We start from the raw sequence: 60,948 nt of genomic DNA, 5'->3' as shown, positions 1-60,948 counted from the left end.
AGAATGCAGTTAACCCATGCTTTTCTACCGTGATAATTCAGAGGAACTGCTCTGTAATCTTCCCCCACAGCTCTCTGCCACAGTGCTGTTGCCATGACCTGCCAGAGTTGTCTGTCTTCAGCTAAATCTGCCTTAGGAACAGACGGTAGGACACTGAATTATGACTGATTATATGACTGTTTTCCCATCAGGACAAATACTTGAGAGGGATTTAAAATGAACGGGCACGTTTTTTTCCTTGGGATTCCAATCAGGATTAAACCTTATGAGTATGTGCTACAAGGAAGGTGCATTAAAAGCCATAGACCATCTCTGTGTCTTCTGTGTGCAAAGTTTAATCAGGGAAAATTCTGAGAAAATACTCAGCTGCTGTTCGGTTTGAGACCCCAAATAAAGGAGCAACGTGAGAATTGGTCAGCTCACAAAGACCATCTACAATGCAAGAGATCCTTCAATCAACAAACCTTTGCTGTACAAGATGCCTGCTGCCTTCTGCTTTTCCTGACAAGATAATGGCAGCCAAAGGGTGTGCAAGCATCAGAGGTAACAGAACATTGCATTCCATGAGGCAGAAACAGCATTAATTGCAATGCAAGTACGTGGCCGATGCACCTCCTTATTTCTGTCCCTGTTGCACAACATTGTTGTACAAGAACCTTGTCCCAAGGTCTAACAGCATCTCTGCACCCATCCTCTGTTTCTGTACTGCCCACAGCTCTTCGGGTGTGAATGACCCTCCTGGGTGGCTTGGGAAAAGCCTGGAACAGAGACTTTGAGTTTTGAATGTTGGGTCTTCCAGCAAAGTCCAGCCAAATGGCTTTGGGATCTATGTGTCTGTGCAGCTTGAGGCTCCTCCAAGTAAGAAATAACCAGTGTGTGAATAAACGAGGCCTTTTAGATTGGATATTAGGAAAAACTTCTTCCCAGAGAGGGTGGTTAGGCCTTGGAACGGGCTGTCCAGGGAAGTGGTGGAGTCTCCATCCCTGGAGGGGTTTAAAGGATGGGTAGATGTGGTGCTGAGGTACACGGTTCAGTGGTGGTTTTGGCAGGTTAGGGTGAGGGTTGGACTTGATGATTTGATTCTGACCAAGACAATTCTATGATTCTAATGAAGTGTCATGCAAGTTGGATGTAGAGACATTAAGACTTTGGTCCCCTGTCATTCCTAACTCTCTTCTCAGGAGCGAGGGACAAGGGGCAGTCGGTTGGGAGGTGGCCGTGTCGCACAGCCAGGGCTCCACAGCCACTGCCAGCACCAGCTGCTGCCGTGAGCAGCCCTCCCCATTGCCCGGGCTCTGGCCCTTGCTGTACACGGTTCCTTCCACAGAACACAAACAGGGCAGTGGCTGGCTTCCTACTGCATCCTGTCACTCCGGGACGGAAGGAAACCACAACAGGCTTGGCCTGTACTGATGCTCTTATTGCAGCTGGGCCCTCGGCATGGGATGAGGAGGCAGCAGAGCAGGGGCTGGCTCTGGACACTTGCCTGCTCTCTGCTTTCCTTGCCTTGTATTTAATATTCACTAAGGTTGATTCTTTAATCTGTTTTCTGGGTTTTGCACTGAAATTTCCAAGTGACACCAGAGCAGTTCTATGGGAGTAGTTTGTGGACAAGTGATTTTGTACTGAAAGATCAACTTCATGCTTGCAACAACCGACTTCCTAAGGACAGCTCATCTACTGCAGGTAGATGATAAGGTAAGGGAAATAAAGCTTCTTCTCAGATCTTACTGTGACCATTAATTGTGTGTAAGGCTTTCTGCAGATACCACTGTTCAGTGGTGAATTACCCATGAACCAGCAGCGTGCCCCTGCAGCCACGAGGGCCAACCACATCCTGGGGTGCATCACGCACGACATGGGCTGCCAGTCCAGGGGGGGGATTGTCCCGCTCTGCACTCTGCAGGGGCAGCCTCACCTCAAGTCCTGTTTTGCCTCACCTCAAGTCCTGCACTCATCTCGAGTGCAGTTTTGGGTGCCACAGGACAAGAGGGAGACAAAACTATTGGAGAGTCTCCAGAGTAGGGCAGCAAAGGTGGGGAAGGGTCTGGAGAGGAAGGCTTATGAGGAGATGAAGTCCCTTGGGTTATACGGCCGGGAGAAGAGGAGGCTGAGGGGAGAGCTTCTCCCCACCTCCCCTGCCCTGCCAGGAGGGTGCAGAGAGGTGGGCGATGGTCTCTGCAGCCAGGGGACAGGAGATGGGACAAGGGGCAATGGGCTCAAGCTGCCCCAGGGCAGGGTCAGCTCAGCTGGGAGGGAAAAGTTCTTCCCTGGCAGAGTTGTCAGGGCCTGGCACAGGCTGCCCAGGGAGGGGGTTGAGTCCCCAGCCCTGGGTGTGTTTAACAGAGGGGAGATGAGGTGCTCAGGGATCTGGTTTAGCACAGGACAGGGACGGTTGGACTTGATCTTTTAGGTCTTTTCCAGACTGGTGAGTCTGTAGCGGTCATAGCCCCGAGCTGGGCTGAGGACAAGAACCGCTCAGCCCGTGTTCTGACCGGGCTGCCCTGTGTGGGGCCAGAACGCGGCCGCCATGTTCCGTTCGCCTCCCTTCCTCCTCCGTGGCTTCGCTCAGGGGCGGGGCCGCGGCTGCGCGGCTTCCCGCGCAGCCGCAGCCCCGCGCGCGCCGGGGGCCCCGCCCCCTGGCGGCGAACGATCCCGCCCGCCCGCCGGCCCCGCCGCCGCTCGCCGGGCCGCGCCGCGCCGCCATGGCCTTCACGTTCGCCGCCTTCTGCTACATGCTGGCGCTGCTGCTCACCGCCGCGCTCATCTTCTTCGCCATCTGGCATGTGAGTGCGGGAGAGCGGTGGGGGAGGCGGTTGGGGTCCAGCCGGCCCTCCCGCGCGGCGTGGGGCGGGCGGATGGATGGGTGGATGGATGGGTGGATGGATGTCTCTCTCTCTCTCTCAGGGGCGGCTGCCCCGCGGTCCCTCTGCGGTGGCGGCCGCCGGGTTCAGCCTTTCCCGTGGAGGCGGCAGTCCCGGGTCGCTGTGCCGCGGCGGCAGGCGCAGGCCCTGCCCGCACTGGCGGGCTGCTTGTCTGTCTGTGTGTCTGTCTGTGTGTCTGTCTGTGTGTCTGTCTGTCTGTCCGTCCGGCCGCCGCGCGGGACGCCTTTTCCCGCTCCCCGCCCCCTGGGGCCGCCTCGGCCGGTGAAGGGCGGGAAGGGGGTTCCGCGATGCGCGGGGAGCCGAGCGCGGGCCGGCTGAGACCCCCTGAGGCGCCGCGGCCCGGGCAGGAAACCCCCGCGGGAAGCGGTGGGGGGGGAGGCCCCTTCCGGGCCCATCTCCGCCCGGAAGCGGTTCGGGGGGGCTCAGCCCGGCTCCCCTGAGCGCGGCGGGGCCGTGGAGCTGCGGCCGGGCCCGGGCAGGTGGGAGCCTGGGGCTTGTGAAGGGAACGCGTCCCTGTGCTGGCCTGAGGCGCGCCCGCCGCCGGAAACGGCGTCTGAGCGGGCTCAGCCCTTCTGGAGCGGGGGTGGCGGCGGTTGGGGCTGAAGTCGGCCCGGCTGCTCGTCGCTGAACGGTGAGGCGCTGTGCTCGTCTCACGCCTCGTGCTCAGGGCTAAACACGGTGGAAAGGGCGTTGGAAACGTGCTGCTGGTGGAAGGGGAAAAGGCAGAGTGTGGGCAGAGGTCACCGAACGCCAAGCGTCTCACCTGTGGGGTGATGGCGTTAGGGCTTGACGTGGGAGGAGCTATGTGCACGGAATCACAGGCTGGTTTGGGTGGGAAGGGACCTCAGACCCCCCCAGTGCCACCCCTGTTGTGGGCAGAGACACCCCCCACCAGCCCAGGGTGCCCCCAGCCCCATCCAACCCAGCCTTGAGCCCTGCCAGGGATCCAGGGGCAGCCCCAGCAACTCTGGGCACCCTGTGCCAGGGTCTCCCTGCTCCCAGGGGATTTCTGCCTCCCAGCCCCTCTCCAGTTGCCCTCCTGCAGCTGAAGCACATTCCCCTGTGCCTGGCCCTCCCTGCCCTGGGCACCAGCCCCTCTCCAGCTCTCCTGGAGCCCCTCGAGGGATGGGAAGGGGCTTGGAGCTCTCCCCAGCAGCAGCTTCTCTTCTCCAAGCTGAGCCAGCCCAGCTCTCCCAGCCTGGCTCCAGAGCAGAGGTGCTCCAGCCCGTGGGTCACCTCTGTATCTTCCTCTGGGCTCACTCCAACAGCTCCGTGTCCTTCTTGTCCTGAGGACCCCCAAGCTGGATGCAGCACTGCAGGGGGGTCTCCCCAGAGTGGAGCAGAGGGGCAGAATCCCCTCCCTTGACCTGCTGGTCCCATTGCTGGGGATGCAGCCCAGGACACAGGTGGCTTTCTGGGCTGCAAGTGCACGTTGCTGGGTCATGTTGAGCTTCTTGTCCCCCAGCACCCCAAGTCCTTCCCCTCAGGGCTGTTCTCCATCCATTCTCCACGCAGCCTGTAGTTGTGCTTGGGCTCGCTGAGGTGGCAGCAGTTACACCTCTCAGCTCTGCAGGATGTTACTTTTCACAGATAAAATACTTGTTGCTCCTGGACTGAAGAATCACAAGGTTTCATTTTTTTCTAGATTATAGCCTTTGATGAACTGAAGACTGACTACAAGAATCCCATAGACCAGTGTAACACACTCAATCCTGTAAGTACCTGGAAAAATTATATATTTTGAAAATAAATATACATAAACTGCTTATTGTTTGAGTTACATGCTGTAATCAAATGAGGTGCTAGAACTGCACCTGGGTTGAGAAAGCCTAGCTGTTCCATAGATGTTCTAGGGAAAGTTCTTTGTCTGATTCTTTACTTTCCACTTGAATATTCTGACTGTTATTAATCTGCTGCTGATCTTGTCAGCTGTCATACTAACATTCTTTCAATCTGCTTTCTACATTTTTCGGCCCAAAGACAGTTGAAAAGGTCAAAAAGATTAAAAGAGTCAAAATTGCATTGAAGGTGTGTACTGCTTTTTGGTTCAATGTTTCTTTAATGCCACTTCCCCTTCATTTCGTTAGGAACATGTGTAGTACTATGAGGCTGTTTTGTTTAGTCTGCCTGTCCATCTGCTTGTTCCTTGTTCCGTGGGGTTCACAACGACTTCATGGGCTTCCACGCTCTGCCCGGTCCGATCCCGCTTGCTTACCCAGTGACGCGGGGAAAACTGTTACATGCCTATTCCATCTCTCCTTTTCCTGAGCTGAAGTACCTGCAGTTAGAAAGTAATAATTTTCAGGTGAGACTTACTGAACTCTGAGGTTGTGGGAGACTAGTTTGTGGGGTTTTTTTAAGCATCAGCTGGGTAAATTCTGGTCTTGTTTGAGAATCTGGGGGCGCAGTGCGCCAGGCAGCATCGCCACCTCCTTGTTTTGTGTTCCAGGATCAAGGGTGTATCTTGGTCTCCTCCCTTGGATGCAACTCTGGTGCTCCTTGGTTTGTGGAAAGTGTTTGAGGCAAACTCTGTGCTTGAACAAATAATGAAAAAAATCACAAAGTTGGAAAAGATCTTTAAGCTCATCGAGTCCAACCATCCCTGTCCTGTGCTAAACCATATCCCTGAGCACCTCATCTCCCCTCTGTTAAACACACCCAGGGCTGGGGACTCAGCCCCCTCCCTGGGCAGCCTGTGCCAGGCCCTGACAGCTCTGCCAGGGAAGAACTTTTCCCTCCCAGCTGAGCTGACCCTGCCCTGGGGCAGCTTGAGCCCATTGCCCCTTGTCCCATCTCCTGTCCCCTGGCTGCAGAGACCATCGCCCACCTCTCTGCACCCTCCTGGCAGGGCAGGGGAGGTGGGGAGAAGGTCTCCCCTCAGCCTCCTCTTCTCCAGGCTGAACACCCCCAGCTCCCTCAGCTGCTCCTCAGAGGATTTGCCCTCCAGCCCCTTCCCCAGCCTGGTTGCCTTTCTCTGCACTCGCTCCAGGACCTCAATGTCCTTCTTGTAGTGAGGAGCCCAGAACTGGACCCAGCACTCGAGGTGCAGCCTCCCCAGTGCCCAGTACAGGGGCACAATCCCCTCCCCACACCTGCTGGCCACACTGGGTCTGACACAAGCCAGGATGCCATTGGCTTTCCTGGCCACCTGGGCACACTGCTGACTCATATTCAGCCTTCAGTCACCCAACACCCCCAGGTCCTTCTCTCCTGACAGCTCTCCAGCCAGTCTCCCCCAGCCTGTAGTGCTGCAGGGGGTTGTTGTGTCCCATGTGCAGCACTCTGCACTTGGCCTTGTGAAACCTCATCCTGTTGGTCTCAGCCCATCCGTGCAGTCTGTGACCAACAGGTAGCAAAGAGCAGGTGGTTCCATAGAGCAGGTTTTTAGTGCATTTCTCATGGGTTTTACTTTAGCCCAGGGTCACAGACTGAGGTAGAACGTAGGGACAGTGTAGCCTGGACTGTCACTTCATGGTGTTTTGGAGAGTGAAGCAAATTATTCAAACAAAAAAGGATTTTTACAGTAGCTGGTGGGTGGGGGGCTTCATGTTAGACATGTGGAACCTAAACTGACAGCAAGCACTGCAGCAGGTGGGGAGGAGAAGGGGTGGGAGGCAGCGGGCTGCAGCTCGGAGGGTGAGGTTTGCTGCTCAGGTAGCTGTGCATCTAACAGTTTCCCTTGCTTGCCCTGTTTTACAGCCATTTCTGCTACACTCTGGGGGGAAGGCGAATTCTCATTACATTTCTGCATTATGATCTTACTGCAACCTCTGAAGTATTATAATGCGCATGCTTAACGCAGATATTAACCTGTTACCCACCTGCATGTTTACTGGTATGATTAGAAGTATTAAATAACCCAATACTTGCTGGTCCTCTGAAAGTAGTTCAGCTGCTAAAAGTGAAGATCCAGACTCAAAGGGATCTGGTACCTGATGCTGGTCAAACTCCCTGAGGTGTCGTTTTCCTGTACAAAGAATCAAAAATCCTGGTAGGAATCAAGAGACCTCAGTAGAAAGATTAGCCCAGAATAGTAACTGCTTAGTACAGTGTTGGTGCCTGCTCTTCCCTGCTCCTATTATAGTAGCATCTCTTCTCAGCACCACGATTTCTTCCTCCCTCGCTTCTCTGAGAAGTAGAACTTAATCTTCCTTTAGGACAGCCAGGGAGGATAAGCAGGAAGCAGCAGGTTTGAGCCACACAGGTGTTCTGGTGTGGGAGTAAGGTGTCATAAACAAGAGAAATAAAAATATGGTTTGAGATGCATAGTTAAATAAAGCACAGCCTTTTCAGACCTGGTAGATCTGTCTCAGCAGGCTGCCCAACGCAGTGTGCTTTGAGTAGGGTGGTTGTGGTTCTACTATAAATAATTGCTGAGTTGTAAATGGTAAGTATGTGGAGAGGGATCTGGATGTAAAATATTTACCTGAAACGTTTCCTGTGTGACAGCTTATTGTTGTTGATGTTGATGTGAGTTTATTTGATTTCATACTCTTCTTTTAGAGAAGCAGAGTGTTGTAGCAAAGTAGGAGGTGAGAATGTCTGCTTGTTGGCAGGCTTTGGGTTTTTAGGAAGGTATTTTGGGGCTCTAAAAGATGCCTCTGCTCAGAGAGCAACAGAAATGATGAACACTGGAACTTGAGTGGAGTCACCCTGTGCAGCGTGAGGTCAGCCAGGAAGTGGGGCAGAGGGCTTGCAGCACACACACACGTGCACCTCAGCACTGGCAGGTGCAGCCTTTGGGTAGAAGTGGAGTATTTTTCACAGGAGGAGAGGTTTTAGCAGGTCTGAGTTGAGAAGTGAGAAGCTTACGGATTGATCCTGAGTTGGGGGCGTACACGATCGATCCCCCTTTGGGGTGAGGGGCTGGGGAAGGGTGTGAGGTTTTCGCTGGCTCTTTGCATGTGTTCAATGGATGCTCCTCCTGTTAATAACACTAATACAACCTGGCATCTCCTGCTTCCTGTGACTCCATAGCGACTGGTAATTAGCTCTGTGGGCTGCAGCTGGATAGCATGATGCTCTCAAGCATGCACCTCAGGTACTTGTGAAGGAGAAGGAAGCCGGCTCATACCCCCCCGAACTGTACGTGTGTGCTGCTCCCTTCCCTCCTGCAGCACGTCCCTCTGCAGACCCATGTGCTGCTCATTTCCTTTGATAAAGCTCTGCCTGGGAGATCACCTCTTGGTGATAGCTGGGATCTGCAAAATTCCATCAGTGTGAACACCCAACCAAAGCTGCAAAACAGTAAAGAAAAGACAAACCACCTTTTTTGCCTATAAACCGCTACATGGAGCATGTTGATATTTCTCTGTTGCATGAGCAGAAATATCTGGATGGTCTCTTCCCTTGTGAAGGTCACGTATAAAGCGTGGAATCAGTCAACAGGCCACTTAATTTAATGGAAGTGATACAAATCTATTGATCTGAGCATTGAATTCCATAAATTTTTCTTCCTGGTTCATGAATACCACGTGAAAACAGCAAGGCACGTACCAGCTGGTTGCTGTTTTCACCTTCTGCACTCTTGTTCTTGTTAGATGTTGTTTTATTTAATAACACTTCTTTAAACAATAGCTTACCTCCAAAATAGATTAAGCACCACACGTTTTTGGGAAACTTCTAACTCATCTTTTTCTTTTCCAGCTTGTACTTCCAGAGTACCTCATCCATGCATTCTTCTGTGTTATGTTTCTCTGTGCAGCAGAGTGGCTTACACTGGGTCTCAATATGCCTTTGTTGGCTTATCATATTTGGAGGTAATATTGATGAGTCTGGTATCCCTGTGCTCATGTTGTTTGTTACTCGTGCTCCTGTTGAGGTGTTTCCTGTCAAGTGTTCTGTGTCTCTGGCAAATTAAGGTGCTTTCTGAGACGATGTGCAGGAAGTTTGTGTCATGGCTGTGAAATAAGAACCATCCCTTTGCTTTCTCAGTCTTTGTCTGTTGTTCTCCCGTGCTGTGCAAGAAGGGAGGGGTGTGTGTGTTTTAGACCTGTTGGCATTGTGCTGATACTGTGGGATGCCACATGTCCTGTTTTCCTCCCACTGCTAAGCCTTGGGCTGGTGTTGGTCCTGTGTAGGTGTCCTGGTTTGGGCTGGGATGGAGTTAATGTCTTTTCTAACAGTGGGTAGATGCCCTGTTTGGGAGGCAGGCTGAGAGCAGTGCTGAGAGCAGCCTGAGGTTTCTAGCTGTTGCCCAGCAATTAAGGGCTCTTTTGGTCGTTCATATCTCCCTACTAATGAGAAAGGAGGGGACACAGCCAGGACAGGTGACCCGACCTGGCCAGAGGGGGTGTTCATGCCAGTCACGTTGTGCTCAGTATAAAGGGGGCTGGGGGGAGGAGGGGGCGGCTCCAGGACACGTGGTGTTCGGGGCAGGTCGGGTTCTGGGGTGTCTCTGGGCTGCTCGGCCTGAGCTGTGTGGGTCAGTGAGAAACTGCACTGTGCAGCACCAGTTCCATATACTTTTTGCTGTAAAGTCCTGTTACCATTGTTATATCCATCTTTCTGCTATTCTACTAAACTGTCCTTATCCCAACCTGCAGGGTTTTGGTTTCTTGGTTTTGTTTCTTTTTTCCCTTTTTTCCCTTTTTTTTCCCCCCCTTTTTTTCCTTCCCATTTTTCCCCTTTTTTATCCCCCCTTTTTTTCCCTTCCCCCCCTCCCCCCTTCCTTTTAAAGAACAAACGATTGCATGGTGCTCTCAGCTGGGGCAAAACCACACAGTAGGTTAAAGGGAACCCAGGCAAACTGCTCCTGCTGCACAGCTGCAGCTGGGCTCATCCTGGTGTGAGCAGGAATTTGGGGGGGGGAGCAGAGGTGGGACCACTCCTTTGGCCAGTATAATCCATGTGTATTGACCTGTGAGTCTGTCTTTGGCACAGCAGCCACATGTGTTGTACTAACGAGGCAGTAGCTTACGTAGGCTGTACGTTGGTGTCTCCTCCAGCTCTTCCAGCCCATTCATAAGGAATCCCCTGTTTCACTGGTGTGTAGACCTGTCCCATCTCCTCCTGGTGTCCCTGAATTCAGCATTGTTTGAGGCTGAGGGAAGGTGTCACAGCACCGTCTGTCACAGCTCTTGTGTGGGTGTGTTTTCTTCAGAGCTTCGTGTTGCTCTTGCAGCCACCTCCTACTCAGAGCTGATGGACTCTGCTGCAGGGTGCGATTCACAGCTTGGTTCAGCTTTTACTTGGTGGGTGAGGGGCAGGATCTGAGGTTTCCCATCACCACAAAACTAACTGTGTGTTGCTTTCAGGTACATGAGTCGACCTGTGATGAGCGGCCCTGGTCTGTACGATCCTACAACCATCATGAATGCAGATATTTTAGCCTATTGCCAGAAGGAAGGATGGTGCAAATTAGCTTTCTACCTTCTATCATTTTTTTACTACCTATACGGGTAAGTTGGTTGGGGGGTTTTCCCCCCTCTGTCTCCCATTTAATCCTCAGTCTGAAATTTTGACTTGATGCACCAGAGAAATTTTGTACAGAGGAATATAGATAGTGCTGACTCTGCTGAAAGGGGAATCCACAGTCATCATTTATCCTGGTTTAAAACACAAGTCTTAATTTGGTTGCAATTGCAGTTGGGAATCTGCACACCATGGCCAGACTCAAAAGAATCAGAGAATCCCAGACTGGTCTGGGTTGGGAGGGACCCCAAGGATCACAGAGCTCCAACCCCCTGCTACAGGCAGAGACACCAACCTCCAGGCCTGGAGCTACACAAGGTTGCCCAGGGCCCCATCCAACCTGGCCTTGAACACCCCAGGGATGGGGCACCCACCCCCTCTCTGGGCAGCCCCTTCCAGCCCCTCACCACTCTCTCTGTACAGAACTTCCCCCTAATATCTCATCTCCCCCTTCCCTCCCCCAGCTTCACTCCATCCCCCTTGTCCTGCCAGTCTCTGCCCTTTAACAAGCTGATTCCCCTCCTGTTCCTCTGCTCCCTTCAGGGACTGGGAGGCTGCAATGAGGTCCCCCTGCAGCTCCAAGCTTTTTGTCTTTTAAGCCTAATACTGCAACCCCCCAGTGTTTTCATTAAGGAGCTGGAATGTCAGTGTTTCTAGAATAAGTGGGTATTTTGGTGTGAACACGACTACTACTTGTTGGAGTCTGTCCGAGAGCAGATCCTCCTTCCACTGCTCCTTTCAGGCCAAAAGCCAGTTGGGTGCTTGGTGTCACATCTGTTCCTGGTGGTGTGACGTGGGAAGGGGTGTGCAGTCCCTCTCCACTGGGGGCTTTGTGGGCTCCATCAGTTCTTGTCTTCATAGTACCACCCTCCCTGTGCTTGGAGTATCATCTCTCGGCACAGTCCACATACCTCACCCCGATCTGCCCTTCCAAAACGTGACTGAATAATTAATTAATCGTGTAATGCTAATCAAAATGCATGTCTTTAATATTAATTATTTTCTTTCCCAGCATGATTTATGTTCTGGTGAGCTCTTAAGAAGACGTTCAGCAAGCTTTGTTCCAGTTAAGTGCATGCAAAAAGCCACACACCATGGATTCTGTACAAGAACCTCGTCCCGAGATGAAACCCGGAACCCGGTGACGGCGTCTGCGTCACAACACGGCTCCTCCCCTATTTTTAAAATATTTCCACATTTTATACTTGTGGAAAGACTCTTTTCTTATATTTTACTGGATCACTGAACTAAAATTACGTGTAAATTAATATAAAGGTTACTGGGGTTTGAGAAGTTTGCACTCCACAAGGAACAGTCGTGACCCGTGAGTAGGTACCCGTGACCGGCTAGCCGTAGCGCACTAGCGATTCTCTTTAGGCTGAGCTTCGTAGCAGCTCATTTGGACTTGTGTTTCCCACTCTTAATGATCAATCAGTGCTGTTGTGCCTCTTGGTGTCAAGAGATGACTTCACAGGTGCAATTGCAAAAATAGGAGACTAGTTTTGTTTTCATTTTATGTTTGTTTTCTCTCTGGTTCATCTTTCCTTCTCTTATGCACGGTTCAGACTTTGATGTTTGCACCAGCCTGGCTTTAATTTTGAGCAAATTGCCTATGGGGACATTAAGTTATCCACAAAGGAATTAATTGAAATGATTTATTATTATTTTTAAATTTAATACCTGCGTGGTCTTATTAACAACAGGACAAACCTACAACATTTATCAAGTCCAGTGATGAAAACATTTGAGTTTGAGTAATACTCCAGACCGTTTCAAAGCAAAAAGTGAGGTTGTGAAACTGCCCTGCTGTTCCTTAGTGCAATAAAGAATAAAACCATCTCTGATTCAGAAACGTTTCCTTTTGGGTTGTTCAGTTTTTAAACTGAACCGATTCTTGCTGGATTCCTTTGGGTGGTTTGTGATGGATAATTGTGTTACCTTCTAAAGAGACCCAGGAATCATCTTACACCTGGAAAAGGAAAGGTCTGGTTTCCTCTTGGTTTTTATTTTTACTATGGGGCTGTGGATAAGCAGTAGGTGATGGGAGGGGGGGGGGGAGAGAGATTCCAGCCCCATCTGGACACCGACCTGTGTGCCCTGTCCCAGGGACCCTGCTTGGGCAGGGGGTTGGACTGATGGACTCTGGAGGTCCCTTCCCACCCCTGTGATTCTGTGATTTTTCCTGTTGAATATTCGTTTCCCTGCTGCTGAGCTCCTTGGGAGGCTGCTGTCAGATGTGACTCCAGCCTGCGTAAGCAAAACTAATTAACCCTTTCCTGTCTCTGTGTATTGTTTGAGCCCAGTTACACACTGGAATAAACAACACAGGAGTGGGGCTGAGAACACCCTCCAGCTGTGCGGGTTCCACCCAGGAAGGGTCAGTAAAATGTGTGTAAAATGTAGCGCTGACAGGCTTTACACATCCAATGTGAAAGCACACGTCTGCCTTACATCAGGTTTACTGTAGGGGTACTTGTGATGGATGTGTAGCTACAGTACCAGTTGCTGTGTACACAGAGCACAGACCTGCTGTTAATCGGTTTGGGGACATTCAGGAGCCAAAAGATTAAGGAGAAACTAAGGAATGACTTTTTTCTCTCTGTCAGGGAGTTTCCTGCTGAGCCGTGGGCAGTGCTTTGTATCCCAGGCACTCCCTGGCAAGGATTAGGCAGGGAGCATGGTTCGGATACTTTGTTTTTCTGGCTTGGGTGCTGGGGACTCCTGTCAGGGAAGGAACAACCTCTATTTTGGGCAAAGTCGTTTCTGTGAGGGACTCTGTGCTGTGGAACCTGAGAGTTCCTGTCTGCCTCAGGCAGGGATGAGGATGGGCAGTAAGAGCTCAGTAACTGCAATCTGTAGAAATCACCTTTAAACACGTGTGCCCGTGTCAGGGTTCATGTAACCCGCTAAGGGAAGGCTGGAAGCTCTATAGTTAGCTAAGCAGAGTTCTACTTTGACTCAAACCCCCTGGTGCTGTGACAGTCTCACGTCACAGCTTCTGCCTGGAGAGTCACCAGAACTATGAAAACACCCCCAGCCCCCTGGGGAGGTGACCCACTGACCCAGCAGGATGGCAGCACCAGCCCTGCCCAGGTGGGTTTCCTGGAGCACTTGGGAGGGGGAAAGCACTCAGAGAAGTAACTACAAGGAGGAGGAGATGGGGACATAATGCTGCTGAGCTGAGAATCACTTCAGCCCAGGGGCTTCCTCTGACTCTTGGTTTGTGCTACGGCAAGAGGTGTGGTTCACACAGACCATCTTCCCAGGGCCAAACCTCACCTCACAGGGCATCAGAGGACACCTGGGCACTGAAGTGGGGTATCCTGATCATTGCTGCTTCTGAGCAGGTCAGAACTAGTTTAAACGTTTTCTCAAGGAGCTTGTTCACCTTCTCTCTCTCCAGGAGTTAGATGGGAGGGATGTGAACTGGTAGACCTGCTGGGACAATTCTCTCCAGCTCACAGTTCAGCGTTATGGACTCGCTCAAGTGGCAGCTGGCAGAAACCCTGTGCCAGGATCTCACCCTGCAGTGACAGTACAGGACTCATAACTCCCCCCAACTTGTTTTGGCACAGATCTTCAGTCTTCCCTCACAGGGGATGGGGGGGATCTTACTCTGCAGCGCTGCAGTTCTACTCTTGGTGTGCTCTGTGATCGTTAGGAATGAGTCCCTGAGGGGGGAGCACTCCAGGAGGAAAGTTTCCATGCTTGACTTCCCTTGAATTCCCAGATGGAGGGGAGGGGTTTTTGGAAAGAACACCAGTGGTACAGTTTTTACGTTGCTATGTAATCCTAGCCTGACTTTCCCCCCTTCCCCTTGTTCCTTCCCCTACATGGTGGAAGTTGGCAGGCACAGGCAGCCCTGAGGAGTTACAGGCTATTGTTTCCTCCCCTCCCATCCTTCCCTCACACCCCATTCTCACTCTACAGAGAACAGAGACAAAGTCAAACTGCAATTCAGTCGCTGCTTTGACAGCCCAGCCTCCCTTCACTCAGTAACTTCACCCAAGGAGCCCATGTGATGTCAGCATGAAGTCATCAGTGTGCTCCTACAACAGCAGCAGATACATACACCATTACACGTGATGTAGACATTGTGTAAGTCATTACTTTACCAAAACCAGACTCACTAAGCACACAGGCCACCAGCAGAATGGCAACAGACACTTCCATGTATTTGTAAGGCAGAAAGTACTAAAGATGGTTAAATAGAGGAAGGGGAATGTCCTTGTAGGGTTTTCTTCCCCCACCCCAATATTTTCCACGTGGATGCGAAAGCGAGTGGCTGTGTCACAGCGATGAGACACCACAGAGGTCAAGAGGGGGATGGTTTGGCCATGCAGACACCAAGCTCCAGGGTGCCAGGATGGGTTATCGCGATACCGACCTCAGTGTGGTGTCCTGTGAGGTCAGGTAGGCAGCCAGGTTCTCTCGGAAGTCGTGGAGGTAATTGTATTGCTGGAAAAAGCACAAGCAGATGTGGAATGAGGGTGTTATGTGTTTGGAAGAGGCACTACCCAGCTCAAAAAGCTGCTCGATACCCCAGGATGAAAACTGCACCCCCCACCCCAGTCTGTTTGTTCTCCTTGTGCTTATTCCAAACCCTCTGGAATGTTTCACTATCAGCCAGAGATGACTTGGCTCCTGGGGATCCCCATTAAGGGTGCAGGTGAGCACAAGGGAACGCAGAACATGGGCCTTGGTAGGTGGGAGCTTTGTGTCAGCAAGGGCTTCAAGTTAAAACCTTTGTTCCTACCCTCCCCTTCCTCTTCAGCCAGGGCTGCAAGCTGCTCCCCCTGCCCCTTTGGTTTGTGGGAAATGGATGTTCCACAAGTAGCTTCAAGAAGATTTGCCTTCTAGAGAAGCTGCCTTAAGGCTGCATCTTTGGTAGCTTTCTCCTCAGAAACTACCACCTTGTTAACTTCTTAGCTGCCAGCTCCTCTTTCCTGTACACAGAGCTGTTTTAAGAGTGTAACATCCAGGGCTTGTGGCAACAGAAACGTGTTCAGAGTGGCTAAACCTCTCATCAAAAGAAAAAAAAAACCCATTATGTTCCACAACTTGCTCCACACAGGATTTAACACTGATGCCTGGGATGCTCCTTAAGGTGCCTGCCAGCATCTCCATGTGGGAGCTACAGAGCTGAACAGTTACAAAGGTGGAGCAAAGCCCAGACGGGAAAGGCAAGCAGATGTCTGAGGTGTGAGGAGCGTGTGAGCAACAGGAAGCTTGGTGACAGCAGCTTGGTGAGGGGGGAGAAGGGGGGAGAGTAATACACATTTCAGGGCGTGCGTTACCTGCTGTAGCCTCCTTACCTTGATGGTCTGTATCGCCCCAGCCCCTCTCAGGTTTCTGAGGCTGTCTATGGCTTGCTGCGGCGTCAGTGTGTCCGAAAGCTGAAGCAGGAGACACGCAGCCACTGCAAGGGAGAGGTGCACAGGCACGTGTGCTACAGAGCGCCCCGTGCTGCACCCAGCAGCCCTGTGCACAGCAGCAGGTTTGCTCTGGGAACAGCACTCTAGTAAAACTCAACCCCTTCTATCAGCATCATGGATCTCTTGGATCCTCTGGTGAATGCTGCTTCTTGGCACTGCCCCACTCTGCTGCTGCTCCTGCCCATGCACACAGGCTTTGGGAGGAGGTGAAAACCCTCCCATTGCTTCCCCACTGCCTGTCCAGCAGCATCTGGGAAACAAACTCTAGGCTTTTCAGGAACAAGTCCCAGTTAATTCCCCTTTGCATCTGCTGACCACACCTGCTGTTCTGGGAGTATCACCACCCCTTCCTCCTGGGGTGCACACAGTAACTAAAGCTTTAGGGGGAACATTGGGCTGAAGAGAGGTGCAAAGGAACAGGTTCATCTCCTTTTCTTGAGGAGATGCTCAGGGAAGAGGGGAAGGTGCAGTGAAAACTGAGAAAGACTCAGATCATAAGAGAGAACTTTCTAGCAGCCTCACTGAGAAACTGACCCTGCCTGACCCTCTGTCCTCTCCCCTACGTACTCTGGTCTGTACCATGACACACACATACGTCACTCAGCACCAACAGTTTCCATACAGTTAATGTTACCACCTTTGACACCCCCTGTCCCAAGAAACGGGCCCAAATAGTAACCGGCCAGCTCCCGGCAATGGCAATTTGCATCGGAACCACAGGGAAACCTCAGGCAGGACTTGGCTCCTTTAGGCAGTGCTGACTCATGAGAACAGTAAGATGGGTCAGGTAGTTGTGCATTGAGAGGGGGAAGGCAACTGCTTACCGAGGCACGAACGTCCCAGGCCACCGTAACAGCTGAAAGAGAAGAAAACACGTGGTTGTAAAGCTGTAGCACTGCCACCCCCAGAGACACCTCAACATGTAAATATACAGACAAGATACTTGTCTGAGTATGATCCAGAGCAGCAGTGGTACAAGAAAGCTGGAATAAGAATTTCTATAGGAATACCTACAGGACTATCTATCTCCTGTTCATTCTTCAGACCTTCCTTAGGCAGCACCTTTCTAGAGAAACTGTGATTTTGAAGTTCCCCTTCAACTGGTGGCAACAGTCCCAAAGGCACAGGAGGACAGGCAACAGCACGAAGAAGCACAAACCCAATCCTCAAGAGGCTCAAACTCAATCCTCATTACATCCTACTCCAGACCAAGGTTTTGATGGGAACTGTGAGCTCACAACAGCAGTGGGGCTCTGCACCAGCGGGAAGCCCAAGGACCCGGTGGCTGGCTGTGCAGGGAGCTGCCAGCAGGAACACAGAACTTGGAAAGCTCTTCCCCTTTACCCTGAGCTCTGCTCTAAGGAGCTAAAGAAATGTCTTCAAACCAGTTTCGTGCCATTTAGGAGTGAATTTTGCACTGCTGGGACCCACTGAGTCCCTGAAAAACAGCCCTCTGACAACACCTGCTTGAGCTCACAACCCACACTGACACCTGACAGCCAACTGGGCTAGCAGCAAGGAGACTCAGGGTGCCATTCATCACCCAATTGGAAGCCCTCACTGGACAGAGCAAGGGGAAATGGGAGATTCAACTCTTACAAAGGAAAAGGGATTAAAAAGTATTACCCAGTATTGTTTCAACTGGTCACATATCTAGAGAGAAGCTGGTGTCTTTCACAAGGCTGAAAGGGAAGCAGCCAGAACCTACTGTATGATTGTTTTCCTGCTACTTTCCAGGCAGCTTCTGAGCTCTTCCAGGATGCTGCAGCACTTGGCAATGTCAGGAGCGTCCCCATCAGGAATAGGATAGTGGTGCACACAGAGCCCATGCTGTTGGTAGGCGTCTAGGAGGTTGGGTACGCGGTATTTTAAGAGCTCTCCTCTGGTACAAAGCACAAATATATCCTGGGTCCCATAGTTCTTTAGTTCTTCTGCCAACAGATGAAGACACTTTTAAGTAAACAAAATCCTATCAAGCCTAAGGATCAACAGATAAGCTCCTTGGTACTGATTCTCTTGTTTAATCTTTGAGGTTAAGACAATAGGAGGTAGCAATTCTGCTTGGAGCAGTGTTTACTCCTGCCCAGTCTCCCCCACTTGTGCCTTCAGGTAACCCACAGGAGGAACTGTCTCTGTCCCAAAGACAAGTCCTACTAGAAAGCACAGCCAAGCTCCAAACAGGCTGTGAACTGCCACCAGCTCAAGCATGATCCTGTCCCATCTCTGGCTGCATCCAAGCACCATGGGGTTTTGCTCTCAGCCTCTGCTCTTCTAGCATTTATAGATGAATACTTGGCACAAACCTTTATATAATTCCATCTTCTCTATCCCAATCTCACTTTTCTCTGGGAAGGGGAGATTAAAGTTTGAAATTCATCTTGATCCTGGCTGCTTTGAAGGAGCTTTTCTCCTGCATGAGCCTTAGCAGACCTTATGGCTACTGGGAAATATCCACAGATGCCTGTACAGCTCCAGCCTGGAAATATCCCCAGCTGGAGTCCTGTGTCCAGAGCTGGGGCCCAACACAAGGAAGATGTGGGGCTGTTGGAGAGGGGTCAGAGGAGCCCTGGGGATGCTCAGAGGGCTGGAGCAGCTCCCCTATGGAGAGAGGCTGAGGGAGCTGGGCTGGGTCAGCCTGAAGAAGAGAAGGCTGTGGGGGGACCTCACTGCAGCCTCCCAGTCCCTGAAGGGAGCAGAGGAACAGGAGGGGAATCAGCTTGTTAAAGGGCAGAGACTGGCAGGACAAGGGGGATGGAGTGAAGCTGAAGGAGGGAAGGGTTAGATGAGATGTTAGGGGGAAGTTCTTTACAGAGAGAGTGATGAGTGGCTGGAACAGGCTGCCCAGAGAGGGGGTGGGTGCCCCGTCCCTGGGGGTGATCAAGGCCAGGTTGGCTGGGGCCCTGGGCAACCTTGTGTAGCTCCAGGCCTGGAGGTTGGTGGCCCTGCCTGTGGCAGGGGGTTGGAGCTCTGTGACACTTGGGGTCCCTCCCAACCCAGAGCAGTCTGGGATTCTCTGATTTATTCAATATTTGATAGAGGAACCACAGAGAAAGCAGCACTGCACAGCAGAAAATGAAACCTGGTACTCATAACGGTGACCACTAAGATGTTTCCTGTATCTTCAAGCAAACCACAACTCAGAAAAACATTTCTGTCACACTCCCAAACCCTGCCAAGAATCACTCTGCACTCTGACATCACAGCACGTGGCATCCATGGTAAAACCCCACTGCTTTAAATACCTGCTGTTGGATCCTGCAGCTCCCACCATCTCCAAACTATGACAAAGTAAACCTCTAGCTTCTTAGTAACCTCTGCTTTCGGATTACCTGCACGTTCCTCTTGCCTGTTGCGTGGGATAAGAGGCACTTACTGGCCAGAAGACTCACCTATATCTTTCTGAAGATTTCTTCTGACATCCTTAAACCTGCAGCCTAAAACAAATGACAAATGACAATCACTGCTCCAGGTACGTGATGTTCCTGGGATGGCTGCTACAGCTGGAGAGCAGAGCACAAACCTCCCATAAAACCAAAGCAGCCAACAAAGCCACCCCCCAAATAAAACTCAGGTCTTATTGTTGGAAGCAGAGCACTGGTGCAGAAGATGGTTTGAACATTATTATCTGTGTAATACTGTAATGGAGTAGGGTTTAAAAAAAATCCTGCCAAAGTTTTTAAGCTGCTGTGTATTTTCCAGGTGAATTTTTTTGATATTATAAATCACAGCACAGCTTAAAAAACCCCCAAACAACCCAACACCACAAAACAAGATAAACCAAAACAACTTCAACAATTAAAAGTGCTGGATAGAGATCACAGAAGAGCTGTCAGGTTGACTGACAGGAAAGTAAGTTCCTTGTTCTGTAATCCTCAGCACAAATCAGATTAGGAATCCTCTGTACTATTCAATCTTCAGCATATTTCCATTTCCTCCTCAATTCAGGCTACTGAGGCCTTTTTTTCCAAGCCTTTGGTTTGTGTGATGTAACTGCTCCAAATATTTCTGTCTCCCCTCCTTTGCCTGCAGCCCCATAAGCACACAATCTTTACCCCTGCCCTGACAACAGGCAAGACCACATGTATCTTGAAATGCCTTCTGGAAGCATGACAACAGTTCAAGAGCTGCATCAGCAAGGCTATGGCTGGAGGTTAGATTAAACAGCTATTATATGAACACTCCAGGTAGCTAAAACCCAGAATCCAGCTAATTTTTGGTCTCCATGTTAGCTGGCATTCAAGCATTATATCTTTATCCCTACATCACGGTCATGGTGGTGCAACCCAGACACTAAGGAGAGCAGTACAGAGCCCTCAGCACAGGGAGTGAGGGAAGCTTCAGCTCAGCATGTCTTATAAAGGAATTATTTGTCATAACAGTCTTATCTCACTGTGCTGCTTGTTATAAACAATAAAGCAGGCTAAAAAGCTGGATATTTTAACTGGTAATTAAAGATGATTGCTATTCTCTTCTCACTCTGCTATATCACCTGACATCAAGATATTCTCTAGATTAGCTTTGGTATTTCCAAACCAATTATCCCAGTGGTAGATTACAAAACAAGTCGCCCCACCAAATAAATGGCACACAGAGTTTTGGGGGACAAGATAACACCTCTCTTTATGCCTGCAAATTTCAGTGAGTGCTTCTTACCTGGAAGGGAACATAAGCCCAGGATCTCATAAGAGTAGACAGAAGACAAAGACAACCTACCAGGAAATAAAAACATACAAATTTAAAAAAAAATCAGAACGAAACCTTTGGATTATTTGAGCAGAGATAACTCCCTGCCAGACATTCCTTTTCTGTGGGACTGCAAGAAGTGTTTGGCTGAGTTGGGCTGGTTCAGCCTGGAGAAGAGAAGGCTCCAGGAGGACTTTATAGCCCCTTCCAGTCCCTGAAAGGGGCCTGTAGGAAGCTGGGGAAGAACTGTTCCTGAGGGCATGGAGCGATGGGATGAGGGGGGATGGTTTAAACTAGAAAAGGGAGATTTAAGTTGAGTATTGGGAAAGAGTTCTTCCCTCTGAGGGTGGTGAGACACTGGCACAGGGTGCCCAGAGAGGTGGTGCAGGCCCCATCCCTGGGGACATCCCAGGTCAGGCTGGATGGGGCTCTGAGTGACCTGATCCATTGAAGATGTCCCTGCTCACTGCAGGGTGGGACTAGATGGGCTCTGAAGGCACCTTCCAACCTCACACCTTCTATGAGTCTACGAATCCACCTCTGACTGAATTTCCGGAGCGAAGCGGGAGGATTCCAGTGCTGCTTCCATGCCAGAGGAGGGGAAGGCGCGGCCGGCCGCCCCGCCCCCAGCAACCAGCCGCTCGGGCCAGCACGGCGGCCGGCGAGCAGCGAACCCTCCCGCGGGCCGAGCCGGCCCCACACGCCCGGGCAGCACCACCTTATCCCCTCCTCGGGGGCACGGTCCGGCCCGCCGCCAGCCCTGTGGTGGCTCCGGCAGGGGCCCTGCAGCCCGGGCCGGGCTCCCTCCGGGGAAACCCGCCCCTCCCGTCTCCCAGGGGAGGAACTCCCGAGGGAGAAACGCGCCCGGGACGGGCCTCACCAGGAGAGCGGGAGCGGGCTCGGGTCCGCCTCAGCGGCGCCTTCTTCGTCAGAGGAGTCAAAGCCTTCCACCTGCATGGCGCGGGGCTGCGGCAGGAGAACAGCGAGGAGCTCACCTGGGGGCCGCCTCGGGGCCGCCCCAGCTGAGGCGGCGCTGAGGCGATGGCGAGCGCGAGCCCGCCCCCACCCCTCACCCGTTTCACCATGACGCCGCTTCCCGGCCGCTGCCGGTTTCAACCGTCCCCTCCCGCTCGAACTATCTCATTGGCCGAGCTCTTCCCGCACTTTGTCCAATAGGGTGCTGCGGCGGGACGGATGGGTGGAGAGTTCCCTCTGAGGTATTCTGATTGGTCAACAACGAAGGAGAGGCGGGCTTGGAAGCAATAAAAGGCGGTGAGCTGTGTGTTGATTGGCTGAGGCTGTGTGGCGGGAAGGAGACGTGTCTCGCGCCTTCGGCGGCCGTTGATGGTGAGGTGTCGTGAGGCATTTCTCAGGGGCTGGATCTCCCTTTTCCTTCCCCCTTCCTTCCTCCACACACCCCCTTTCTTCCTTGCCCCCTTCTTTCCTCATGACCCCCCTTCTCCGTTCCTATTTCTCCCCCTTTCCTTTCTCCACTCCGTTCCTCCCCCCACTCCTTTCCTCCCCACTTGCCCTCCCTCCCTTCCTTCCTCCCCCCCTTCCTTCCATTTCCCTTTTAAATCTGGCTTTGCGTTTCTGAATGAAAAAGGGGGGTTGTAAGTAGTTTTTTGCTATTTTTCTGTGAATTGCTTTCAAATAGTCCCAGTCCTTTTCATCTGGGATGGTGCTCCTGGGATTTGTGTGGTGCTGGGAGGCACCTGGTGAACATGGCGTAGCCCCAGGCTCTGGCGTCTCTGGCCTTTTGTTTCCACTTGTTTCTGGTGATCTTGTATCTCCTGTGGTGTGCTTAGTGTGGTGGGGAGAGTTCAAAGGGAAGAGATGGGCTCTTCCTGAGAAGTCGGCCTGTAGGATCCAGAATTTCCATCCACACAGGCTGTGACTAAGATGGGGAGACAGATGGGAGCCTCTGCTCACAGCATGTGTTGAGAATAGGAACGTGCTTAGAGTCTAGCGGGTTGAAGTGTGGTTTGCTGGCCCTTTCTGGTATTAGCGTGGTTTGTGTGTGTGTGGCTGTGGTCTTTGTGGGTGTGGGGGAGTTTTCAAGGGACTTGAAGGTGGATATGAGTGGAAAATTCTTATGTGAGATAAAATTGTGTCATGCTTGGAGAAACAGTTCTAACTCGAGATGCAAAAGAAAAATTCAGAATTGTAAGCACAATTTGGGGAGATTCTGTGTGTTTTTCACATGATTACTTAGTTCCTCAGCTACATGTGAGTATGCTTTGCTAGGGTTTTATTCCACACCTGTACCAGTAAAACACTGACAAATATCTGTGCAAGGTGATTGTCTGCTCCAAGCCGAAGTGTTTGCTGAAGGTGAATTCTTTGCAGAGATAGGTTATTTCAGAATAACAAGCAACTACCTTTTTGGTCCAAAATTTGAGGAAACTATGTTTTCTTCATGCTCATATGGTTTTTCCATTGCTTTCCATCACAACCCAATGTGTTTGTGGCTGACAGCTGGCTGGAAACATAAAGCTCACGGATCAGCTGTCTGTCAATAAAGCTTCAAAACTAATTTCTTTTTAGCTCTGAATAAAAACACCCTGCCTACTGAGAACAGCTGTTGGCTTGTGGAAGTGAATTACTGGTGAATATGGTTGCTGCTCCTGCCACAGAACTGGATTTATGGATTATTTTACCAGGATAGTACCATGGAGTTAAAGAGTTGAAAGAAAGACAGGGGAGCTTAAGCTCTGTTTAGCTCTATAAATCCTACTTGTCTATTGAATTAAAACCAGACTGAGATTTGGCCCTAAAGCTGGTGATGAAAAACACCGTTGTAGAGTAACTGCTGAGGACACAGGTAAATAAAATTGTATTCTGTGCAGTTTTATAATGGTTTCTGGCAATTGTTAATGGAGATGAATGTTTCCAGGCAGGGTGCAGCCCTGCTTTTATTGAGACTAATGATGTAAGTGTCACTGGGATCAGGCTATTTTGACTTGCAGTCTTCAAGAAATCCCTGTTTGTTCTGGATCAAAACACGAAGCCTTTTATAGCTGTGGAGAAGATCTAGTGCTATTTGGAGCTGGGAATTGTGCATCCTGTGCAGTTGACTTGAGATGGTGCTTGCTTCTTGCCAGCCCTTCTTTTATCACAGATCTCTCATTTTCGTGTGTGTATTTCTTCTTTCTTTTCTGTTTGTGTTAGCTATACAAAAGTTAAATGCAGTGTGGTAAAGAAAGTTTCTGTGGTGGTACTTCTAGGGTGTTTTTCCATGACTACCACTTTCTGCAGTGGTCTGTGTGTTCAAGACCTCGAAGAATCCTTCTGTGATTCATGACCTGAAAGAATCCTGTTTTGATGGAAATTATTATTTCAAAGTAACTTTTTCCCTGCTGTATGATTCCTTTTGTATTTCAAACTGAAATTGCCTGTTAAATCAAGCAAAAACTAAGCCTATTTTAAAGTTTTTAGCACTGTGTGGTTTGATTATATCTTGACTCTATGAGCCCTAGCAGGATATAAGTAACAACTACGGTTAATGCTGACAATACAGAGACTGCAACAGTTGTGTCTTATTCCTCCAAAGCAGGTCATTTGTGTGTTATCTATATTGCACTGTGGATGCAGTGTACTGGTCTGTGCAGTTACTTGATTTACAAGGGATAAAGTCATATTTGCATCAAATACGATGTTGCCTGTGGAGCAGAGCATCAAAAATGGGGGGTTGGCTTGTCAGATGATAGGAGTAGTTTTTACTCCAAGTTGTATGTGGCCAGGTGGATCCTGTTCTCCATGGGACCTACTTGTTCATTATTATCATTCAAATATCTCTTAATGTCTAACAATAATTACCATAAAACTTTTGGATGGTGCTCATGATGTTTGCAAGCAAAATTATTTGAATTTTTATGGAGTATTTTCCCTGTGCTTGTGGCTTTTGATGGATGTGACGTTTCAAAGCAGTGATCAAAGCAGGACATAGTAGTGATAGCAGGAAAGAAGGAAAGTGAAAGAGCAAAAAATTTAGATAGCCAAGTCTTCAAATGATCAGGCCTCCAAATTTGGTAGGTGTTCTGGTTTACACTAACTCTGGAGATCCTGTTTTCCCTAGGAAATACTATTTCTGATTTACCAGCTTTCTAGATAAATTGTTCCTATTTAACAGTGATCCAGATAATAAAGAATTGTACTTTTAAAATATGTAATCCCTTTATAGTAACAGAGATGAAGTGGAAAATGCTGTATGTAGATGAATTTGTTCTTTTCCACTGTGCTTCCCAAGTTGCTCGTATGAAGGCTACAGTGGGGCTGGGACTTGTGTGTGTTTCTGCTTGCTCTTCCAGGCATTGTCTTCTCAATGATATTAAATACTTGGTCAATGACAGCACAGGTTTTAGCAATAGAGATGATAAAAAGTTCCAGACAGCTGAATTATTACTTCAGTCATTGTGAAAACAGCAGGAGGTGAAGTTTTGAGTGAGTGCCTGTGAAATAATTTCATGAACCATAACAAAGGTAAAGGAACCAAATGATTATTTAATAAATGGACACATGCTTAAAGCTCCATAGTCTAGGAAAGTTTTTGAAGGTTGTGGCATAGTAATTATTTTTTAACCACATTAGTTAATGGAAATTCTCTCAGAACAGGACTGTATAAATTTACATGTTTACTTTCACACTTGTTCCTGATTTTCGGAGAGTTGCAGTGAAAATTAGCTACAGTCTTATCAACTGGGGGGACTTATGAGATACTTAAATGTTCATAGTCCATTTTTTTTAAACCCAAGGAAGGATTCCAAGCTATCTAAATGCAGCATAGAGTGGAAAAGCACGATCCTAACAATAGTTTATTCTGCAAACTGTAAAATCTGGTTTTGAAGGACTTGCTGTGGGATGACAGAGGAATTAAGGGGGGGTGTGGTTGAAGTCCTAAATCTTTCTTCTGTATTTGGGAATCTAGGAGCAATAGGGTTAACAAATTCCCTCATTAAATCTCCTGTGTAGCACAAGATAATGGATGTCACCAAGTCATCTCCATTGTAAAGACTCAAAAGGATGACAGCCATCAGGAGCTGAAGTTGGGTGGTGATGGGTCGAAGTGCCATACATGCCAGAAGCTTGTGCAATGGAAGAAAAATGGCTGGATGAATTATACCTACATGCTGCCAACACGTATGTCATTTATTTTGCTGGGTGTCTAGTCATTTCACTTCAGAGAGACTCATCCTGGCTCAAAATGTGGTGATCATGATATCCATAAGCAAAGCACATCACCGGAGTGCCATGTCCAACCTCTCTGAAGCTCCATCTCCAGCTGTGTCCAATGCTTCATGAAAGCATTGATCTTAGCTCAATAGCAGACTTCTGGGGAGACAGGCTTTGTAATCTTCTAGTTAGGTTGGTTTGGTTTGGTTTTTTAAACCCAAATCCTGCACACAGTAATTCACCATTCACTCAGCAAAATTTAGCTGGAAGTGTCATCTTCCAGGTCTCCTAGTGCAGATTGTCTGTGGTAGCAAGGAAACATTTGAAGAACCAAAACAATAAAAGTACTACTCAAGCAGTAGAGAACACTAGTCAAAGTGAGTAGACATCCATCAAAGATGCTGTCATGTTTAGGTTAAGGGAATAAACCCCCCAAGTTAAATGTAAGGTGATAGCAACACAGCTAAAGATTTTAAGGAGCAAACTCCCTGGAGATACAAAGCTATTAATATGTTTTTTCCAGTCATTTTGGAAGCGGGACTTGCCAGGGAATTTTTATGGCTTATTGACAGTGGTGTAAGAGGAATCCTTAACAAAGAGGAGGTTGAAGCTGAAGACTAAGTGAATTATTTGAATCAATGTTCTCTGCAGAGTAGCTTAGGAATCCTCTAAGACTAGACTCTGTCTTTATCCCAGATGTCTCTGAGGAATAGCCTCGAATTACAGTGTCAGGAGAAGAGCTTAATAATAAGAAAGAAAATGAATAAATGGCTAGGAGCAGAAGGTGTTCACTCAGGAATTTCAAAGGCATCTGGTAATGAGTTCACCAAACTACTCTGGTATGTTGCTGCTTTCTTGAAATGGAATTGGGATCACTGGGATAGGAGGTGACAAACGCTAAGCCTGTTTTTAGAAGAGTGCTAGCAAGTATCCAAGAGACTTATGTGGGTCTGACTGCCATATTAAAGTGATTAAAGCTGTAATGAAAATAGAAGAAATGGGCTCTTGGGTAAGTGAGCTAAAATGGCAGAGCACCTCTGCTTTTATAGAGGGAAATCAGGCCTCAGAGTCTGTTAATAGTTTTTGGAACCAATGGAGAAATTGCACTCTATTGGTGTGATTCTGTTGGGTACAAGAATGATTTTGGCCTAGTCCCATTGTTGGCTTACTGTGTCTTACCATTCCACCATATGATTTTGGATTTATGGGCCTGTTTAACTTTAGAATACCTAACACAAAGATGCTTTGTGATGTATGATAATACTTACTTAAGGATAATATCCTACTGAGCATTCTGTATACTTTCAGTCTGGAAGGCACTGAACACCCCAGCTTGGGGGAAGAACAAGACCTACATGGAGCGAAGGGCAAGCATACCAGGAAAATGAGCCCACAACAACTTTCCCAAGTGTTATGTAAACATGTAATATGTATTTTATGTAAACATGTGAGATATAACCATGCTATGTTTATCTAACATTCTGATTATGTGAAGATTCCATGCAGGTAAGGGTAATTTTCCCTAGTTTTACTTTTTCCTAAACAGTAGAGGGCGTTCTTGCCTTAAAAATTTAGACTTTACACCTATCAGTGCCTTGCCTTTACAAATTGCTGCGGAAAGAATGAAGGTTTTTATCTCTAGAAACATACAGGATCAGATGTCTGTATTGTTCTCTGTAAATGTTATCTTTGTTAGAGATACTTGCAGTGACTATCAGGTTTTACACCGCACAGCAGCGTTTATCTATATTGAGTGAGAATTACTGAAGTAAAACCATTGTGATACTAATAGCGCAAATAATAGAATCCACTGTGCAAGAGCACTGTGAAAGTCTGCTGTAACTGAGTAATACCCAAGAAGTATTCTGGAATGATCAGGTTTTTAGCTGGGATAAAAGAATATTGAAACATTTTGGTTCATGAAATGTAGGTAAAGCTGATGGTTATTATTTGGTTTAGTACATTACATGAGAACCAGGGGAACAGCATTCTAAATGTATTCTGTAAACCTTTCTGTATGGAAAGTGTCTGCCCTTTACCTGCATAGGTGGGGTTGATGACTGCAAGCTGAGGTGTGAAGCCAGCCTCTGGTGTTCAGGAGGGTAGTTTTGTTTGCCTGTGCTGTGCCTGTGGGCAGACTGTGTGAGCAAAAGCTAAAAGGTTAATGCGTATGTTACTCAGACAAGTATATATGAAGCATGCAACTGGGTAGAGAGTTGTACCTCTGAATTTCTTGGTGGTTTATAAACTGTGGGTTTTAACACATTTATTTTTTTGTGCTCCTAACATGTGACCTGGAGCCTTAGTGTGCTAAAGCATTTGGCCGCTGTGAAGGAGAATGACTGAACTATTGTAGATGACCTGTCTTGATAAACTTCTTTGTCAATTAATCTGTTGCAAATACCCTTAGTCTTCCAACTGGGTTTCCCTCTCACAGCCCTGTGATAGTTCCCTATGGCTCCAGGATGGAACAATCCTGGGCAGTAAAGAGAGAGATAATGACAGTCCATGGTGACAGCAGGGCTGGCAGAGCCAGCCTGGGGGAAGAAAGACACATACTTGCCAATAGAAATACCTCCATCCTTTGGGAATTGTAGCTTGGGAATCAAAGCTGACCTCATAGACAAGAATGATGGAGAACAAGCTTTTGATTTATGACTAGATGAAGCTCAAAGTCTGCCCTTCTGATCCTTCTTTACAACACACCTTTTGTATTTTATATGAGCTCTTTCACTTTATTCTCAGAATGTTATCTCTTGGGGTATCGTTTTTAAGCCTTTCAGTGTTGTAATAGTTCACTCATCTCCTTCATAGCAGGTTGTTTTTTTTTTTAAAGGAGGCTAAAATCCCTTTTTAGTATCACAAATAAACTGTCATTTATATATTAACATGACTGATCAGCTGCTTTGCTGCTTTTTTCCCCTGGGTTCTCCTGAAAGCTAAACCCATATTTGTTTTCTAGACCACATGCTCATCTAGGGAATCCCATTTGCATTCACTGGTGCCTTGGTTACCTGAGTGCTTTTTTGTGCTTCAATATGAAAAACTTACATTTTTCATACTGAAATTTATGGGCTAGATCCTCAGTAAGAGGTTGACCTCTGATGGGTTCAACAAAGCTATGCTGTTTTTTGCTACCAATCTCTAATTAAGGCATCCACCAGTATGATTGGAACAATATGCCCCTCTGCTGGGAAGTTTGTAATCTGCTACCTCGTCACTTTGGTCTTCTAGGCCTTAAGCAGTTATGAACCTTCTGAAAGTGTTAAAAATGTGAATCTGGGTCTAAATCTTCTTAGCCTGTTCTTATCCAAGTTGTCCATTGTTTGTGTTTGCCTAATCTTTGCTGTGTCCTCCATGCCATAGAAAGGGGGTAAAACCCATTTACAGTGGTGTCATTTATAACCGGGCAGGGCTGTGACAGCATAAGATCAAGCACAGCCTTCTGGAAAGGAATGTTTCTGTGCATCAGCTCCATCCTATCTGTGTCTTGGGTGTTTGTATTTCCATATATCTGTCAGTCTGTCTGTCATCTGCCTGCCTGTCTTCCTGACTTATATGACGGTCGATAAATATGCTCCATTGGCTATTAAAAGGAAGTGACCTCATAAGTTTGTCTTTTCAACCACAAAGGTTTGGTTGTAACGTGACATTCCAGCCTATTACTCTGGTTTACACCAAATTCAACAACTTGTGGCCTGCAGATACTCGGTATAAAGAGCAGAAAGAGACTGACCTTGACAACCTCATTTCTCATTCCTTTCTTGTTATAGGTAATATAGCTGAAAATGTGGTTTTAATTATAGTACTAATGAAAACTGAAAATCCAGACAGACACTTGACAAACTCTGGTACGCTTTATATTACATTTGTGCTAACTACAAAGTATCCAGCTGGGTGTAATATTATATCTCTTTTCCTTGAGCATCCGCCTGACTTAAGCTGTATAATTAATGTGTACTTTGGCTGGAGGTCAGCTTACAGTTGGTTTTTTTAGAATTTTTACATTTTTTAAGATGTTGTAATGAAACGAATATGTTTATTACCTCTGTGCCTGCATTCCCCAGGGGGAGTTAATACCTGTGGAGGAGCACTGGCTGGGAGAACTTGAATAAAATGCTTCTGCCAGCTGAGTCTGAAGCATCAGAAGTCTGTTTTGAAAAGTAGGTGTAAGAAACAGAATCAAAGAATGTAATGCCCACAGATGTGTTTAACTTTGATTCACCTCCTTTGTATGGTTTGTTGATTTTAAGTTATGACACAGATATACAATTGCCCAAAGTAGAATTTGTGAAGGGATTTCTTTTATTTCTTCCTTTTTATTTTTTTTCTCTTTGGAAAGCACTTTGTTTTCAGAACCCACCAATGAGAAACTGATGTTCTCAACCAGAGCCAAAAGCACTAAAAGCAGGTTCTCTGCCAAGCCCCACCAGTGCACCTTCATCCTGACCTGTCTTAACTCGGCTATTCCAGTTGGGCATCCAGCTCCACTAGCATGTGTTAAATTAAATACTGGTTTTCATGATACAGACAAACACTCTCTTGGGATGGGACTGAAATTAGCTTTGAAGTAATTTTATTGTGTTATAGTTGAAACTGGGTTGCAAATGTTATAAAATAAATTCAAAGACTTGTGCTACATGGCTGTTTTCAAGGACCTGCTGTGGAATCTGAATTTTTTCTTAACAAAAATATTAGTGTGATTCTCATGCCAAACTTCCAAAAAGCATTTCTGACATGAAAGGAAATGGCTCCAGTACAGCCACGTTCGCAGAGGGGGCCTCAAGGTGTTACTCTTAGAAATGAATGCATAATGATTTTCCAATGACCTTTCCTGGCATGTTCATGTGGCTGTTAATGTGGTTTGATGTTCTGTGCGAATGCACAGAGAGGCCTATCTGCATAGCCTATCTGCAGCTGGGCTTTAGGCTTGTTTGCTGACACAAGTGATCTGAGGGAAGGTTGATTTTTCTCTAACAGCCTTGAACTGTTACTGCTTGCTCATTTGGTGATCACAAAGCCAAATGTGGATGTGTGTGGGGGGGGAAAAGCCCCACCACGCTCCAGCTTCTGGAAAAATTATTCATAAGCAACTTTAGTAAAGTTTAACTCATTTTTGAAAGACAAACTGAGTTTGGATCATGAAAAGATCTCCCTAAAACTCTACAGCTAACAGGTGACTACTTTTAAAAGTTGCCTGTCATAGAATGGTCTGAGTTGGAAGGGACCCCAAGGATCATAGAGTTCCAACCCCCCTTTCTAAAAATGATTGGTGGGTCATGATCCTTAGAGACTGTACCTTGTCCTGGAAGATATTTTTGGAAAATATGCTGCTAAAGTGGTACATTTCCTTTGTTCAAAGGAGCATATAGATTTTGGAAACAGCAATCTTCTGGCTTTGTGTTCCAGACACATTGGGAAGCCTTGCCCCACTGGAAGCTCTGCAGGACCCAATGCTACACTGACATGCACAGTGAAAGCCTTTGTTCCAAGGGCTTGCAACCTGAAGAGACACCACAGGCAAATCCTAGCCCCTGTTTCTGCCACAACTGCTTAACTGGTTTTCATAGTGTCTCATGAGTGCCCATTTGGCATGAGGGAGACACACCGGCATCAATTAAAGGCATTTCCCATCTCAAAGAGGAAATAACACCTAGTCTCCAGTTAGTAAACAGCTCGAAAAATGAATTAAACCAGATGTTGCTGAGCTCTTGGTATTGACACACATGGTAGTGCAGCCTTTAAAGTGTCCCTCCTGTGGCCCCTCTAGTTATATTAAGATCTTATTTCCATCCTATAAACATTTAGGAGAATGATTAAGAAACAGTACCCCATTCATATCCCATGTTATGCAGAGAAAAGTTCATGGCTGCATTGTTTCTTGAGTGAAAGTGTGCTGGCTGGGTAATGTAATATCACTTATTTGTTGTTTAACTGGTACTAAACAGACATATGGGACAGAAGTACCTAAAAATGTTTAATATTTGTATTTTGTTATTGTTTGGCTTGTTTATCCCCATAGTAGAAGATTCTCTTTCTCCTTCACCTTAGCTGTTCTGCTGAATCTTCCCATTAACCTTACAGTGATGACTGTAGCTATTGCATTCGTTCTGATTTTTATTCCCATCATCTACTATTTTCAGCTCTTGATTTGGAAGTGAAGAGATTGATGCTGAGGCACTAACTCTCCATTTGGCATCAAATACCAAGCTTTCTTGGCCTTTCCCCCAAGACATGATGCCTGGAAGTGATAAATTGTCTGTATTGGGGGTGTCCGGTGGTCCTGATGTGGAAAGGAGCCATGTCTTTTATAAGCAAGAACATCAAACCTATGGAATTGCTTAGATTGCACCCTATAGCTGTGATAGATTCTTTGAATCAGAGCTGGTGTTTGTATTGTATCTTGCTGTGCAAACAGAACCTGATGGGCTTCTGTGCTGGAATTGGAGGCAACTCCCCACGCAGCTGCAAGCAGTAGAAAAGCCATCGCTCTGCCTGTTTGGGTTTCCTGTGCTGAGTCTGGAGGGCTCAAAGCTATATCTCTGCATCATGAGTTTTGCCTTCTGTAGCAGCAGGCAATGAGATGCTGCTACTTAATTCTGAGATGTCTCTTCCATTTTCATTTCCTTTTGACAACAGAGGCACAGTATTCCCAATGAATTTCTTGGAGGTGGGAATACTTCAGTAAAAGCCCAAGTCATAAGTCTTCTGCGTTTGGCTTCCTGTGTATCAGCATCACAAGATGGGGAACATGGGGGAAAAAAAGCATTCAGCTTTCTGGTTGGGCTGCTCACCCATAACTGTATCATGGTTTTATGCTTGTCATATGCTCTGTATATTTTGTACTTCAGAAAAGCTACAAATACAAAGAGGAAAAGGAGGGTCAGTGTCACAGTACCTTGCACAGTGTCTTTAATTTGGAATTTTGCGCTGTTGAATATGGCAAGGCATTCGTGCCTTTGATTTAGATGGTGCAGCAAATGGAATTTACTGTGGTAGATCTCTCAGATGGAGCAGTGCTTTTTATCATCTAACATTTCAGAGGAATGGCTGGGGGAAAGTCGAGACAGTTTTCTTTGATGGGGAACAATATTGGAAAACACTTAGATCTGTCAGGAGTAAATCTACATGCCTTACATTACTGGTGCCCTAGTTCTCTGGGTAATAAGACATACCTAAGCATGTTCCTGAATGCTTTTTATTTAGACCTCTTACTTACATGAGCTTGCAGAGCTATGGGAGTAGATGAACTTTTTTTTTTAAAGTGTGGCTGCAGTTTGTGTTTTATTGTTTGATGGGCTGCTTGTCTGTGTGGGGTACTGTGTGTGTGTATATATCGATATCACAGAATCACCAGGTTGGAAAAGACCTTTGAGATTATCAAGTCCAACCGTCCCTGTCCTGTGCTAAACCTGATCCCTGAGCACCTCATCTCCCCTCTGTTAAACACACCCAGGGCTGGGGACTCAGCCCCTCCCTGGGCAGCCTGTGCCAGGCCCTGACAACTCTGCCAGGGAAGAACTTTTCCCTCCCAGCTGAGCTGACCCTGCCCTGGGGCAGCTTGAGCCCATTGCCCCTTGTCCCATCTCCTGTCCCCTGGCTGCAGAGACCATCGCCCACCTCCCTGCACCCTCCTGGCAGGGCAGTGGAGGTGGGGAGAAGGTCTCCCCTCAGCCTCCTCTTCTCCAGGCTCAACACCCCCAGCTCCCTCAGCTGCTCCTCAGAGGATTTGCCCTCCAGTCCCTTCCCCAGCCTGGTTGCCCTTCTCTGGACTGGCTCCAGGACCTCAATGTCCTTCTTGTAGTGAGGGGCCCAGAACTGGACCCAGCACTTGAGGTGCGGCCTCACCAGTACCCAGTCCAGGGGCACAATCCCCTCCCCAGACCTACTGGCCACACTATTTTTGATACAAGCCAGGATGCCATTGGCCGCCTTGCCTAACCAGGCACACTGCTGGCTCACGTTCAGTCTGCAGTCACCCAACACCCCCAGGTCCTTTTCCACCTGACAGCTCTACAGCCAGTCTCCCCCAAGTATGTGCCTGTCTACGTGTGTATGTTTTCAGTTGAGGTGTGGAGGTAGCTGGTTTGGTGACTGGCAGATGCAGTCAGGTGCTTCATTCTCTTACAGCAGCTTCATTCTCAAATAACACTCTGCAACCCTTTATCTGCAGATCCTATCAGCTACTTGAGAATGGACTCAAAGAGGGCAGGCAGGATGCTGCAGTTCCATTTAAATTGGCAAGTGCTGTTTTGGGCAGCAGGACAGCTCCCTTTCGACCACACAACTGAAGAAGGTAAAAAAGTTTAATTATCCCCGAAGTTCCTAGCACTGGCTGCATGTTCCTTGATACAGAGAGAAAAGCATCAGTGCTTGCCCTGAGGAGTTTACAGTCTAGATTACAGAGTCCGATTGTGTAACACTTTATACTCTACATTGTATTAGCTTGAGCCTGGAATTTTCTCTTGAGTGAATTTGTACAGATTCATACCTGTTCTGTTAATTTACATTAAGTCACACAGTACTTGAGAAAGTCAGTGGCCTTCCTGCCATCTTCTATGTTCAGCTCTTGAGCTGTAATTCTGGAGGACAGAAACAATGTTTCCTAAATGTATAGGCACGTGTGCACACATACACACACACATTGTTTCCTCAACCAAACCTTTTAAGTTTGTGAGCTGGAAGAGAATAAGATTCTCAGCACATTACTTTTGGAAGTAAAGCCATGAGTAATGGGTCTGAGGATAGGATTTGGCACTAAACACTAACTATGGTTCTAATGATTTTATAGAATACTATAGGACCAATTCGACCCTTTATAAATTAGGGAAAAGAGGTACATTAAAGCAATATTCTTTTGTCTGCAAGACCTAAGTCACATAAATTCTGAGATCCATTCTTCCAGCTGAGGAAAACACTTCCTTTCTCCCATCATGTGTCTGTAAGCTTTCACTTACACTGCAGACATTTGGGGTAAATGCTGCTACTCTTTGTTTGCACAGCGCTTACTCCACCGCTGCTCTAGTTTCAATTAGGGACTTCTAAGAGTGTAATACCACAGGAGGCTGTCAGGCAAATGTGCTGCTTCGTTCTGCTACAGCAGCACAACAAGCAAATGGCCTTTAAAAGCACACAATGCTTAATAACTTCACCAAGTAGTAGTTCTGATAGTAACGACAGCCGGTTCAGTTCAGTGCTACCCTGTGGCAGTGTGCATTCAGCATGGCAACAATATACTTTCTGATACTTTGAATTATGATGCACACAGTGGCCCCTGAGTTACGTGTGGAATAGCTGTGGTGCTGGCTGATGGGCTATTTTGTACCTTGGATGCAGAGTTTTTATGATGGCCAATACTCCCAAACTCGTTCGGGCAATAAATTTACTTGCCTTCGAGTTTACAAGGCAATAAACAGTTGAGGCCTTTGACCTCAACATTTACCAAATACATTTGCAGCAGTTGTGTTTATTGACAACTATTTATAGGGAAGTATTTTATACTGAATTTCACATGTGAAAGAGAAGAGTTTAATTTTGTGGCTCTTAATCTTCTTTCTGATTTCCATCTCTACTTCCTGTCTCTTTGGTTGACTTTAATAGCTGAAGTTGCAGGTTAATGCTGCAAAATACTCACTTACTGACAAAGCAGTTTATTTAAAGCTTTGTGCCAGAGTTTTAGGACTTTCTCTATTTTTTTACGTTGGTGGCTTAGATAAAAGTATACATGTGCTACATTTTGCAATGCATTATAAGGTTCACTTTGAATTCTCTTGTTAGTCTTAATAGGTGTTTAGTAACTTAAAAACATTCCTTTTATTAGAACATGAAGTTAAAAAGAATGAAAATAAAAATACTAATAAGCTCCTTTGCCCCAATTTATAGGAAGCTGGGTTTCTTACTATTTTCTGGTGGGTGATTAGCATCATGGATGTTATGGCTCCTCCATGGATCCAGGATATCTAGTGACTGACTAATGTTTGCTGGTGTGCTCATAAAGACCAAGGACTCTGTCCTGCTCCACAAAAAATCTCAGCAGTTGAGGATTCCCTCCAATTTAGGCATGTGTGGGGTGGGGGCAACCAGCTGGGGTTGTGCATAACCAGCTGGAATTTTAACCAGCACAAACTCACACCATCCTGAGTCTGCTCTAACTGATGCCATGGCATAGTGGTTTGCACGGCGTGGTTTTGATATCAAGGGGCTGCAGGGGTGGCTTCAGTGAGAAGCTGCTAGAAGCTTCCCCTAGGTCTTATAGAGCCAATGCCGCACGGTTCCAACATGCACCCAATGCTCACCAAGGCCAAGCCCATCAGAGACAGTGGTAGTGCCTTTGGGATATGTTTAAGAAGGTGTGGTGGGGGGAACCTGTGCAACTGCAGCCGTAGAGAATGAGAGAAACAATCCTTCAGGCACCAAGGCCGGTGAAGGAGATGGGTAGGGGGTGCTCCAGGCACCAGTGCAGAGATTCCCTTGCAGCCTGTGGAGAAGACCATGGTGAGGCAGGCTGGCTTGTCGCCCCTCATGCAGCCCATGGAGGATGATGGGGTGCAGAGATTCCCCTGCAGCCGACAGAGGACCCCACACTAGAGCAGGTAGATGCCTGAAGGAGGCTGTGACCTGGGGGAAGCCCAGGCTGCAGCAGGCTGCTGACAGCGCGTGTGGCTTTGTGAAGAGAGGAACCACTGCTGGAGCAGGTTTGCTGGTAGGACTTGTGACAGTAAGCAGTGAGTGAAGTCTCCATGTCCTTATCTCAAACCTTGAGCCTTTTGTTGTATTTTCTCTCCCCTGTCCACCTGAGGAGGGCAGAGATAGAGCTGCTTTGGGGGGCACCTGGCCACCAGGCAAGGTCAACTGCATATGGCCAAACGAGAGACACTTGTCAGGGCTGAGGTTACTGGGAAGCAGAAGGGTGGCAGTGCTTTCATCCCTTCCTGTGGCTCTCAGCTGAGCTGGAATGAGGTGCACCTGAGAAACTTTCCAAAACAATCCCTGCTTTTGGAGTTGACGCTTTTAAAATTGCCTTGGCCCTGATCCAGCAAAATGCTTGAGTTAACGTTTAATTTCAGGCATGAGGCATGGGACTTCAGTGTGACTGCTCGTAAGCTTAAAGATAAGCACATGCTCAAGTTCCTAGTTGGAAAACAGCCAGCATACTTTTTATCTTGCAGCATCATGCCTGCAAGATACTCATTTCAATCTGTTGAACTCTGATTACTTGAGTTCTTCTAGAAAAATAATTTTGGATGCTGCAGAATTACCATCATCCATTTCTAAAGAGAAGTCACCAGATTCATGCCCTGTGTAAGTTGGTTTGCCAATTTGCAGCAGTGAAGGATATGACACTGAGTTTTGATTGGGAATTCTCTGTGCCTTTTTGTAATTGGATTTTTTTTCCTTTTTGCTGAGGCATTTATTGTTAATAACTACAGGATAAGTGCAGCAACATTCCGAAGTCTAGTAGAAAAAGAACTTTTAATCAGGTGGCCAAGCTTTCAGGTGGGTTACACCAGATAGGTTTAGAAAATAGTGTCTTATGATTCAGTAATTCATTGTAAATGGGGCCCCAGTAGACTGTCACCCAGTGTTGACTTTCCTTCATGTGACATAAGGAAAATGGGCTTATTCTGTAGAGTGGATCCATCCACACAGGAAGAGGTTCACATGCAAGATATTTCATGTATTTTCTGTGTTGAATGTTTAAACAAATAAGGGGAAAAAATCCCCTTTATCAGTGCAGGTTCCGCTTGCTTTGTGATTTATGTTTACAGCCCATATCCCAGATTCACACACTAGAGATCTGTGGAAATAGTATGAAATGGCACTGAGTTACGTTGAGGTGGTGACAAACCGGAGTTCTGGGGCGGGACATGGCTTTCTTGGCATCTCTGTCTGCTTAATGAGGTGGCAGTGATGCTGGGCTGGAGTTAAGGCCCTCTGATATGAAGGGATGGCAGAAAGCCCATTGCTTTGTTGGGGTGGGTTTTGGATGAGTACCAGAACCCTCTTAAGGAAATATCATATAGAGTTGCGTAGAAAGCTGCCTCAGTAGGGATGTCTGGCTGAGTTTGGTGTAAAGAGGAGGTGTGGGCCCATCAGTCTGCAGGGATGAACACATCCAGCTTCGTTAGAGCTAAATACAAGTCGAAGTAAAATGACATGGAGGAGGGAGGACGAGTGGGGAGGGACATCACATTAGCAGCCTGACCCTATGACACTGTAAGAGGCAGCTCCAGATCTGTCAGCACAGCCACATATAGAGCAAGCCAAGGAGCCAGATGCTGTTCCTGCTGCTGAAAGACTATTTTCCACATCTCAGTGTTTTGAGGCCTTGTGATGTAAATCCCTGCCCCACATGTGGCCATGAGTGCAGGACCTTATTCCTGGCTAAAGTAGTGAATGCAGAAGAAAGGGAGGAATTCTGTGCGTACTTGGACTGATTTATCAACTAATGTAAAATTAATTTGAATGCATGGTCAAACTGGGGGGGAAGATACCATATAACACTTTGTGATATTTAGGTAGCAGCATCTGCCTTTGCTATCAGTATGTTTCTCAGCTGTAGTCCTCCCCACAAATGCTCGTTTCTAAGAAAGCATATATTAATTTTAAGAAATTATTAATTAATTTTAAGCATTATATTAATTTTAAAGAGAATACTTAGGAGAAGCATACTTAAACACACTTTTATCTCCTTGGTCTTTTTTTCCCCACTTAAAATAGCCTTCCTATTTTTCTTTGCATGTCTATCCGAAAGGATTAAGCCTTCACAGGGCATGCATTCTGGGTGGAGTTGTCATACTCAAGAATAGCCTTTGGAGGCCAGTGAACAGAAATCCCCCCCCCCCCCCCAATAAAGCCACAGGAATTATAACAACCTTCATATATCCTCCATATTCCTGACAGGAATTGCAAAGGTGCTGTTTGTGGCCTGTGAGGATTTACTTGGAAAAGCAACAATAAAGAAGCTGGGATGTTAAAATAGGTGCATCAAAGGGTAGCCATCACTTATAAATTTGCTGATGGCTTTTTGTGATAAAATGTGTAGACTTTTTGGTTTGTGTGTAGAAAATACCTGTGTTCATGGATGTATTTTATGTTTTAAATCTATTCTTTATATCATTCCGGAGGTTATTGATTGGAAGTTGTTATTTTCTACTGGAAGGTTGTCAGAAGTCACTACCTTTCTGACGTGGCGAGAGGGAAGATGCAGCCAGCCAATGTGGTTGATAAAGCAAGCTGCGATTTATTATGGCTAATGGCTTTCTTTTATACTATCATTAATACATATTATAATTGTCACTAATGCATATTGTAATTATCACAACTTGATTGGTTCTTGGTTAAAGGTTACATCACTCATCTTGTGGTCTGGGAACTGTGCTTCTTTCTCATTCTCAGGAACAGCAGATCCTTGAAACATACTTCTTGTTTCTACTTCTTGTTACTGTGTAACACAGCTATGACCTTCCTTTCTATCAGTTGCATCAAGATGGTGTGAGGCCTACTCTTGCTATTAAGTTTCATAGGAGACTGATTCTAAGTTACACAGGACACTGCTTGAACAATTGCTCCATAGAACCATGGCTTTGCTTCTCAAGCCATTCTGCAACACCTTTCCTTGACATATTCAGGAAGGGGAAGAGCACTAAGTGCTTTGCCAGTAGCTTTAATAAGCTTATAATATTTTCCTGGCATATTCAATAGCCTTCAGCTTTTATATTTCCATTGCAACCCAGAAATTTGGGTAGGAGTGAAGATCAAGGTACTCAGAGCTTTGAGAGGACAGGAAGAAAGCTCTGTGGTGAGCTTTCCTCTGTGAAGCTTCCTAGCTAAATGGAGTTGAATCCCAGCTGCCAGGAAATGGTTGTCAGATGTCACTGGTGCTCCATGGAAATTTTACTCCTGGAAGGTGCCCAAAGGAAGGGACGGAGTGCCCTGGCTCCTTCATGGGCAGTGGCTGCAGTTAATATGATCGTTGTGACAGCCTTGTGTTACGTGTGACAGTGTTTTACACTGTTGTTCCCCTCCCTTTACAGGGACAACCAGCCACCATTAGGGACTTAACGTCTTAGGTGACAGAGGAGCCCATTTTTTGTTAACTATATCCTATAATCTTACATTAAACCAAGCATTGTCCCAAACATCACATATTTGTGTCCTTTTATTGCTCAATATCCCGTTCTCAAGTGTGAAACTTAGGTCTGATCATTTGGCAGGACTAGTTAATCTCTACCAATGTTTTGGTTAATTTTGGGTGCTAAAACAGGAAAGGAAATTTATATGGGCCCAAAAAGTTAACTATGAAAGGAAATAAATGCTGCTGAGGTCTTGGAATCCCCACGCTGTGATTAGACTGGTTTGCCACCTTTATTTTTTAATAAAAGTTCTTCAGAGAGAAAAGGTGGAAGGTGAAAACCATCAATGAATTTCCTCAGTTTTCTCTGTGAAAACCAGAGGAGACTGACTGTTGGTATCACAAAGCATGTCTTATTTAATATGGCTCTTAAAGCCTCAGCTCCAGAAGTCACTGCAAGGTTTAACATACCTTAGTGTACTTGTCCATATTATTTACCCTCGAATTTGAAGAAACTTTACTCCTAAACTTTTATTGGCTTAAATTTGAATTGATATCCTCAGAAGAACCCAAATGCTTTCAGTATATATTGCACCATTATCTGTTCTTTTTAACTAGTGTTAAAAATGGAGTAGTACTCCATTCACTCCAACAGAAATGCAGTAATGGATAAAAAATAGTATTTAAATCAAACAGCCTCTGCCAAACCCACCAACAAACCGAAGGGTTGTGTGTTCTCATTATCCCAGGCCAGCCAGTCTTTTCTTGACAGGTGAACGTGCAAGGATGCATGGAAAGCTATCTGATTCAGCTTCTGGTGGTTCAGAGTGCAAGGAAATGAGTTGAAAAGCCAAGGACACCCATGAAGAATAGTCTGGTGGGTCCCTCCCTATTTAGTTTGAGGAAAACTTAGCTCAGGATTACTGTGGTCATACCCTTGCCAAGTACAAGCTGACATGCGTTCTGTGGAGTTGTTCCAACTGATCTCAGCCAGGGGTCTGCCCAGAGACACTAATTTGAGAAAGGCATGTAGTGTGGTTTGATTTTCAGGATTATGCTCCAGATGAGGAAGACTGAAGGTCTTGCTTGTGTTTTCCAAAGTACTGCTATCATGCCAATGTAACTCCATGACCTTCAGGAAGCACCTGTTGCTCTTTTACTATATGAACGCAGCAGAAGACACATCCAGCTGGTATTGTTTCCCATTGTGTGGTTCAGGAAGCTGGTGGACTCAGCCCTGGGCTTATACTGGGTGCTGTGCTGAAAGAGCCTCTCACAGAAGTAAACCACGTTCCTCAGCTGCGAAGCAGCACAGTAGCATGTTCTCTACAATTTACCCTGATGCCTGAGGTGCATCATGTGGTGGGTTACAGGCTTGGAGCTCAGCTGTTGTGTAGTGGTGCAGGAGTGCAGCCAGCATATACTAGACTGGGCTCCACTGTCAGAAGTAACAGTATTTAGCTCAGTTAATAGTCCCTCTGTATCAGTAGGCAAACAATTCTTTGCATCTTTTAGTTCTAGTACTGTTGAAAATACCTGGAGGATTCTGATGTTGTACCTGCCAGTGATTCCAGCATCACATTACATTAATTACATGCAAAATAAGTAACACTATCTGTGGTGTTCTCTGGAGCTTTGCATTACAGAATCCCAGTATCACAAGGTTGGAAAAGACCTTTAAGATCATTGAATCCAACCATTCCTTGCCCTATCATAGGATTACAGACTGGTCTGGGTTGGGAGGGACCCCAAGGATCACACAGTTCCAGCACCCTTGCCACAGGCAGGGCCACCAACCTCCAGGTCTGGAGCTACACAAGGTTGCCCAGGGCCCCATCCAACCTGGCCTTGAACACCTCCAGGGATGGGGCATCTAACCCCTCTCTGGGCAGCCTGTTCCAGCCCCTCACCACTCTCTCTGTAAAGAACTTCCCCCTAACATCTCATCTAACCCTTCCCTCCTTTAGCTTTAATCCATTCCCTTTTGCCCTAACATATCTCTAAGTACTTTATCTACTGTTTTTTAAACACGTTACCCTTGGTTTCACTGTTGTCACTTTAACTATTCAGAAGGAGTAGCCAAACCCAGCTACACTGTTGGTGAGATTAGAGAAGGAGATGTTTTTGTTGCTGCTAAAATTCGAAACATTGCTTAAACTGTGCTGTGGACAAACCTGAGATCTGATGTGGAAGTTGTTCAGATATCAGAAGGAGATCTGGCATCCTTATAGAGTTTTGCCCAAATCTGGCCCAGCTGTATGGCTCTCAGAAGGCTTCAGTTTGCAGAAGTTTAGTAGAGGCTGGGTAGACTTTGACAGTTAAATTCTTTGTAGTTTTCTTTGCTGTGGGTGCTGTCTCTGAAGTATCCAGGCAGGATAAATTAAAGGAGGAAGCTCTTAAGGAGAATTTCAGTGGAGAAAATAGGAGGGAAGTAGAAACTAGAGGTATCAGGAAAGAGAAAATGATTGGAGCAGAGGCTCCTATTCCTGTTCTTATGTGTCTGTCGTGAAGACAAAAGCATTTAACCTCATGTGAAGCACTTGGATGCTGTGCCAATTGGACCATAGGAATCCCTATAAGGAATTGAATAATTCTATTTTAAGTGCAGGGTTTAAAGGCCACGTATAAGATAAAGCCTGGGGCTACGTGCTGAATGGAAGAATAGAAAGAAGTATTGAATAACTGCTTGTTTTCTGAATGAGTGAGCATTTCCAGAGACAGCTATCTCCTTGACAACCCTAATTCTTTCCTCAAACCATCCTTTACCTCCCAATGAATAAGGCAGTGGTTTGGTGGAAAAAAATTGTGCATGATTGTGTAATGAAAACCTGTATTCTGAAGTGTACTCAGGAAAGGGGTGAACAAATTTTGCACAGGCAACCTTAATTTCGGCATTTCCTAACTTCTGAATTCTTGGCATTGCATCAACAGTGTTATTTTAACATCATTTTTGGATGTCAGGAGTAAAAGTGATGCCTCGAAGCCTGTATTTCATCCTGAGCTCCAGTGAAGCATTCCTAATCTTGATCTGAAGGAGCCTAAAGGGGCTTGTTTGTCAGGCTTCGAGTCAGTGACAAATTGTTCTCAGCAGCGTTTCAGAAAACAAACCTCATGCTGAGTTTACAAAGGATGTTCCCAGGATGCAGGTTGTGCATCTTGCCCCTATGGCTCCGTGCGTGGCCACTTGCACACACAGAAGTTGTTTGCCTGTGGAGCTCAGGAAGCACCGTGTGAGGTAACACAGCCAGGGAGGCAGTGTGGATTTGGGCAGCTTTGCTTCTGAAGGCTGCATTCAATACTTGAAATGTTATGGAACACCATATTCCATATCTGTGCTCTATCAGAAGAGGGGTGTCCAGCAGGGACAGGGAGGGGATTGTCCCCCTCTACCCTCGGGAGGCCCCAGCTGGAGTCCTGTGTCCAGAGCTGGGGCCCAACACAAGGAAGATGTGGGACTGTTGGAGAGGGGTCAGAGGAGCCATGAAGATGCTCAGAGGGCTGGAGCAGCTCCCCTATGGAGAGAGGCTGAGGGAGCTGGGCTGGGTCAGCCTGGAGAAGAGAAGGCTGTGGGGGGACCTCATTGCAGCCTTCCAGTCCCTGAAGGGAGCAGAGAACCAGGAGGGGAATCAGCTTGTTCAAAGGGTAGACAATAGCAGGACAAGGGGGATGGATTGTAGCTGAAGGAGGGGAGGTTTAAATTAGATATTAGGGGGAAATTCTTTGCAGAGAGAGTGGTGAGGGGCTGGAACAGGCTGCCCAGAGAGGTGGAGGATGCCCCATCCCTGGGGGTGTTCAAGGCCAGGTTGGATGGGGCCCTGGTCAACCTTGTGTAGCTGCAGGCCTGGAGGTTGGTGTCCCTGCCTGTGGCAGGGGCATGGAACTGTGTGACCCTTGGGGTCCCTTCCAACCCAGACCATTCTATGATTCGATGATCCCATTTCCTGGGTAGTAAAAGCAACCAGCCCCTTTGTCAGTTCAGTGAGAGCACTAATGTGGGTGCTGGTTCAGAGAAGCTTGCTGTCTGTAAAGCAGTTAAGCATATTCTTATTGTTCTAATATCATTAAGGGTATACTTAATCCCACCAAGTCAATGAGGAGCATGCATCTTTAATCACATACTTAAGTGCTCTGTTGTAAAGGGATTGATTTAAATCTGATACAACTCTAACTGTACTCTTGACCAAGTACCCATTCAAATCCCTTGCTTAACAAAAAGGCAGCTTTAAACTTTCTGTTCAGGTTGCAACTCAGGAGCATGTAAAGCTTGGACTGTTGGATTCCAGAATTGTTTGAGTAGAGGAAGCTGTGATACTGACAATGGGATTGAGCACACCCTCAGCAAGTTGGCTGATGACACCAAGCTGAGTGGTGAGGTTAATGTGCTAGAGGGACAGGATGCCATCCAGAGGGACCTGGACAGGCTGGAGAAGTGGGCACAGGGGAACCTTATGGGATTCAACAAAGGCAAGTGCAAGAACCTGCACTGAGGTCAGGACAACCCCTGTTATCCACACAGGTCAGGAGATGATGGGCTGGAAAGCAGCCCTGAAGAAAAGGACTTGGGAGGGGCTTGTGGATGAGAAGCTGGACATGAGACACCAATGTGCATCTGCAGCCCAGAGGCCAACCCCATCCTGGGCTGCATCCCCAGGAATGTGGGCAGCAGATGGAGAGAGGGGATTCTGCCCCTCTGCTCTGCTCTGGGGAGACCTCACCTGCTGTGCTGTGTCCAGCTCTGAAGCCCTCAGCACAAGAGGGACAGGGACCTGTTGGAGTGTGTCCAGAGGAGGCCACAAAAATGATCCCAGGGCTGGAGCACCTCTGCTGTGGAGCCAGGCTGAGAGAGTTGGGCTGGTTCAGCCTGGAGAAGAGAAGGTTTTTAGGGGAAGAACAGGAAAAAATGGTCTATCCAGCCAGGATGTCTGAATACTACTCATCTAGTTTGCTTCCTTGCCAAGATGGGACAGACTATACCTACATTTTTTCCTGTCAGCTTTGTGTTTATACAAGGCTTTTTTTCTATAACTTTAAAATAACTGGTTTGATTGGTTGGGTGTTTTAGATAGTGTCTCAGGACAAAGGTATGGAGTTTTCCTCCTGTCTGTAAATGCTTGCTGGTGTATCAAGGGCAGCAAACACAGGATTTCTGTATAAGTTCTAAGCACCACAGCTCAGACACACATTTTGCCAGCAGACTCTGAATCCTCATGGGAAGTGGCACCAAGGTATTTCCAAACCTCAGCATTACATACTGAAAATAATTGTCTGGAAGGTAGTAGTGTCCCAGAACGGGCTAACAGCCTGTCAGGTTTCATGTTTCCTTAAGTCACTTCTGAATTCATAAAATCTTGTGGAATACCCCCCATCCAAATTCAGTTCTGAGAAATGTCAGCTCGTGGGATGAGGCCCTTTGCTCTCATTTTTTTCTTGAGGCTGGCTTCTGTTTGCCTTTCTTCTGTGGATAGCCTGAGGGAATCAGGTGAGCAGACAGTTCCTTGCAGACCTCAGTTTGTATTTACTCTGTAAAAGTGAAAACTTTTAGGGGGGTGTTGGTGGTAGAAGTGTCCAGCTGCTAAAATACAGATGTTACACAGCTAAACTGGATCAATCCAGAATGGTATTTCACTGGCAGGGTTTAGCATTCTTAATGCAAAGCGAACCCTCGTAGTAGGGCCTCTTAGGCTGGGAGTTTTGTACTTTAATGAGGTAGATATTTAATCAATTTTAGGGTATACTGGTATCTGCATTTTGCATATGTTTCAAATAACAATGAAATTTATACGCAGATGAAGTAATTGAAGCATAGCCTGATTTCAGAAGGGCACACAATCCTTACTGTGGTGTAATTCGAAGAGATTGGGGATCATTTAAAGTGTTTTAAAATTAAGAGTTTTCTGCAGCTGGGACACTCCCAAGTTGAGCTACTTTGGTTTCAGTTTATAGCTCAACTTTTTTTTCCCCCCAAGTCAAATGGTTTATTGTACCCAGGATTTTTTAACTGTCACATCTGAAATTGAAAAGTATCTTTAAAAACCTGATATTCTGTAGAGATCTAAACCCTCCTTGAGCTGTATGACCCAAACATACCCTGAACTTTAATGGCAAGAAGTCTAAAATTTAAATCCAGGTCCACATTTCACATGAGTTCCTATCCTTGTATGTCAGAATTTGAATGCAATATTCAGCTAAAATACCGTGGAATATGATTTTACTTCGCTGCTCTCACACAAGTTACAGTTCTGGCAATTATTTATTGCCTCTAAGCATTATATTAGCTATTGTTTAGCAAATAACCCTTTTCCTAATGGTGGTCCATACCACACCATTTGGTTTATGTTTCTGAGTATTTGAAATTCAGATATGGATTTCTTGCCAGATTTTCACACTGTTGCTTTACAAATCCTCTTCCTTTTGTAGCAAGCTATTTGCAAACTCTCTCTGCTTGGAGCATATTATTAAGTTATTCTTTGAGGTCCAGTTTCTGATACGTTTTCCAGCACCATGTTTTGTGGGGAGTTCATAGAATCATAGAATGAGTTAGGTTGGAAGGGACCTTCAAAGTTCATCTAGTCCAACCCCCTGCAGTGAGCAGGGACATCTTCACTAAAGCAGGTTGCTCAGAGCCCCATCAAGCCTGATGTTGAATGTCTCCAGGGATGGGGCCTCTACCACCTCTCTGGGCAACCTGTTGAATTGCCTTCTTCCTGTCCAGTATTTTCAGCATGAATGGCCTTTTGGGGCTGGGTTTGTAACCAGCCAGCTGAGCCCTTCTTCACTGGCTGAGGACTTGGATGCAGAACCCATTATAAGATAAATTATTTAATCAAGGATAGGGTTTTTAATATGAATGCCGTTCGGCCAAACAGGGTCTCCATGTTCCCCATGGAATAGGAGCTATTCATTATGGGGATAAAAGCAGCAGACTACTGCCCATCAAGATCTGATCCAATACAGTGGATCAGCTGAGTGGAGTGGAGGTGTCTCATTGCTTTCTATGTGGTCAAAGAATAGGACAATCAAGTCATCAGGACTAAGACAAGTTGCGTTTAACTGTAGTTAAGCGGCTTGTTTAACTATACCTCAGAAGGATGTAGATGATTTCCGTGCTGGATTCTGAATTTTATAGTGTACAATTAACTTTCTACTCTCAAAGGATTTTTCTACTAATGAAGAGCCTCGTCTAGCTGAACGATGAGTCTCAATTTTTTCGTTCGGATATCCATAGGTGGGTTTCATGAGGAATTTCCAGTGGTCCAATGCAGACCAACACTCCAGTATATTTTCAGGCTCATTTTACAGAATCACAAGGTTGGAAAATATCTTTAAGATTATCAAGTCCAACCGTCCCTGTCCTGTGCTAAACCTGATCCCTGAGCACCTCATCTCCCCTCTGTTAAACACACCCAGGGCTGGGGACTCAGCCCCCTCCCTGGGCAGCCTGTGCCAGGCCCTGACAACTCTGCCAGGGAAGAACTTTTCCCTCCCAGCTGAGCTGACCCTGCCCTGGGGCAGCTTGAGCCCATTGCCCCTTGTCCCATCTCCTGTCCCCTGGCTGCAGAGACCATCGCCCACCTCCCTGCACCCTCCTGGCAGGGCAGGGGAGGTGGGGAGAAGGTCTCCCCTCAGCCTCCTCTTCTCCAGGCTGAACACCCCCAGCTCCCTCAGCTGCTCCTCAGAGGATTTGCCCTCCAGTCCCTTCCCCAGCCTGGTTGCCCTTCTCTAGACGCACTCCAGGACCTCAATGTCCTTCTTGTAGTGAGGGGCCCAGAACTGGACCCAGCACTCGAGGTGCAGCCTCACCAGTGCCCAGTACAGGGGCACAATCCCTGCCCTGGACCTACTGGCCACACTGTTTCTGATACCAGCCAGGATGCCGTTGGCTTTCCTGGCCAATTTTACTGCTTTAATTAGTAGGTACATATGAAGGATATTTTGTTTATAGCCAAAAAAGGCTGTAAAATCATCTTTGTAGACAAGCATCAAGCAAGATAAAGTACCAGAAGTGGGCAGAATGTAGAACACCATGTTAAATAATAAGCAGCAGTTACATGGGAGGCATTAGGTGATGAGGTCCAGCAGGATATTCTGTAACAGAGACTTACAAATAAAACTGCATTGAAAGAATTATGTTGAACATGAAAGCATGGTTTAGTTTTAATGTAATTTTCAGTAGTTTGAAATGAAGCACTGGAACCATTTCAGTGTGGGTTTTGCAAGTTTTTACATAGTTTTCTATTAAAAATTTCTTTCCCGTTTGCAATAAGTTACATCCTTTTGGATCCAAACTGTTGTTAAAGAGCATTTCATTAGGGAAACCTTAAAATAAGCTATGTTCCACAGGTTACAGAACACTGTGTCTTCATTGTGCACTGCTGAGTGGAGCCCTGTAAGATAAAGGATGCACATTTTCAAAGTTCCTTTCAAAAAGCGTTTAATTTAGGGTCATATCTGTGCTTTGGTGAGAAATTCTGCTATATTTAGGTCTTGATTACGAGTAAGAATAAATATCAGGTTCTGTAATGGGATGTAGCAGCTGACAGCTAGTGTGACAGTATCTGCACTTGCCACTCTTTCTTTCCCTAAAGTTATTATTTATTTATTTAGGTTTGTTTCTCCTTCCCCTGCCTCTTCTGCAGATGATCAGTGGGAGCTGACAACACACAACACAGGTCATGCTGCAGAAGAGGTGCAAACAAGGGGTGAGTGGCTTTGCACCACACTTGTCCCTCCTCCCTTTTGACTGCCTGGAGATGGATTTGGTCCTGCACTCTCCTGTCTGCTCAGAAGACACAGATTTTTTTAATTTATTTTTTTCCCCGAGCCTTTTTGTGCTGCCAGAATAATACACAGGGGCTGGTGTAAGGGATGGAACAGGAGTCGCTCCACTCTGTATGCGTTCACTAAACCTTCCAGTTCCTGATGCAACAGTGGCTAGACTTTAGAAGCACTTGCTATGAGCAAAATGCTCTCTCCTAGAATACTGTTTACAGGGTAAATTACAATGTAGTTAAGTAGGGCAGGACTCCAAACAAACCCACAACAAAGTATTTAACAAAATAAATATTTTTGAAAAGTGATCTAAAGCATCCCCTTTTGCCCAGCAGTAATGGAGTTACAGGGTGAACAGGAAAACAAATTATGGAATCTGGTCAGCTTTAAAAAGCAAAAGAGAAGAAGTTTTGCTTGCATGAGGTATTTGACAGTGGCTACCTATCATGTGCGTGAGGAAGCCAAAGGTTAGGGATGCAGCTTGCTTGAGAACAGAAGATTCTGTGTTTTGTCTTTTATATCAATAAAAGAAAATACAATTTTGTGGTCAGAATATGGCTTTAAGTGCAGAGATAAGAGCCCAAGTAAATACTCACACTCCTCCATTCCTGAGGGAAGTTGGTGGCCTGCCCATATAATTTGCTGATAAAGTCCCATCTGTTAAAACAAAGTACAGCAGTACTAGTAATAAATTTCAGGCAAAGACCACAAGAGGTTATTTTTGCATGACAGTCTTTGCTGAGCTTTATTTTCAACCAGGAAAAGTATTTGAAACCGAAATAAAGATTGTAATATTGGCTCAAAGTTAGCTTTACACTTTTTACAGGGCGAAGGAGAAATCCTGCTTCGCTTTATTTCCCTGGTAAACAGTGTGGCATGATAAACTGTTAGGAGAATAAAGTCATAGGGAAAACTCTGCTTCACAAATGACACACGTAGAAAAACAGCAGATGTCTGATGAAGTAGGGAACCGACTTATGGCCAAGTCTTTGGAAAACAAAATTAATTTCCTTTCCTCTTTGATAATGATGATGTAATGTAGTTAATAGGAAGAGCCTGCCATGCTCATGGAGTTATTAAGGAAGAAATTTTAGACATGCAGCAGGTCAGAAATATGGGTTTACTTACCAGTGCCATTTCCATGAGCATATTTATAGATGTGGAGGAAAAAGGAAAGATGAAAATGATGTAGAATTTTGTTTTTTGTCTTATTGGAAGCATGAAAAACACATAATGAAACAAAACTTGTGACTACTCTCTTACCGAGTTCAGAATTCTGGTTGTTTATTGGAAAAAAGAGAACTTTTTGGTAGGCAAATTTTTAAGATTTTACATCAAGTAAAAAAAATATTTTTCTAGAGTGAAAATTAAAAAAAAAACCACAACCAAAACAAGCAACTCACAATTTGCCCTTTGTTCTTTCCTTATGATGGTCAAGCCAAGAAGATAGTGGATGAGTGGATGTGGCCATGGTGATTTACTGGGTAGAAAATATTTTGATATCAACAACAAGAATGGAGAGCGTGGGTTTTTTCGCCCCAATTTTCAAGCAGTAAATTTTGTGCCTTTCACTTTAACAAAATACTGTAGTAAAGAGGTGTCATGATATGTTTATTTGCAGTATCTTCTTTGGTCACTAGATGTCCCTGCATGCTGTTGGAGTAACTGGCAGGGTGTGGTTCCTGGTAAACAAAAAAAAATAAAGAGGTAAAGCTAAAAATAAAGCCTGGCAGATTCCTTGGGGGTATGTAGGAAGCTCTTTGTGATCGTTGTGTGTGCTTAAGCGGTGGTGTACTGTACTCTTACCATAGATATGAAAATGAGATTGGTTTATGGAAACTTCTGAGGAGCTACTTACTGGAAGAGTTGAAGCAGTTTGGCAAAGCAGTGGGCACTCAAGTCTCCTCCCCAGTGATCGATATTACAAGTGTATAAAGGAGGTATTTAAAACTGAGGTTTTATAGCTGTGACATGAGGATAGCTGTGGTACATATCCATGTACAGGTATACACGCACGTATGTGTATATATGAGAGCGACCCCACAGTCCTGCAGTCATCACAACCCATGTTGGCTTTAATGATGTCCACGATAACGATCTTGACAGGTTTTATATTATACAGCAAGTTTTACATTATGTGGCAAGGCTGGGAGTGGTACCTAATGAACCAAAAACCCAACATTGACCTCTCATGTTGAAGATTTGCGTGTATTTCTAGTTGGTTTTCCCCTTTGAATACAAACCATGTACATGGTTACAAATCTGACTGCTAAACTCTACCTGGGTGTGAATAGAGACAATGCTGTTGCTGTTCAGCCTAGAGAAGACTAAGGGGTGACCTTATTAATGTTTATAAATACCTTAAGTATGAATGCAGGGGGAAATGGGAAGCCCCTTTTCAGTGTCTGTGGGGACAAGACAAGGGGCGATGGCTGCAAGTTGGAGCACAGGGAGTTCCCCACCAATCTGGGGAAGAACTTCTTCCCAGTGAGGGTGAGGGGGCCCTGGGACAGGCTGCCCAGGGGGTGTGGAGTCTCCTTCTCTGGAGAGATTCCAGCCCTGTCTGGACGCCGACCAGTGCTGGGACCCTGCTTGGGCAGGGGGGGTCCCTTCCAACCCCCTGTAACGAAACATGATTCTGTGATTCATTGGAGTCTTGTTCTCATGCAGGTTATAGATTTGGGTTTGTCTGCCTAGTTACTACACGTTTGCTATCTGGGAGCCAGGACTCACCTTCTGGGGCAGGGGAGGTCCCTTCCAACCCCCTGTAACGAAACACGATTCTGTGATTCATTGGAGTCTTGTTCTCATGCAGGTTATAGAGTTGGGTTTGTCTGCCTAGTTACTACACGTTTGCTATCTGTGGGAGCCAGGACTCACCTTCTGGAAGGTCAGTTTTGAGGAGAGCTGGGACAGGTACACTGCCATCTCAGGGATGTCACTTGTTGGGAAAGTCAATGGTTTTTCTGAACAGTGTGGTCTGTCTTAGCTTTACAGATGGTTTTTCTCCACCATGGAAGATCTGACAGTTGAGTGCAAGTCGCAAACCTAGAAAGCAGAGCGAAGCACTGCAGAAATGTTTGTGGTTTACAATTAACAAGTGAAAAATAGAGCCAGAATTTAGTGTAAAATACCAAACATAACTCTCAAGAGAAAAAGAACATGTGACTGAAACAGTTACCTTCAGCTGAAACGTATGCACGGGGACTAATAAACTGCTTTTATTGTTACAACTTTATTTTTTGCATATATGGCTAAAAGTTTATGGAGGTTGACTTTAGTGTTAGGCTGCCCTATTCCCTATTTGACTTGCCACAGGTTGGTTGTTATAAAAATAAATTTATTTTGGCTTCTTTGAATGCCTACAAAATTGTTATGGTTATTAAAATGCATGCAAGCAGACAGACTGCATGTTTATTAAGCTCGGATGCTTGGCCCTTTGGAGCCCACCTGCCAATGAATATTTCACCCCAAAAGAAGCAGTTGAAATTCAACAAAGGAATTTTGCAGTGGGTTGCTTGTGCAGAGGTGAGAGTTGCTAGTTTGCCATCAAACCACTGAGAGTAACCTGGGTTTCAGGAGTTGAATTGTATTGATGTTGCAGGCTTGGGGAAGTAGCTCATCCTGGAAAGCAGCTTTTCTGCCTGCAGAACCTCTGAACTCTTTAGGAAACGAAAATTTGAAGGTTCTCTGTCATGTACCTGATGAGTCAAAACCTCTCTGTCCCCCCCCAACAAATTCTGGGTGAAAGAATTCAAATAAATAAATCCTGTGATTAGATAGGGGGGTATCCAGCTGGAACAATGGCCTGTAAAGCAAATAAACCCCATCCTTTGAAATTCTCACATTTGGTACATGTTTGTTCGAATTTCAACTGGATAACTAGTTGGGTTTTTGGGGGTTTTTTATTATTATTTTTTATTGTGCTAATGGGCTGTTATGCATATGTGGAAGCCATTTACTACATGGCCTAGATGGAAACAGACTCCTATTTCAACTCTGAATATTTAGCACTTAATAAGGTAGCCACCTGCTTTTAAAGTTATTCCAACATACTTGAGTGGCCTTTACTGCTCATTGTGAATACCAGGATTATTTTTGATCTCCTGTAACGAAACAAATAACCAAACCAGTTTAAGCACTAAATTAAAAAAAAAAAGAAAAGAATCTAGCCCCTCTATTTTTTAGAAATTCAAACAACTTCATACTAGCACCTTATAAATCACCTTAAAGTTCTGTAACTTTAAAAGCCAGGCCTGTATGTAGTGAATGTTTGCTCTTTTCCAGTTGACAGGGTGAAACCAGGGAGCGCGTAGAGGGGGTGAGGGCAGGTGCTGAGTCCTGATCACCACCCAGCACCGCCTGCTCTGTTCAACCCTGCCCAAAGCTGCCTGGAGCATTCCTGTTGAAACCTCAAACCAGGAGAAATGATTCTGGGCATCTGCTCCACCTTGTCCCCGCCCCCCCTCCATTTTGTCATGGCTTGTGAACCTGCGTCTGGGGGATACGAGGCACAAGGCAGGAGTTGGCAGGGAGGTATTGCAGATGTGGCTTGCAGCCATGTACTTAGTGCTGGCTTTGGAACTGGCTGCTCAGGACTTCAAACAGCTTGAGAAGTCCGTCGGCTCATTTACAAGGGTTGGCATTGCTGCAGGGACAGAATTAGGACTGTGTGGTGGTTTTTGTAGGGGAAGTGTTACCTTAATTCAGCATTTCCTGTTTCTCTAATTTTTGCTGTTTGATTTTGATGAGGAGGATACAGGATGAGAACATGCTTAATACCCTGTTATCAAGCTCCAAGGTGCCAACCACTTCTGTGTAAGATTCCCCCCGGGAACAGCCACCCTATTGCTGTTCCCCAGTGCAGTCAGTTTGCCAGGTGAGTAGTCTGTTGTCTGTGTAACTGCATCACTTCTGGAGTTTATCTGCAAAAAGAAACCCACCAACCCCCCACTTCTTTCTAGTTTCAAAGCACAGCAGTGCATTGATTGTGTAAATGAAGGGAGAGAAGTTCCCTTTGGTTTTTTGTTTGAGTGAATTGTGCTGTGCATCATACTTACGGAAAGAAACGTTTAGGGATGGGCTTGGACAGGAGGGTAGAAATGCTTGTGGCAGCCGTGGCTTCAGTAGAAGATGTCCTACCACCTGGCAGCTCTATTTCCAGAGCAATAATCTTTTTGATGTCAGTCACTGCAGTATCCTTGAGAAGAGGACTCTGGAGAAGGTAGTGGTCTTTTAGACTGTTTCTTGTTGGGTCATTTGGTCTCCTGAAAATAATGTTGAGGAGTTAGAGTATTTTATAGTTAGCCAGTGTACTAGCAAGGGGACAACCTGCTTGCAGATTCTGTTTGTAGGGTGTTGGTCTCTTCAGCCAGGCGACAGGAGATGGGACAAGGAGAAATGGCCTCAAGCCGTGCCAGGGCAGGGTCAGATTAGACATTGGGAAAGAGTTCTTCACCGGAAGGCTTCTTGGGCACTGGCACAGGCTGTCCAGGGAGGGGGTTGAGTGCCCACCCCTGGGTGTGTTTAGCAGACAGGTAGATGAGGTGCTCAGGGATATGGTTTAGCACAGGACGGGAATGGTTGGAGTTGATGGGCTTAAAGGTATTTTCCAGCCTTGTGATTCTGTGAATGTGTGCTACAGCCCTTGGTACCAGCTGGAGGTTTCTTGGTGCCAACGTTGAGTCCAAATGGACTGTAGTGCCATAGCCAGATGGGAAGGGAGGAAGGCATCTATCCCTGAGGCTGGGTCATCACAGGAATGCAATGCAGGCTTTTGGCATGTAGGGGATGGTAGAAAGCATTTCTCACAGATGCTGCTATATAAGAGCACAGTATCAAAAAGTAGTCAAGAAAACTTCCAGAATGCAGAGTCTCTTGATAATCTGTGAGCATGTGTCCTCGCTCTGAGGGAACCACAATGCTCCTTGGAGCATTTCCCTCTGCCCACAAGCCTAACCTCTGTCCTGCTGAGTCTTCGCTTCAGCCAGCTCCTGCTCTTCCACGTGCTAATCTTGGCGAGACACTGGGACAACTGAATGTCTGTTGTATTATCCTGGGTTGTAAACAACAGACTAAGCTATGTGTCATCCACAAGCCCTCTAATCCAAACAGTGGCCTGAGCGCCTGCGCACCGTTGGGAGCATTTTTGTAGCGTGTTAGGCATGCTAAGGGGGGACAAAGGATGGTCAGCATGCCAAATATCTCCAGCATAGACAAAGCTTGCACACGTGTGTCGGACAAAAGCAGAGCAATAGAGGCAGAAATCCTTAGTGAAGCAACGTGAGTCATTTTGGGGCACTAGTTTTCTCCCTTTCCATGCAGATAAGCAAAGAGAATAGTGTTATTTCAGAGAATGGTTCCACATTGAGGGAGCTGGTGAACATCAGAAGAGGCTGCTAGCAGGGAGGGACTGCCAGGAGTCCATGACGATGCTAGCAGAAAAAAACCCCTTTTGCTGCTTTGTTTTGCCATTTTGTTGTTTAAACTTGCTCTTTTGGTGTAAAACTCGGGATTTATTTGAAAAACAAATATTTTGTGTGATGTTGGAATTTGCTATTCCCTTCTGGAGTGAACCAGGGCTTCTCTGAAGCAGACAAGTTATGTCAGCTCATGAGTTGTATTTAGCCCTTTTTACCCTTAAAATGAAAGAGATTGAAATCTGGGTTCCATACAGCAGATGTGCCTAAAGCAAGGAGAAAACTTGTTTCTTTGCCTGAGTTTTGGAAGAAATCCGACCTGTATTGTTTAGGAATTTTTCACCACTGTGCCTTTCCTTAACCAGCTGTAAAATGGGAATGATACTGGCTATGTTGTGTCAGGTGTTTTAGGATGTGTAGGATGAATGAGCTACAGCACAGGTCATAAGCTATTTGCATTGGAGAACCTTTCAAGACCCTGAAGCTGACAAAATCCTAACTGTATGAGGATCTGTCGGTCTTTCATTCCCAGTGTCAGCCCTGTGCAGAATAAGTTGAAATTCTGTTTTCTTTCAGAATGTGGGTTTTGTTATAAACTAGCAATGGGAAAAACATGTCTTCACCAGTAAGAACTCTTTCCTTGTGAGGATGAGGGAGGAACCCTCACTACAAGATAGATATCGAGGCCCTGGAGCTTGTCCAGAGAAGGGCAACCAGTGTGGGGAAGGGGCCAGAGGGCAAATCCTGTGAGGAGAGGCTGAGGGAGCTGGGAGTGTTGAGCCTGGAGAAGAGGAGGCTGAGGGGAGACCTTCTCCCCACCTCCACTGCCCTGCCAGGAGGGTGCAGAGAGGGGACAAGGGGCAATGGGCTCAAGCTGCCCAGGGCAGGGTCAGCTCAGCTGGGAGGGAAAAGTTCTTCCCTGGCAGAGTTGTCAGGGCCTGGCATAGGCTGCCCAGGGAGGGGGTTGAGTCTCCACCCTTGGGTGTGTTTAACAGAGGGGAGATGAGGTGCTCAGGGATCTGGTTTAGCACAGGGCAGGAACGGTGGGACTCCATGATCTCAAAGAACTCTTCCAACTTTGTAATTCTGTAGCATTAGCTGTTGTTTATTTTGTTTTTAAACAACACATCCCTCTCTATAAGAGGGAACAAATCACCTTCAGCAGCGTGACAGTTCGCATATTTTCAGTATGTTAATCTTTCCAGAGTAGATGTAGCCTGAGATTTAAAGCAAGAGTTTACGATGCGTAGTTTGTTACAGTCCTCACGTGTCCTGCTCTCACACACCAGTGTAAGGGGTTATCTCCCTCTCTCTTTTGTGAGTCACACAGAGAGCTCAAAGCAAACCTCCTGTTGGGCAGTGAAAGGTTTTATGTGGGATCAGCGATTAGTGGCTTCGTCTCCAGTCTGGAGAGCAAACCAGGTGAACTTGTGTTTCCTTGGTGGCAGGGTTGCTCACAAAACATACACCCAAAAAATACCCCCCGTGGTTAGAGTTGGTTGAAGGGATGTGGTGCACCCAGATGTATGCTCCATACATTATGCCTCGCTGCTTCCTTCCTCCACCATGTGTTCCTATAGCTTGTGAGACCCTAAGTGATGCTGTGTGTGTGTTGCACGGGCTCTCAGTGAAGGAATGCTGACACAAACAAAAAGGAGATAACTTGGAAATTCTATTGCTCCGTTTATGTTATTATTGTAGTTAATGGTCTATCAGCGTTTCCATTATAAATCCCTATTTTCAGGGTTTTATAACTCAGCCGTAAAAATTCTCTCCAGGCTGAATTTGGCATGTGTGTTTTCAGCCTGAGAGCACATGTGTTGTTTTTTTTAACAAGTTTGGGTTTGTTTTTTTTTTTTTAAATATATATAGGACTGCATTCACAACTTTTAAGATATAGAATTGCCAAAAAAAAGAAAAAGAAAAAGCCAACAAAAAAATAGGTGATTGGTTACAGATGCTTTCTTTGTACTCATATAACTCAAAAATTGCTGAGTTATTTCAGCTGTAATTGTGGGTATGTGTAAGGTTAAAATGGTGGATTTAGTACTGTTCCTTTCTTTATGGTGTTGGTATTTGACAAGCAAATAGAAAACAGACCCCGATACTGTATACACTCACATATAAGCTGACCCATGTGTAAACTGACCTCCCAAACTTGCCCCACGCTCCCTTTGTCTAGGCCAGATTGTTTCAGTGTCAGCAAGGGTGGGGATAGAAGGAGCGGGGGCATAAGTTTTTAGGGTTTTGGTGAGTTTCTTTTCTTTTATTCCACTGCTTCCAGTAGGCCTGGGCTGGTTTGCAGCCTCAGAGTCCGTGTCAGCCAGGTGGCAATGGTAATAAAAAGCTACGATGGCCACGTGCTCCCAGTCTCAGCTTTGTCCATCTTGTTTACAGAGGGACTGCCCTCTGTCTGCAACTCCCTCCGGAGGAGTTTACACAAAGAGGAGTGTAAACCACATGTTCTACACTGGAGCATCTGAAAGGAAAAGAAACAAGGAGGAAGACTGAGAGGATATGTCTGAATTCTTTGCTGTCTGCACACACAGACTTTTCCTCCCAATCTCCTCATAATACCCCTGGTTCTCTGCTTGTGCTCCTTCACCAGCGCCAGAACAGAAGAGGGTTACCAGCATTCAGATCCAGAATCTCACTCCCCCAAATTAGCTTGCTGACAAATGACTCGCTCACCTCTCGAACTGACTCCAAGAGTCAGAGGCTGCAACAAAATCCACACATTTGATTTTCCTTTTGCACAGGGTGCTTTCTGTGTGACGTTTTATTGTACGTAGGCACAGGATATCACTTCCCAGGAATGAAGTTTCTTTCATACTAAGATAAAGTACGGGAAGAAAAGCTAAAGTTCTCCCCTACAAAGAGAGGCTGAGGGAGCTGGGCTTGTTCAGCCAAGAGAAGAGAAGGCTGTGGGGGGGACCTCATTGCAGCCTTCCAGTCCCTGAAGGGAGCAGAGAACCAGGAGGGGAATCAGCTTGTTGAAAGGGTGACAATGGCAGGACAAGGGGGATGGATTAAAACTAAAGGAGGGAAGGCTTAGATGAGATATTAGGGGGAAGTTCTTTCCAGAGAGAGTGGTGAGTGGCTGGAACAGGCTGCCCAGAGAGGGGGTGGGTGTCCCATCCCTGGGGGTGATCAAGGCCAGGTTGGCTGGGGCCCTGGGCAACCTTGTGTAGCTCCAGGCCTGGAGGTTGGTGTCCCTGCCTGTGGCAGAGGGATTGGAGCTCTGTGATCCTTGGGGTCCCTCCCAGCCCAGCCCAGTCTGGGATTCTATGATTCTAAAGTGTGCAAAGACACTGTAACTGTCCCATGCCATAGTGATTCCTGCCATTGTTTTGTACTTCAGCATCATTTAAGCACTATAACTGTGTGTAAAATTATGATTGCAGAAAAGTATAATCAGATTATATTTTTTTTGCACATTTTATCAGTACATCTTTGTGTCAGTATTCGATTCTTTAGATTTTTTTGCTTTCCAGATTGAATTTTTTCCGTGATGTTTTTAACATCCTATGATATATAACATCCCATCATATCTTAAACATTCCTTTACATCAGTATGAAAGGTCATGTACTTGGGCTGTTTTTCATTTCACGAACATCTGGGCTTATGAGATTAACAGAACAGTATACCATTGCCTTCTTTTTGGTCTCTTTTATTAATAACTTGTGAATAACACTTGTCTTCTACCATGTGGATTATACTTCTGTTGGGGCAATTTCCTCAATATAATAATGGCTGCTGGTTAACCCCTTACAGCTGCTGCTGTTACTAGCTCAAATGTATTTCTTTATCACAGATTCACAAGGTTGGAAAAGACCTTTAAGCTCATGGAGTCCAATTGTTCCTGTCCTGTGCTAAACCAGTTCCCTGAGCACCTCATCTACCTGTCTGTTAAATGCTTCCAAGGATGGTGACTCAACCCCCTCCCTGGGCAACCTGTTCCCAGGCCCTGACAACTCTTTCAGGGAAGAATTTTTTCCTAACATCTAATCTGAACCTAAACCTTATGTGTCAAAATGTATAGCCCTGTATGTCTCCATGGGATGGGAACAGTTAATTTGCTTAAACCTGTGCATGGGTCTCCAATCCTGTCAGGTGTTTCTAGTGTCACTACATGCCTACATTTACATTAGAAACTTATTTCTGTGTTTATGATGGGCAGGAATCATGGTCCTCCCCAGTACAGTGGGAGGGCCACATGATTTCTGGGTAGTGAAACCCCAAGAAAGGAATGAGAGTCATTCAGAGCATGTGCCAGTAAAAGCTTTACCTGAGCACATGGTGGTTTTATATCCTTCACAGACCTCACAGGTAACTTTGTTACAGCCAGCCATATGGGACACAAAAGGTGATCTGAAATCATCTGACAGGCCAAAAGCAGCATAGATACGTGATCTTTTTCAGGTTCTAGAAGAGTTAAGATCAAATTCTTGTGTGGTTCCCTAGCAGTGGTGTAAATCTCTCATTGCTTCTTGTGTTCAGGTGTGAGAGAGCGGATTGTAAAGCTGGTGCTGCTGTGGGAGTGAATAAGCTGGGCAGGTTGGCAGCTGGGAAGGGAGAGAGAAATTAAACATGGAAAATGTGTCTGGGAAAAAGGTTGGTCAGTAGGAGGAGGGCCAGGACCCTTCAGATCTTTTGCTACCATCACTGGCCTCATTCCCTCTCACAGCCGTGTTCCCAGCTCTTGTGTGTAGGAACAAATGAGCATGTAGGTCTAAGAGTGCACAGGTACGTCCCACTTGGAGCCCTTGTCTTACTGCAAAGGCAGTATTAACATTCAGCAGCCTCATTGTTTATTGTCTCCTGCAAAAAGTTGAGCAAACTTGTAGAGGATGTGCAGTGAGTTATTTTTTTCCCTCCTGAAAACTCACGTGGGGGAGTGTTTAAATAATTACAGCTATCTTTTAAGGGGGGTTAACTGTCAGAAGTGTGGAGGAGATGGTTCTACACCTGTGGACAGAAACACACTGAGCAGTTGGAGAACTACAAACTTGGAGACTGAAAGTTTCTGTAGTATGTCACCAATCTCGTTAGCCCTTATTTCTTCTCTTTTGTCTGTGTGTTCGTTGTGGGGCTTGTACATTGTGTTGTATCTACCAGAGCAATTTCATGGGTTTTGGCCACAAGATGGCATCTGATTTCATAATCTTCTCTTAAAATACCACTTTTTTTCTTTTCTATCTTTCTTTTTTTTCCCCCCGTATCGATGGAGTAATGCCCAGTTTTCTTGCAGCAAATTATAACCTACTTTCCTTCTGCCTTAGGGAATGCCTTCAAGAGCAAACACAGTATGATTTTTCCATGGCATTCCTCATTCCTGATAGTTGGAACTGCCAGCAGTGGTGATGACAGGTAGTGACACTTGCTGTGAATCCTCTGGTTTATATCCCCCTACCTCCACCCTTCCAGGGTGTAACTGCTTCCTCTGTTGTGATTGTTGCCTGGTAAACAAGAACTGACACAAAAGCTTCATCTCATTTGTGAAGTGATCCAAAGTTCCTTGAAATTGCTAGAAAAACTCTCACTGGGCACCTGCTTACAGAAAAATACCCTACAGTTTCTTAATTCTAACAGAACTCATGGGCAGTGTGCTCCCTTCTTTCTGCTTCAGGGCATCTCATGGACCTGTATTTGGGGAACAAGGATCTGAATCACAGAGCTGTAGGGGTTGGAAGGGTCCTCCAGAGCCCATGGGGTCCAACCCCTTGCCCAAGCAGGGTCCCTAGGACAGGGCACACAGGTCGGTGTCCAGACAGGGCTGGAATATCTCCAGAGAAGGAGACTCCACAGCCCCTGGGCAGAGGGATGAGCAGGCAGTCTAGGACTGGGAATGTTGCCTCTGCTACTGCAGGAGAAATGAGTAACTGAGGTTTGCCAGGGAAGCAGACATGCACCAAAGTGCAGTAGTTGGTTATAGAACTGGAGATGGAGTAAGGCTGGATCTTAATTTGCAAAGGGAGAACTAAATTATTCAAGAATTATTCAAATGGGTTTGGCTTAACTGTGTGAAAACCAATGAGTCAATGCAGCCCATCAGTGTATAAACACCCTGGTGTTTGGAAGCTCCTGGATGATGTGA

At 46.3% G+C, this 60,948-nt stretch overlaps 2 protein-coding genes across 2 annotated transcripts; one reads left to right on the top strand and one right to left on the bottom strand.

Moving 5' to 3' along the window:
- Window positions 1-2,669: 2,669 nt before the first annotated feature.
- CNIH1 (cornichon family member 1) lies at window positions 2,670-12,137 on the top strand. Its single transcript, XM_084270467.1, has 5 exons — window positions 2,670-2,786; window positions 4,531-4,599; window positions 8,532-8,644; window positions 10,142-10,285; window positions 11,311-12,137. Exons 1-5 carry the CDS (start codon window positions 2,706-2,708, stop codon window positions 11,336-11,338), a joined length of 435 nt encoding a protein of 144 aa, XP_084126593.1. The 5' UTR covers window positions 2,670-2,705; the 3' UTR covers window positions 11,339-12,137.
- A 2,339-nt stretch (window positions 12,138-14,476) lies between these two features.
- CDKN3 (cyclin dependent kinase inhibitor 3) lies at window positions 14,477-21,373 on the bottom strand (the record flags this gene model as incomplete). The annotated part of the gene is made up of 7 exons (XM_084270733.1): window positions 14,477-14,756; window positions 15,614-15,717; window positions 16,558-16,589; window positions 17,442-17,664; window positions 19,123-19,167; window positions 20,387-20,442; window positions 21,297-21,373. 7 exons carry the CDS (start codon window positions 21,371-21,373, stop codon window positions 14,670-14,672), a joined length of 624 nt encoding a protein of 207 aa, XP_084126859.1. The 3' UTR covers window positions 14,477-14,669.
- Between the last annotated feature and the right edge of the window lie 39,575 nt (window positions 21,374-60,948).

Source organism: Gallinula chloropus (assembly GCF_964237585.1).
Source record: "Gallinula chloropus genome assembly, chromosome: 14".
In the NCBI taxonomy this organism is placed as follows: domain Eukaryota; kingdom Metazoa; phylum Chordata; class Aves; order Gruiformes; family Rallidae; genus Gallinula; species Gallinula chloropus.
The sequence above is the reverse complement of the archived record's forward strand: the minus strand, read 5'-3'. Positions and strand labels throughout refer to the sequence as shown.

What these genes read in the sequence shown, in the direction of transcription:
- CNIH1 (XM_084270467.1), top strand. Translation starts at nt 2,706, where the DNA reads ATGGCCTTCACGTTCGCCGCCTTCTGCTACATGCTGGCGCTGCTGCTC. An exon ending in TTGGCTTATCATATTTGGAG is followed by an intron (nt 8,645 to 10,141) that starts GTAATATTGATG and finishes TGTTGCTTTCAG; the next exon opens with GTACATGAGTCGACCTGTGA. An exon ending in TTTTTTTACTACCTATACGG is followed by an intron (nt 10,286 to 11,310) that starts GTAAGTTGGTTG and finishes TTTCTTTCCCAG; the next exon opens with CATGATTTATGTTCTGGTGA.